Source organism: Notolepis coatsorum, assembly GCF_963971535.1.
Source record: "Notolepis coatsorum genome assembly, chromosome: 4".
Classification (NCBI taxonomy): Eukaryota; Metazoa; Chordata; class Actinopteri; order Aulopiformes; family Paralepididae; genus Notolepis; species Notolepis coatsorum.
Window position 1 is genome coordinate 175,182,626 of NC_140168.1, and position 72,089 is coordinate 175,254,714.

The 72,089-nt window shown below is 43.5% G+C and overlaps 1 protein-coding gene across 1 annotated transcript; it reads left to right on the plus strand.

The window, feature by feature from the left end:
- Positions 1–2,932: 2,932 nt before the first annotated feature.
- LOC311226752 (leukotriene B4 receptor 1-like) lies at positions 2,933–36,614 on the plus strand (the record flags this gene model as incomplete). Its single annotated transcript, XM_084312162.1, has 3 exons — positions 2,933–3,570; positions 5,567–5,843; positions 36,459–36,614. 3 exons carry the CDS (start codon positions 2,933–2,935, stop codon positions 36,612–36,614), a joined length of 1,071 nt encoding a protein of 356 aa, XP_084168288.1.
- Positions 36,615–72,089: the final 35,475 nt, after the last annotated feature.

Here is a 72,089-nt window from a genome sequence, read left to right on the forward strand (position 1 = left end):
TGGCAGCGGGAGAATAGGTGTTCCTCTTGGGAACAGGTGACGTCCAGACAGGGACGGCGGTCCTTTGGGGCACAGGAGAGAAAACGGGTTAGAGTAAGCCAATACACAGAGGGTATCTAGCAGTAGAGCTTGTGGCAGAGACGTCGTACCTGGGCAGTGGTAATTAATACCACGACAGCTTCTGGTTAGTGTCGAGGTGCAGATATAGTCCCCTCATCAGGGGAGGATAGGGTGCAGCTGGGGAGAGTGGGGTGTTTGCCTGTGTGTGAATTAGGGGGATGGACTACAGCTGGGTGAATGAGGGTGAAGGAAGGAGTGACTGAAGAAAGAGAGGATGATGAGGAGTGCACAGCGGATAGAGAGGGGGATGAAGAGGAGCGTGTGGAGGACGTGAGGGGAAAAGGAGGGGGAGTGAAGTAGGCCCGTGCTGTGATTATGACACTTGTGTATCAATCTCAATGAAACCCACAAACTGCAAGAAGGCACTTTCTTGTACATGTGATGGAGCAGTGCTTGTGTATTGAATGCACAGTGCAGAGTTGCATTTGGGTCCCAGTTTTTTATGTGATACTCTCCCACTGTCACATTAGTCCCAAAAGCAAAGTGTGGATGGGAAAAACTCACAAATTTACTATTCGATAGTCACTGGGAACTATTCGATTACTAATCAAAAAAATTGCTATTGAATCTAATATCTACTCCTACTTACTTAAACGTTCCAGGCCTTTCACCTTAGCTGAAGCTGCTGTCGGCCAGACCCTTTTACGGGGTGTTTCAATTCAGGACCCTTTACAACTGATTGATTGATTTATTGTTTGATTGATTGAAAACTTTATTAACAGATTGCAGAATGGGTACAATACAGTACGGTTCAATACAAACAACTGCTAAGAGGATGCAGACCAGAAAAAGACTTTCGTCTTGTTTACATCAGGGTCCTCCATTTTCAATTAATCAAGATCAATTCATCAAGACAACTGATTGGGTATTGCCGATAACAGGATAGCTTGCTGATTCTTGTTCTTGATGCAGCTGTCTCTATATAAAACTATGCCTATGGGTGAATGTGAGGCATGGGTTTAACCCTTTCACTGCCACACGGCAAAGGGTTAACCCTTTCACAACCACACTACAGAAGGTTAACCCTTTCACTACCACACTACAGACGATTAACCGCCTGTAGTGTGGTAGTGAAAGGGTTAACATTTTTATGTGGTAGTGAAAGGGTTAAAGCGCTATATAAATGCAGTCCATTTACAGTTGAGGCAAATTTGGCAAGAACGGAAACCATGGTTTCAACAGAAGTACTGGTAAATGAGTCCAGACCTGCTTCCTAGCTGTGATGCTACAGTCACTGAGATAATTCCCTCCCAAGCTCATGGTCTGATTAAAAACATTCTGACTAACAGACACAGAGGAACTCAGATCAAAGTTGTTGTATTACCAAATGAAGATATATATATATATAGTTTGTGTGGAATTACCAAAGAGGGGCGGCGTGGCTCAGGGGTAGAGCGGGGCGTCCAATGATCGAAGGGTTGGTGGTTCGAATCCCGCTCAAGCCCATGTCCATCCCATTGCCGTTGTGTCCTTGGGCAAGACACTTAACCTACTTGCCTCGTATGAATGTGTATGCATGTGAATGAATGTTGGTGGTGGTCGGAGGGGTCGGAGGGGCCGTAGGCGTTGATTATTCGCCACGCTTCCGTGAGTCTGCCTCAGGGCAGCTCTGGCTGCAATTGTAGCTTACCACCACCGGTATGACTGTATATGAACGAATAATGGACTCTGTGAAGCGCTCTGAGTCAGAGCAACAGTCAGTCAGAGAAGAGCGCTATATAAATCCAATCCATTATTATTATTAAAACAAACAATACATTTCTTCCAACAAACACCAAATTATGTTAAAACAAGTCACAGGGCCGCACTGTTTTCCAAAGGGTTGATATCTGCTGGGGCTGTGCTATACATAATAATAATAATAATAATAATAATAATAATAATAATAATAATAATAATAATAATAATAATAATAATAATAATAATAATAATAATAATAATAATAATAATAATAATAATAATAATAATAATAATAATAAACTTTATTTGTATAGCACCTTTCATACAAGAATTGCATCTCAAAGTGCTTCACAACAGAAAAAAGGCATAAAATGAGCACATAAAGTGCAGACATATATAAAATCACAGTTTTTCACATTAGGATAACATCCCAATAGGCCACCTTGTTTATGGTTTGATTCAGTTTTAAAATAGACAATAATACAAAGAGTAAAATAGAATAGACAGAGTAAAATGATGCAACAGTGCAGTGCAATAAAATAATAGAATAGAAAATGCTGCAACAGTGCAGTGCAATACAATAGTAGAATAGAATAGACAGTAAAATGATGCAACAGTGCAGTGCAATAAAATAGTAGAATAGAATAGACAGAGTAAAATGATGCAACAGTGCAGTGCAATACATTTACTACACATGTGCATTCATGGTACCTTCAGACCCTTTGGATTCAACTGTCCATCAAACATAGATATATATACACTATGTTGTCACAGGTTCTGTACTTTTGATTTGCAAGAAAACACAAGATGCAATTCTCTGTGGTATTCACACACACACACACACACACACACACACACACACACACACACACACACACACACACACACACACACACACACACACACACACACACACACACACACACACACACACACACACACACACACACACACACACACACACACACACACACACACACACACACACACACACACACACACACACACACAGCATACATAAGACCAACACCAGAATGCTGCACATCCTGTTATTTATTTCCTCTTTCTATCCTCTCAAAGGATTGAACTGTGCCAAAACTCGACATCCAGGCAAACTCATCAGACGTCCCCGATGGCCTCCAATCTCTCCACCACCCCCCACCAGCTCCTCTCCACCACCCCCCACCAGCTCCTCTCCACCACCCCCCACCAGCTCCTTGCCAACAACACCTCCCATCAGCTCCTTGCCAACACCTCAAACCAGCTCCTCTCCACCTCCTCAAACCAGCTCCTCGCCACCACCTCAAACCAGCTCCTCGCCACCTCCTCCCCTGGCCTCTCTGCCCAGATCGGCATCGCCATCCTGATCCTGGCGTTTGTGCTCGGTTTCCCCGGCAACCTGTTTGTGGTGTGGTCGGTGTGGTGTCGGGTGAAGAAGCGCTCCGTCACCTGTCTGTTGGTTCTCAACCTGGCCGCGGCCGACGCCTTTGTTCTCCTCGGCGCCCCGTTCTTCCTGCGCTACCTGGTGATCGCTCGCAGCCAGGGCTGGGAGTTCGGCACGCCGACCTGCAAGCTGGTGCACTACCTGTCCAGTGTGAACATGTACGTCTCCATCTACCTGATCAGTCTGATGAGCGTGGACCGTTGGCTGGCCGTCACGCAGCCGTTCCTGTCCCAGAAGATGAGGACCAAGCGCTCCCTGCTGGTTGTCCTACTGCTGGTGTGGGTGACGGCCTTCATCCTGTCGCTGCCCATGCTCTTCTACTATAGGTCAGTGTGTGTCTGTGTGTGTGTGTGTGTGTGTGTGTGTGTGTGTGTGTGTGTGTGTGTGTGTGTGTGTGTGTGTGTGTGTGTGTGTGTGTGTGTGTGTGTGTGTGTGTGTGTGTGCGTGCGTGCGTGCGTGCGTGTACTTGTATTTCTATACTACATGCTCTAACTTACCATATTTAGATAATAAAGTACTCAACCTCTGCTGTTGTTAACTATGAGTGAACACAACACTCTAACTTACCATCTTTAGATAATAAAGTACTCAACCTCTACTGTAACTATGAGTGAACACAACACTTTAACTCACCATCTTTAGATAATACAGTTTGAAAACATTGGTCCTCTTTCTCGAACGTGTTCCTAAGTACCTTTGTAAATATCTTGGTAAAAATGTCGTACTAACAGATTTACAAAAATCCTCCTCAAGATTCCTAAACGCGTGAAATGGTCTCCGTAAGTGGCCAAAATCTTTGCAGCTAGGTTCCCATGAATGAAATACGTAACTCATTCTTAAACTGCAAAGCGCGTTCTCGCAAACCTGAATTTGCATACAGACATGCCCCACCAGCTCCTTATAAGGCGAAGGAGGCGTGTGCAAAACGGCGAGGGCCGTATGCAAAAATCAAAGGGTTGGGATGCATCTGCACCATGCTGACCCATTCAACAGGTAGCGCGGAAGCAATTTGCGACTGATCTCAAAATGAGATTAGATTCAAATGTATTGTCATTATAGAGCACAAGTACAATACACCATCCAACCAGAGTGGATAAATAAATGCTCCAGAAATAAATAAATGCATGGAGAAACGGCTTAATGAGGCAGCCTCAGCGTGCGAGCACACACACACACACACGCGCGCGCGTGCGTGTATACGTGCTAAATTAATCGTTCCAGCAAAGTAGGCTTCTATTATTCTAATTACTTGTTTTATTAGGTATTATAGTAGTAAGTCCTACTGTAGAACATGACATATTAGCATGACATCTCATTTAGTAATGTCAATACTGAATGACTGCGCGATTGTATAGGAATACATCAAACCAACAATAAATAATATCACAGAGAAGAAGACAGTATATGGCATAACAGTATATATTCCACTATACAGTAGCTATATCCGCAGCGATCGGTTTAGTTCTTATTTATTTAGTTTGCAGTGTGTGTGTGTGTGTGTGTGTGTGTGTGTAATGCTCACAATGCCTCATTGAGTCAGGACTATAAATGCAAAACGTAATTGTTAATGATACAAATATTGTTGTATTTATTATCATTATAATTATTTAATTCCATGGATGTCTGTAGTATCGGCAATCCCCAATGACTTGTCCCAGAGAAAGCTGTTGAAAACACGGGCGCACACCGGTCTGTCTGACTTACGACTGCCTTTTTGAGTTCGTAAATCTTACATAAATCCTACAACGAATTTACAATACGAAGCCGTTCGAGAATGCCGAATAAGTACGTAAATCGAGTTACGAAGGGAATCCTTGGTAACTTTTACGTATGTCCGTACGAGAATGAAAACCATTGTTCCTCTCAAAGCCTAAAAGGGATTAATTTCGTTCCTCATCTCAATTTTCAGAAGATGCATAAACATTTTAGTGATTTTCATCCCCCAAAGAGATGAAGTGACTGGGAGCTCTTCTCTAAAACGTTGTAATGTTTACTGAAAGCATTACTGAAATCTCATAATCATAATCAATAAGAAATCTATTACAATCTATTTTTAATAGATTTTAATGACAAGAGAAATATCAATTCTTAAGTCAAATCTATAATTATGCCAATCTTATGCTCATTTTATGCCTATAAATGTCTATTTTGTGTCTACATCACTGCTGTGAAGCACTTTGAGCTGCAATTCTTGTATGAAGGGTGCTATACAAACAAAAGTTTATTATTATTATTATCATTATTATTAATTTGTCCATGCTCTAGATAGAACAATATTTCAACGTATCTATATGTCATTCTGACCTCTGACCTCTCCCACAGCAACCTGAAGCCCTTCCTGCACATGAACATCTCCCTGAGCTTCTGCATGGCGTACCACTGGGGCAGCGTGGGTCACGAGGTGTTCCAGTATCTGGTGGAGACCGGCATGTCCTGCATCGTGCCCTTCAGCCTCATCACCGTCTGCTACGCCTCCGTCATGTGCCGCCTGCGCAGCGCCATGTTCCAGCAGAAGGGGCGCGGCAACCGGCTCATCCTCCTCATCGTTGGCTCCTTCGCCCTCTTCTGGCTGCCCTATCACGTCGTCAACGTCATACAGGTCAGACTCAGAATCAGAAAGGTCTTTATTGGCAAGTAGTTTAACTCGTAAGCGTCGGACGGCCCGACGGTGGGCCGTCACGCACTCGCGGCACAGCTCGTCTGCCGGCTCCTGGCTGCATTTTTCGCCGATCATCCAATATAGACCGTTCAAAAGTTTCATTTGCCTTTCGATCGCCACCACACTCAACCTATTGCGTGCTTCGGGTCTCGAGTTACAAGACGATATATCCGGCGAGCGTCATTTGACAGGACTGTAAACGCTCCTGAACTGACCAATCACCACTGATGGCGAAAATGATTGACCACCGTTGTAGCCAAGGAGCGTCTGCTCCAAAAGCGATCCCAGACGGGCGGGTGAGAGTGGGGGAAGGTGGCAGGTGAGAGTGGGGGAAGGTCACGAAGAAGTCGTTTGTCCTGACTCGCACGTCTGAATAAATTGAAGTGGACAACCATTTTGGATAATCACTCTGCATTTTTACCGGTAGGCCTACACACATTACAAAAACCTTTGTCAAACACAAATTTTCCGTGGGATATTTTTTTCTTCAAATTTGGACCTGTAGACTTAAGACTTCAGGCTATGAAACCGCAGTGTTTTCCAGCTCCTACCTCTCAGCTGGAACTTAAAAACAGGCATCTGGCAACCACTAAACAGAAATGTGAGTACACACAACTTTTACTTCAGTGTGTTCAAACCTCTGTTACTCTATTTCATTAGCACTCAAAGTGATTTTTCTTTATTGTGTTAGCAACTTCAGAATGTTACCCTTCAAAAGAGAGCAGACTCATGCATTTTTTCCAAAAAAAGGTATGCAATGGTCAAAAACTAAAATGGCCCTGTTTTTGCCCGATGCTTAACACTTTCAGTGCCAGGGACGTCATTTCTCGTTTTATCAGCCCAATGCCTGAGTGCCGATGACGTGTATTAGCGCTTTATTTTTTTATTAGCGATCTGAATTCATATTTCATCAACCGAGTCTCCCGTTGGTACAGCAGCCCCTGTAGGAGCTCAGATGTGAACAAACCGCCCCCTATCGTCTCCCAGATGGTAATGCACCCTTTTTGAATGAACTCAATGAAAATGGATGAGAAAAGAAAAATCCGGAATCCACATTTTACTTCTCAGGCATGTAACCCGAACCGATCGGATTCATTGTGGACCCTCAGAACAGCGTGGAATACATATGTACAGTATGTAGCGTTGGATAACATCTGATCTCAGGTAAGGAATCTATTTTACCAGTCTTAGGATAATCAGACCTGTTTTCACGGAGATATAAGCTTTTTCCCTATGTGTGTATGTGGCTGTGTGGCTGTGCGAGCGATCATGAAATAAGAGAATCGATAGTGTGCATACGTACACATATACTATCGATAATCTAGCGTTTATTTGAAAACGATTCATAAATAGGCAGAAAAATTACAACGTTTTTGTGTATTCTAGAATATTCCAGTAAAGGGCGATTATCACGGAATCTTTGTATTTTCCTTGAAAACGAGGGCTTTTCAAAATGCTATAAAACGAAAATGAACCGATAAAAAAACAATCCGTTTCGACAATGTTGACTGCAAACAAGTCATTGATAAGCGACGGGCAGATTAGACACATTGTTATGGTTTGTAAACAACCCCAACAGCACGATACAGACAGGTAGTTCAGAGTTAGCCAAAAACTATGGGCGTATTCAGGGACGCAGGAAGGGGGGGTGCGGGGGGGGGCTGCAGCACCCCCTCTCAATTATTGCAAAAAAATATATATATATAATTTTTTTTTTTGACAGTATTTATTTGTATATACTGTAACTGTATAACTGTAACACTGTATATTATAAGTTTATCCTGCTCAAAGCACGTCACCATTTTAATATTGTGTGTATTGAGCCGTACTGTATTGTAGCCATTCTCCAATCTGTTAAATAAAGTTTTCATTCATTCATTACACTACTGTACGTACACAATCATACGTGTAAAACCGAGTAGATTTTCGAGTGATGACAGACTGTCACAGACTGATTGAATGACAGGTGAAACAACTAATTGTATTCACCTCCCGTCTCCCGCCCTTCCCACACGCCACGAACCACTGAGCTACTGTGATACAGTGCTTGCGCAGTCAGTCGATTTGAGCTAGTAGTCAGACTTTGCTAGCACAGAATGTCTCACTCGCAGAAAAGAAAAATATCAGATTTATTTTCGAAACGTCCCGCCGGTCCCAGTGACAGTCCCACTAAATCTGATAAACGTCAGAGAGAGACAGAGACGACAGGTTCAGCCTCAGCATCAGGTATTGAAGAGTTAACTGAGTCTGTTCCCCTATACCCCCCGTCGGGCGCCAGGGGCTTCCACTGAGGGGTGATGCAAATAGGGATGGGGTGTTATGGCAGCTCATGATGGAAAGAGTGCGCACCGAGTCTGATCCCGAGTTGAAGAATTGGCTCCAAAAGAGAGACAACTGGATGTCCAACAACATCCAAAACGAAATCTTACAGCTGCTTGCCCATGATATTCAGCGACAAATTAGAGGCAAAGCATCCAAAAGCCCAATCTTTGGCTTGAGCGCTGACGGAACCACTGATTTTTGTGTATAAAATACTTCTACGCCTCGACCTGCCCATGGAGAGGCTGATAGGATACTGTTTTGACGGGGCCAGCAACATGTCTGGGGGGTACAGGCTAGACCAGGGGTTCCCAAACTTTTCAGACCGCGACCCAAAAAAAACGGTGTCAGAGAGCCGCGACCCCCACTATTATAGGAGGTAAAAAAAAATATTTTAAATGGAAATGTATGGTTGAAACATGCAAACGTTCAAACGCACACACACTAATAAGCATTGGAGGCTTTTAACCAGGGCCGGACTGGGGAAATCATTCAGGCCAGGAAATATAGCCCCAGTCAGGCTACTTTTTAAGCAGGGTCCCCCACCAGGAATTTTTTTGTTACAAAGACTTAATTTCCTGCATTCTGGTGCAGGCATTTTTTTTATTTGTACCCTTTAAATGCCAGTGTTTGTGATGGCATCACAACTTATTGTTAAAAAACAGGCTAGCATATGTATGATTAGCAACAACACAGATTTTTATGGATTTTCAGTTTTTTGTAATTGATAAATACAATATTTTATTCAACTTCAGCCCTGATCATAACACCACATATTCATTTTATAATTCTAACCCTTTAAATGCCAGTGTGTGTGATGGCATATATTTGCAATATATCAAATGCAAAGTAAATTTTTCTGGGGGGGATTATTACAGGCTAGCATGTGTCAATGATTAGCAGTTTTTCGTAAGGATCCCGCCTCCACCAATCACATGCGGCTCCCTTTGTGTGTGTGTGAGAGCAAGAGAGAGAGAGAGAGAGATAGTTCTCCAACTTGTGTGAGTTGCAGTGATCTCCTGGTTGTTCCCCACCTAGGTTATCTAACTATTGCGCTGGTGCAATTAGAAACACTGGCCTGGCCTGCTTCTAAGTTCAGTGGCCTGACCGCAAATCTTTTTTTTTTTTTTTTTTTATCTGGCGACCCCCCAGCACCCCCTGCCGTTTTATAGTTCCCGCGTGCCTGGGCGTATTTATTTCACAAACAGAAATGAGCAAAAATAACGTAAATGCATTCAGGGGGAATGTCCTTTAGCAGAGTAGGGCTCTGCGGCCTGCGGCTCTGCCCAGAGCAGAGTTGGCTCTGTGGCTCTGCGGCTCTGCAGCTTATTGATAATCCACTCGTGGAGAAAAAGAAAATGGAGAATGTCATTAATAGAAACGTAGGGATTACGAGGCAGTCCAGTAACAAGGCAGAGTCCAGTACCCAAAACAAAGCGACAATTCTTCAGTGTTGATTGGAACTCCTCTCAGGTGCGTGATGGTAATTGGTACCTGGAAGCGCGCAGTACTGGGCCAGCCCTCACAGTACCCCCCCCCTCCACGGGAGCCACCCGGCGACCTGCCCGGCCTCGGCTTCTCCGAATGGGAATGATGGAAGTCGTGATCAGGGCGGGATCCATGATGAGCTGGCGGGAGACCCAGCTCCGTTCCTCAGGACCGTATCCCTCCCAGTCCACCAGATACTGGAACCCCCGTCCTCGGCGTCGGATGTCCATGAGCTGGCGGACCTTCCACTGGGGGTGTCCATCCACCATCTCGGGAGGAGGCGGATCTGGGGCAGGAGGCATCAGGGGACTGAGAGAGACAGGCTTTACTCGGGACACATGAAATACAGGATGAATGCGCATGGATGCTGGAAGCTTGAGACTCACCGCCGTGGGACTGAGCACCTTCCGGATCTCGAAAGGGCCGACGAACCGGGGGTTCAGCTTCTTGGCGGTGGATTGAAGCGGGAGATCCTTGGAGGACAACCATACCCTCTGCCCTGGTTGATAAGTCGGCGCAGGGATCCGGCGTCGGTTAGCTCCCCGACTGGCGCGCTTCGATGCCCGGAGCAGCGCAGTCCTGGTGATCTCCCAGACACAACGACACCGGTCGAGATGAACCTGCACGGAGGGAACTGCCACTTCCGACTCCTGTGCAGACAAAAGAGGGGGTTGGTAGCCCAGAGATACCTCGAACGGCGAGAGGCCGGTGGCGGAGCTGACCAGGGAGTTGATGGCGTACTCGACCCAGGGGAGGAACCGGCTCCAGGATGCAGGCCTCTTGGCGGCAAAACACCGGAGAGCAGATTCCACGCTCTGGTTCATTCTCTCAGTCTGCCCGTTAGTCTGTGGATGGTAACCAGACAAAAGACTAACAGTGGCCCCCATTCCCTTACAAAAGGCCCGCCATACCTGGGAAGTGAACTGGGGCCCCCTGTCCGAGACGACGTCCTGGGGAAAACCATGGAGGCGGAACACATGGCTCGTCAAGAGGTCCGCTGTCTCGGAAGCTGATGGAAGCTTGGGAAGGGCCACAAGGTGAACCCCCTTGCTGAAACGATCCACCACTGTCAGAAGGACTGTGTTTCCCTGGGAGGGTGGAAGGCCAGTGACAAAGTCCAACGCCACATGGGACCAAGGGCGGCTCGGAATGGGAAGTGGCTGTAGTAGACCGGAGGGTGCCTGGTGAGAGGCCTTGCTGTGGGCGCAGACCATGCAGGCCAGTACGAACTCCCTGACGTCGTTCCTCATGGTGGGCCACCAGAACCGACAAGCCAGGAAGGAGAAGGTGCGGTGGACGGCGTGGCAGGCAAACCAGCTGGTATGGCCCCATTGGATAACCCGGGACCGGACTGAGTTGGGGACGAAGAGGCGATGATAAGGTACGTTGCTTGGAGCGGGATGGAAACGTAAGGCATGCTTGACCACGGTCTCGATGCCCCAGGTGACCACTCCCACCACCCTGACCTCAGGGAGGATGGGAGTCGGATCCTCAGTGGTTGGATCCCCCTTGGAGTGTAACCGGGACAGAGAGTCGGCCTTTGTGTTGCGGGACCCAGGGCGAAAGGTCAAAGAGAAGTCGAACCGACTGAGGAAGCTGGCCCACCTTGCTTGCCGGCCATTGAGGCGCTTGGATGCGCGGATGTACGTCAAGTTCTTATGGTCTGTCCAAATGGTGAACGGTTCCTCGGCCCCCTCCAGCCAATGACGCCACTCCTCCAAGGCAGCCACCACTGCCAGCAGCTCCCGATTTCCAATGTCATAGTTCCTCTCAGCAGGAAGGAAGCGACGAGAGTAGAAGGCGCACGGATGGACCTTCTGGTCCGTCGCCGACCGCTGAGACAGGATAGCCCCTAGTCCAGTATCCGAGGCGTCCACCTCCACAATGAACTGCTTCTTGGGGTCTGGGTGGAGCAAGACCGGGGCGGTGGTGAATCTGTTCTTGAGGGAACGGAACGCAGCGCAGGCCGCTGGAGACCAGTCAAACGGCAGGGAGGGAGAGGTCAGCTTGGTAAGTGGTTCTGCCACTTGGCTGTAGTTCCGGATGAACCTCCGGTAAAAGTTTGCAAAACCGAGGAAGCTTTGTAGCTCCTTCCGAGAAGAGGGCTCCGGCCACTCTACCACAGCCTGGATCTTGCGGGGGTCGGCTCGGGTCTGGCCACTCTCCACGATGAAGCCAAGGTAATCCACGGAATTGGAGTGGAAACGGCACTTCTCTGCCTTAACGAAGAGCCGGTTGTGGAGAAGGCGCTCAAGTACTCGGCGGACATGATGGACATGTTCCTCGAGAGTCTTGGAGAAGATGAGGATGTCGTCAAGGTAGACCACCACAAACTCCTCGAGCATGTCACGGAGGACGTCGTTCATGAGCGCCTGGAATACCGCCGGAGCGTTGGTGAGGCCGAATGGCATTACCAGATACTCATAATGACCCCTGGGAGTCTTGAAGGCGGTCTTCCACTCGTCGCCCTCTCGGATACGGACCAGATGGTAGGCACTCCGGAGGTCCAGTTTAGTGAAGACGGTAGCCTGGGTGAGGGGCTCGAAGGTGGAGTTCATGAGAGGAAGAGGATACTTGTTCTTGATGGTGATCTTGTTGAGTTGGCGATAGTCAATGCAGGGCCGGAGATCTCCGTCCTTCTTCTTAACAAAAAAGAAGCCGGCCGCCACCGGGGAGGACGAGGGCCGAATGAGGCCTGCTGTCAAGGACTCAGAGATGTACTCCTCCATCGCTGCCTTCTCAGGGACGGTCAGACTGTAAAGGTGGCTGCCGGGAAGGGGAGCCCCAGAGCGGAGGTCGATTGCACAGTCGTAAGGCCGATGAGGAGGAAGGGCCTGAGCCCGGGACTTGCTGAAAACCTCCCCCAGGTCGTGGTACTCAGAGGGGATAGTTGAGAGGTCTGGGGGCGGCACACTAGGGGAACTCCGGGGCGACGGACTGGACGCAGCCTGAAGACACTGGGCATGACAGGAGGAGCTCCACCCCATGATGGTGCCGGAGGACCAGGCGATGTGGGGCTCATGCAGCGCGAGCCAGGGACGACCCAGAACTACTGGGACTGAAGGGGACCTGGTAATAAAGAACTGGAGTCTCTCAACGTTATTACCAGCAATGGTGAGGAGGACAGGACAAGTGCGTTGAGTGATGTCGGCCAGGCGGTGCTGATCCAACGCAAAGACCTCCAAGGGCCTCTCGAGGTTCTCAAGTGGAATGTTGGCCTGGGTGGCAAACTCAAAATCCAGGAAGCTCTCATCAGCCCCCGAGTCAACGAGTGCACCCACCATCGCCCGCTGGTCCGCCCAGGCCAGGGTGACGCTCGTCAGATGGTTAGGTGGTGCATGGGTGTGGGAACAGGAAAAAACAGCTCACTAGGATGTCCCGGGGTCCCAGCAAGCCTAGTCTTTTGGCCGGGTAGGACAATTGTAGATAAGGTGTCGATCAAGGCCGCAGTAGAGGCAAAGACTGGACCTGAGCCGGGACTCCCGTTCGGCCGGGCTAAGCTGTGTGCGTCCCAGCTGCATGGGTTCCTCCCTGGTCACAGGCCGGGAGGTGAAGCGACCACCAGTCGCGGAGGAGGCAGGACGAGCAGCAGTCCAGTCACGAGTGCGGGAGGTCTGGGGAATGGCTGGGGGTCCCAGTCTGGCTCGCTTGCGCCTTCTCTCCCGGAGGCGTCCGTCGATGCGGATGGCGAGGCTGATTAGGGCCTCGAGCTAATCGGGCTCCTCCCGGGTGGCGAGCTGGTCTCTCACAGCGTCGTTGAGCCCCTTCAGAAAAGTGAGATGAAGCGCCCGGTCATTCCAACCACTCTCGGTTGCGGCCAGTCTGAACTCCAGCGTGTAGTCTGTGACACTGCCACTGCCCTACTGGAAGGTGCCCAACCGGGCTACAGGATCCTGGCCACGAGCTGGGTGGTGGAAAACCCTTCGGAGCTCTGCCACAAAATCTGTGTATGAAAAACAGAAGTCAGCCCTCATGGACCAGGAAGGAGTAACCCACTGTGCTGCTCGGCCTGTGAGCAGGTTAGTCATGTAAGCCACCTGGGCTCCCTCTGTCGTAAATCTGCTGGGTTGATGAATGAAAACTAACTCACATTGCATGATGAACGTGGCACAGTCCTCGAAGTTACCGTCAAACAGTCATGGGCTGGAGAGATGGGGCTCCCGAGGAGCGGGGTCGGGAGGTGCAGGGTTAGTCGCGGCGGCGGGTGGTGGTCCGGCTGGGACTCCTGCTACTGGTGGGGTTAAAAGCAGGGTGTTAAATGCTGCACAGAGAGTCTGCAGCTGGTGTAGAACCTCCGCCTGCTGATTACCCTGCGCAGTCTGCTGGGTGGTTAGAGTGTCTAGAGAAATCTGGATAGGCTGGACCTGGGCCCGGAGGTCCTGCACAGCAGCCGCAGCCGCCTCTAGCTGTTGGGTGTGGTCGTTGGTCAGCTGGATCTGACCTGCCAAGGCTGCTCTAACACCGTCTGTGTCGGCTGGGGTCGACATGGTCGGGTCGTAATGTTATGGTTTGTAAACAACCCCAACAGCACGACACAGACAGGTAGTTCAGAGTTAGCCAAAAACGATGGCCGTATTTATTTCACAAACAGAAATGAGCAAAAATAACGTAAATGCATTCAGGGGGAATGTCCTTTAACAGATACACTACACGACCAAGGTACCCATGTACATGTCAAAATACTTCCCAAAGGTCAGTGAATATCACAATCACAACACCAGAGGGAGCTCCACAAATCATGTTAAACCCAGATTCAGCTCAAACAAGGGACTAAACACGTTTCGCAATTATGCCACATCAATGTGGAACGCCCTACCCAAAGCTGTAAAGGAATGTGAATCACTACCCACTTTCAAAAACACTCTAAAAAAACACCTACGGGAGACTGCAATTCGAAACTGGCCCCTACAAATGTCCTAACCTAGTTGTACAGTAAATGACCAAGTATGGCTTTGTCAATATTCCAATGTACAGTGTACAATGTGTGTGTCCCCCCTACCCAACCCCCCCCACCTCCAATATACAGCCCCCACCCACCCACCCAACCCCACCCCACCCACCCCACCTCCTCCAATGTACAGTTTCTACGTCAAATGTATATACACTCTTTTTCTGGACACTTTTGTATCACAAACAGTACTGTATTTGCAAATCTGATATGTCATAAATGTATAGATGTAGCAGTACTGTCTATCTGTATGTCATATATGTTATGATGAATTGAAAATGGGGGACCCTGATGTAAACAACACGAAAGTCTTTCTCTGGTCGGCATCATTGTAACCATTGTATGTATTGAGCTGTACTGTACTGTACCCATTCTGCAATCTGTTAATAAACTTTTCAATCAATCAATCAATCAATCAATCAGAGTAGGGCTCTGCAGCTCTGCAGCTCTGCCCAGAGCAGAGTTGGCTCTGTGGCTCTGCGGCTCTGCAGTTTATTGATAATCCACTCGTGGAGAAAAAGAAAACGGAGAATGTCATTAATAGAAACGTAGGGATTACGAGGCAGTCCAGTAACAAGGCAGAGTCCAGTACCCAAAACAAAGCGACAATTCTTCAGTGTTAAGGAACACACAAAAAACAGATGAAGGTATTGAGTCCAGGAATAAAAATGAGGATATCAGAGCATCAAAAAATAGACTTCCAAAAACTCACCAAGGGCAAAGTGTAAATACGAGGCACGGGTCCACGGAGGCAGAGAGAGGTAACAGCAGCAACTTCCAAGGGCGTACTGGAGAAACACACAAGAGGAACAAGCAGTAGCTGGTGGTGACCAAAACGACCCGACACAGAATGTTCAGCAAACCGTGTATAAGAATGAATGAATGAATGAAAAACTTTATTTAACAGATTGCAGAATGGGTACAATACAGTACGGCTCAATACATACAATTGTTAAGGGGATGCAGACCTGAGAAAGACGCTTGTCTTGTTTCCATCAGGGTCCCCCCAGAGGGCTCCCGTCGAGCTGATTGGAACTCCTCTCAGGTGCATGATGGTAATTGGCACCTGGAAGCGCGCAGTACTGGGCCAGCCCTCACACACATAATTTAAAACATAGATTAGGCGTTCTAACGCTATCATTGAAGTGGGTGGTGGCACTCAAGCACTAAATCGTGCGCCCCCTGCTGGCACTGAAAGTGTTAAGAGGTTAAACACCTACAAGGAATTTTATTTGGTCGTTTTTAGTGCAACATTAACGGACAGACAATTACCGTAGAATAAAATGGTAGAATAAAATAAAATGGAATATAAACTAAATATAATATAATCATATAATTATAAAATAAAATAGGCCAGGGCTGTGCAATTGTGCACGATGTGATTACGCTGTAGGTTTTCTTGTTGATGCGGTGGCGGTTTGTTATTTCTTAATTGTGTAATATCTGTGTGTCTGTTTCTGTCTATCGAGCTGAGCGCATGTGTCAGACACGCTCAGACACCTGGTACTGTAGTTCCCCCCGTTGACCACAATCGAGTCAATTAAACCGGGTTCCCAAGCATCTACTGGTCTAACGTTAGCTGTTTTATTTGTTCTTCCTCCTTCATCAATATTCCCACCCCTTTGTATTGTATTTGCCGTCCCTAACTTTAAACAAACACTCACATTACCACTCACTTTACTCACTTTAGACACTTTAACACACTTTATATTTATCTATAATTAAAGAGATTTGCACTACATTCATACCTCATTTGCACCCTACCCTAAGTTTTGTACCTCTGCATTGTACCTCACTGTTACTCATTTTACTCTGTATTGTATATTGTATATATGTATTGACTGTACTTACTTTTTACTTACTTTCTTTTTACTGTATGTAGCACACTCTCAGGGGCTCTTACAGAAACAAGCATTTCATCATAAAGTATTCTGTATTTTGTTGTGACAAATAATAAACAAACTTAAACTTAACTTAACTTAGGTATGTAAGAGATTATTCGCAAAAAATATTTAAGCATTACATCACGCGCAGGAGTGGTTTGTGAACAATAAACCATGCCTAGGGGTGGTCGTTAGACCCCCCTAGGCATGGTGTATTGTTCACAAATTACGACTGCAAGTGGTGTAAAGCTTTTATACAACTGCCACATTCATCCAACCTTATTTCTATACAATAAACACACATTAATCGAAGATTTATTGAAAAAACCATCCGCCAGAAAAAGTAGTTCCCACAACTACAAAAAAGACAATTTGCCTCCATGTGGAAGCAGATCGGAAGTGCATCCAACCAACTAACACATCCAACTGTGTATTATTGGAATGATTGAGAGAAGTTGCCTCATGTGGAAGCAGCTTGAAGTGCATCCAACCAACTAACACATCCAACTGTGTATTATTGGAATGATTGATTGAAAATTGTATTACCAGATGCAGAATGGGTACAATACAGCAGTGATGGGCAGTAGCTTGCTACAAGTAGCGAAGCTACATAGCTTAACTACAATTCTCAGTAGCGTGCTGGTAGCTCGCTACTTTTTAACCAGGGTAGCGGTCTCTGTAGCGGAGCTATTTATAGAACGAAGTAGTAACGTAGCGACGAGAAACGTTACACGCTACTTTCGAGAGAAACAGTCTAGACTAGAATATCTGCGAGGAGAAAAAAAACTCCCCGTAAAAAACCCACTATGATTGGTTGGTTTGTTTAGATATGAGTGACGACTCACGATTGGGTATGGTAGGCCAAAACGTTATGGGTAGGCCAATCAGAGGCAGGATAGGGCGGGACTCCAGCCGCAAAGCAGGAAGTGAAAATCAAAACACAGACGTATTGAATGAATGCAATTTAACGGATTACATGAACAAGAACCAGTCTTTGCGCGAAATGGCAGAGGGGTTCGATGGCATTGATGAAGATGATGATGTCAATAACAACAATGACTCTCCATGGCCCTATCTGGGACACATTTATGAGTTTGACTGAAAAAACGGCTAAAACATATGCTGCTCTCTCAACACGTCCGGACCAGCACTAACTTGAAGACACGTCATTCAGGTGAGCTGATGAAAATCAATTGTTCCCAAACAGCACACAAGTCAGTACACTTTGTCAACAGCTTTAACTAAGATAGCTGCTATCATGATGTTTCACTGTAGGCAGAAAATGAACAATATTATTGGGGTGGAGAAAAGAAAAAAAGAGGGAAAAGCAGTGGTTCTCAACCTGTGGGACAGGACCCCCAGGGGCGGTCCCCACATGATTTTGGGGCCATGGAATGTTTTGTGAGTTACATATTTAAATACATTTGGTCATTTAGCTGACACTTTCATTCAAAGCAACTTACAAATTGTGTACAACAAGTCAGTAGTGGTACATATCTAGCGGCCAAGGATAAGTAGTATTGTTTGTCAGTGTCAAGCTTAAGTGTTATACTCTGAGTACATACTGTAGTAGTATAGACATATTAGCATAGTTGGTAGTAGTATATACATGGTAGCATAATACTAGTAAAATGAAGTAAAACAATTCAGATATTGAAGAAGTGTGTAATACAAGTTCATGTTAAAAGGATGACACAAAAAGCCAGACCGAGGGCTTGTTTCAGTTTTATAATAAATAATCAAACTGAGAATTTTTTTTCCTGCCTGTTTGTTTGGTGGAAACTTGGTCACGAAGTAAAAAAAAAAAAAAAAAAAGTAGTGCCGATGTAGCTAGCTATTTTTGACATGTTCTTGTAGTGTAGCTTGCTACATTTCTCTGGGGATAGCTTCCATTGTAGTTGAGCTATATTTAATCGAGAGTAACTTGTAGTGTAGCTTGCTACATTTTCCAAGTAGCTTGCCCATCACTGCAATACAGTACGGCTCAATACACACAATTGTTAAGGGAATGCAGACCTACTTTCCATAGAACTTCATTCTTAGATGCTTCTATAGAAAGTAGGTAAAACAAATTAAAAAGTTTTCTTTGCCCTATAGGAAAAAAACGTTTTCTTCGCCCTATTTTTTTATTTATTTTTTTAAACCTACTGTAGAGGGCCTAAACTTAACCAGTTGGAAACCAAGCGTACAGTAATAAAATTAGCAATCAATCAATCAATCAACTCAATAGGCCATGCTCACTTAGAACAGCGCAGCACCCAGCTCTCTCTCAGTCTGACCCGCGTTGCAGACAGGAGTGTGTGTGTGTGTGTGTGTGTGTGTTTGTGTGTGTGTGGGGGGGGGGGTGTGTGTGGCGGTGGGTGGAGACTAGAGCTAGCGCTGACAGTCAGAGAGAAGGAAAAAGAAATAGAAAAAAAAAATGCAAATTAATCAATCAATCAAATCGCGATTTTTCTTTTGTTCTAGAATGACTCAAGACCCATCAGTTACATATCCCAGGTGGCCAGCATACTCGGCCCAATTCCGGCTACCGGTCGGCACACTCGGCATATGTCCGGCACGGCACGCCAACGATGAGCCGGATCTGGCGCGGTAATGGTTGCCGGGGCAGAGCCGACTCGCGCTCACCAAAGATAAACCGGCTCTGGCCCGGCAATGGTTGCCGGGGCGGAGCCGACTCGCGCTCGCCAAAGATAAACCGGCTCTGGCCCGGCAATGGTTGCCGGGGCGGAGCCGACTCGGGCTCGCCAAAGATAAACCGGCTCTGGCCCGGCAATGGTTGCCGGGGCGGAGCCGACTCGGGCTCGCCAAAGATAAACTGGCTCTGGCCCGGCTCGGCTTGCCGTGCCAGAGCCGACTCGGGCTCGCCAAAGATAAACCGGCTCTGGCACGGCAATGGTTGCCGGGGCAGAGCCGACTCGGGCTCGCCAAAGATAAACCGGCTCTGGCTCGGCAATGGTTTGCGGCGTCGTTTCTTGCGCTAGCCTCTTGTTAGCCAGCATTGCCTTAATAGCTTTGAGCTAAGGATCTTTGCCGATGCATAAAGTATTGTTTATAGTGCATTTCTTGCCACCTTATAGCATTTGTACATTTCTATGACCGTCTATAATGCTCCCGTTAGGTTTTTCCGGACGTTTTGGTAATGATTTTCACTATAAAATCATATTTCTAAATGACAGGAAGTTGATAAACTGGCCGGAATAGCTTTGAGCTAACGGATCTTTGCCGATGCATTCCATTCTAAACGTAACGTTAGTTGTTCAAAACATTACCCGTCTATATAATTTGTTCCTCAACGTTATATAGACGGGTCATGTTTTGTAAACTAACGTTATGTTTAGAATGGAATGAATACGGGTCGGGAAAGATAGTTAGCTCAAAGCTAATCCGGAAGGACAGCTAACAGTAGCTACTGTCTAACTGTGATGCATTTTCTGTTTGCAGTCCAATGTTCACCAAAACACACACCCACACACTTATAATTTGTTCCTCAACGTTATATAGACAGGTCATGTTTTGTAAACTAACGTTATGTTTAGAATGGAATGAATACATGGGTCGGGAAAGATAGTTAGCTCAAAGCTAATCCGGAAGGACAGCTAACAGTAGCTACTGTCTAACTGTGATGCATTTTCTGTTTGCAGTACAATGTTCACCAAAACACACACCCACACACTTATAATTTGTTCCTCAACGTTATATAGACAGGTCATGTTTTGTAAACTAACGTTATGTTTAGAATGGAATGAATACATGGGTCGGGAAAGATAGTTAGCTCAAAGCTAATCCGGCCTGTTTAACCACTAGCTTCTGTTAGCTAATGCTGGCTGAGCAAGGAAACTAACAGTAAATGTTTTTACATGAAATACAGCCCAAAAACCCTGCTGACAAACGTTTGCTTATTAAATACATTCTATACTATAATAATACAAATGTTTCATTGCCTCTCTGTGACGACAAAGTTGTTTAAATAAGGGGAGAAAAGTAGCTAAAACCAATGTATTTGGATGGGACAGGAAGTGCTATTGGCAACCGGAAGTCAGCCGGAAGTCCCTATATTCAGGTTGTGCAAGTGGAGAATTATTTTAATGGCAACAAATAAATAATAATAATAAAATTAATAAATAAAATGTTAGAGGAGTGGAGGGGGGGGGCAGAGTGAGGTGGGTGTTAGAGGAGTGGAGGGGGGGCAGAGCCTCATAACATTAGCTGCACTCATAGGAGCCTGCATGTTGATGTAGCCTCATAAAGCTAACATTATAGCTGCACTCATAGGATGTTGATGTAGCCTCATAAAGCTAACATGCTGCACTCATAGGAGCGTGTTGATGTAGCCTCATAAAGCTAACAAGAGTATATGTAATACTGTGGTTATGGCCTCTATAGTTAGCAGCTCCCCAAGCTAACACAACATGGACCGCAGCTCCCCAAGCTAACACAACACAGACTGCAGCTCCCCAATCTAACACAACACAGACTGCAGCTCCCCAAGCTAACACAAGCTAACACAACACAGACTGCAGCTCCCCAAGCTAACACAAAATGGACTGCAGCTCCCCAAGCTAACACAACACAGACTGCAGCTCCCCAAGCTAACACAAGCTAACACAACACAGACTGCAGCTCCCCAAGCTAACACAAGCTAACACAACACAGACTGCAGCTCCCCAAGCTAACACAAGCTAACACAACACAGACTGCAGCTCCCCAAGCTAACACAAGCTAACACAACATGGACTGCAGCTCCCCAAGCTAACACAAGCTAACACAACACAGACTGCAGCTCCCGAAGCTAACACAAGCTAACACAACATGGACTGCATCTCCCCAAGCTAACACAAGCTAACACAACACAGACTGCAGCTCCCCAAGCTAACACAAGCTAACACAACACAGACTGCAGCTCCCCAAGCTAACACAAGCTAACACAACACAGACTGCAGCTCCCCAAGCTAACACAAGCTAACACAACACAGACTGCAGCTCCCCAAGCTAACACAAGCTAACACAACACAGACTGCAGCTCCCCAAGCTAAGACAAGCTAACACAACACAGACTGCAGCTCCCCAAGCTAACACAAGCTAACACAACACAGACTGCAGCTCCCCAAGCTAACACAAGCTAACACAACATGGACCGCAGCTCCCCAAGCTAACAGAAGCTAACACAACACAGACTGCAGCTCCCCAAGCTAACACAAGCTAACACAACACAGACTGCAGCTCCCCAAGCTAACACAAGCTAACACAACACAGACTGCAGCTCCCCAAGCTAACACAAGCTAACACAACACAGGTCATTTGGACATTCTTTCGATGCCATTATGAATGACTAGCAATCTGTCGGAGTCGATGAGAGCTTTCATTTATGTCATTTAGTCATTTATTCAAAATGCCATTCCAGAATCCGTTCCTATGAGACAGTTTTAGTTCAATTCTGCACTAATGCCAACTGTTTAACATGAGTATGCAACAAGCTCATACTGGCTGCATATCTGTTCTACTGTCTATCTAGAAGCTCATACTGGCTGCATATCTGTTCTACTGTATCTAGAAGCTCATACTGGCTGCGTATACTGTCTCTAGAAGATCATACTGGCTGCATATCTGTTCTACTGTCTCTATATAGAAGATCATACTGGCTGCATATCTGTTCTACTGTATCTAGAAGCTCATACTGGCTGCATATCTCTTCTACTGTCTTATCTAGAAGCTCATACTGGCTGCATATCTCTTCTACTGTCTGTCTAGAAGCTCATACTGGCTGCATATCCTTTCTACTGTATAGAAGCTCATTGGTTTGTAAATTGACTAGATTTTCTAGAGATTTTTAGTTTTTAATTGTATGTTTTGTAATCTGTATCTGTCGTTACCAGTTAGTCGTGTTACTTTGCTCGTATTCACTGTTCTGGTGGTTCTAGTTGTACGCCTGGATCTGGTGTTCTTTGACCGTGTCCTATATGCCCTGTAAATAATATGTACAGATACCGAGATGTCACAAATATGTTACCTGTTACCTGTTTATTGCACAATGTTGTTTTTTTATTGGATTCTATTATATGTTGTACCACGTATTGCACATCGTTGCGGGCAAGACCACCCGCATTTCATTGTATACTTGTATGCCGTGACAATTAAAACTCTTGACTTGACTTGACTTGACTTGACCCTGCTACACTTCATCTCAAAACAAACTGGTCAGACTACATGCTTGACCTTACTCCTAGAACCCACCTCGCCCCTGCCCACGTGACAACGGCTTAGAGTAGACGACAGAGTGCAGCAACTTGCAATGGGCCTGTCTACAAGATACACTATACACGATCAAGGTACCCATATATGTGTACATATCAAAATACTTCCCAAAGGTCAGTGAATACCACGACCACAACACCATAGAGGGAGCTCCACAAATCATGTTAAACCCAGATTCGGCTCAAACAGGAACACGTTTCGCAATTATGCCACATCAATGTGGAACGCCCTACCCAAAGCTGTAAAGGAATGTGAATCACTACCCACTTTCAAAACCACTCTCAAAGAACACCTACGGGAGACTGCAATTAGTCCAACCGGGAGGTGATAAATGAGTGGATCAGGGTCTCAGCCACAGAATCTGAGAGTGAGGGTCGGAGACGGGAGATGTTTTTGAGGTGGTACACTGTAAAAAATAAATGTTTTTTCACAGGAAATTCACTGTATTATTTTACAGATTACTTTTGTTTTTCTACTTTAAGAGTAAAAGCCATACAAATTATTTAAGGGGACCGCAAGGATGTTCTGGTGGTGTCCGACCGATTATGGTGGGCCGGTCTGGGCCAAAAATGCCAGGGCCGATTTTTGGTCCCAGTCCAGCCCTGGTTGGAGCGTGCGGCTGTGTGATGTCCTGCACTCAGCTGACTTATCACTGGGGGCAAATGGTGTGTTACAGAAATATAGCCTATAATGTAATGTCATTCTAAACAATAATAATAAACAATTTAACATAAATATCTATTAGGCTATTCTAGACCAGATTTATGCCAATTCATGTATACACTTTATGCTACAATAAAGATTATATTTTAGGCTATTCAAATAATGTAATTATCAAAAAGTCACCCTATAATTCAGTGTGGCAGCTCACCCTCTGGAACTCCCTCCTCGCTGAACTCCGCAACGCCCCAACTCTGGACTCATTCAAAAAACTGCTCAAAACCCACCGAAATGTCATGTTCATATGCAAATGTACAAATCCAAAACTGCATAGTGCACTTTAAAGATAATTAGATTAGTATCTTTGTGAGGTTACTGATTTATTATTTACATTGAAAAGATACAGAGATAATTTGTTAAAGATGTATTAATTCGAACATTATTTCATATTATTTTACTTGAAAAGAGAGCTATTATTATTATTATTATTATTATTATTATTATTATTATTATTATTATTATTATTATTATTATTATTATTATTATTATTATTATTATTATTATTATTATTATTATTATTATTATTATTATTATTATTATTATTATTATTATTATTATTATTATTATTATTATTATTATTATTATTATTTTAAGTTATTCTTGTGCCATTGAGATTTGTCAGAGAGATTGTAGGCATAAAGCAAGTTGATTGAGTAACTGTTATATAAAATAATATAAATAATAATTGTCATTTGGCAACACTGACTAACAGCTGCGTTGCATTGTGGGGGGGGGGATCCCCACAATGCATTGTGGTTTTTGAAATTTTGAATTGACGCGTGTCGCGCGCGGCACAGTCAGACCAGACCAGTATGACACGGTTGCATTTCTTCTCATCTCAGGTAATTTATGCAGATATTTTTGATTATTTATAAGTAATACCGCTAATATAAATGAGTGCTGTTTAGTCTGTGTTTCAGTGAGTGTAGCGCGAGCTCACGTTAGCTACTAGCTCTACATACACTGAGTGTAGCGCGAGGCCGCGAGCTCACGTTAGCTATATAGGCTACATACACTGAGTGTAGCGCGAGCTCACGTTAGCTACTAGCTCTACATACACTGAGTGTAGCGCGAGGCCGCGAACTCACGTTAGCTATATAGGCTACATACACTGCTACAGGCAGAGCCTCACGTTGTCACCAACTGTTCTCATCTCAGGTAATTGTGCAACACATATATAGGCTACATACACTGCTACAGGCAGAGCCTCACGTTGTCACCAACTGTTCTCATCTCAGGTAATTGTGCAACACATATAGGCTACATACACTGCTACAGGCAGAGCCTCACGTTGTCACCAACTGTTCTCATCTCAGGTAATTGTGCAACACATATAGGCTACATACACTGCTACAGGCAGAGCCTCACGTTGTCACCAACTGTTCTCATCTCAGGTAATTGTGCAACACATATATAGGCTACATACACTGCTACAGGCAGAGCCTCACGTTGTCACCAACTGTTCTCATCTCGGGTAATTGTGCAACACATATATTTTATTATTTATAAGTAATGCGTGCTGCTGATATAAATGCTGTTTAGTCTGTGTTTCAGTGACTAGTCTACTGTAACGTTATTTGCTCGATATTATGAAACTGGCGGGATCTGTAAACTACAAGCACTACTGCTAGCAGGCCTAGACTGTAGAATACTGATGTTAGCTAACCAATGCATATCACGCAGATCTTTCATGGTTTAATTTAATTATAAAATATATAATTTCATTGTTAATGTAGCAAATACTGTTACAGTGCTGTCTCTCAACAACGACATGAAAGCAGAAGACAGCTCAATAACAACTACCCGTATACTTCAAGTGGTTGTGGTTTTTATTGTGTGTGTGACTGTGTATATATAATATATACTTTTTAATCTGGGACATCATTTTCAAAGAGTCATCCTGTAATGCCTTCTCTCTCTCTCTCCCAAGACGGTCAAGATCTACCAAGTCTTCAAGATCTTCAAGTGGTCATGCTTGTAAGTGATGTATACAATGTTTTATTGTGTGTGTGACTGTGTATATATATATACTTTTCAATCTGGGACTTTCATTTCAACAGCTGGAAAGGGTCATCCTGTGTTGATGGATGCTACAGTATGTAGATGTGCATGACATGGACTAAATTAGAGGTCCTAGATATGCAAAATAATATTGAGAATCAATGGCCTTAGACTATCTACTAACGTATTCTCGCTCTCTCTAGGTTCATGGCCACTAATGACTTCAGACCTTCAGAAGGACAGTATGCTGGATGAGGAAGGTCTTGGCCATGCTGCGATGGCTCCTAGAAGACAAGAACAGAGAGGTGCTGGACCTGGCTGTCAAATGGTTTGTAATGCTACAGTATTATTGTATGTAGATGTGCATGACATGGACTAAATTAGAGGTCCTAGATATGCAAAATAATATTGAGAATCACTGGCCTTAGACTATCTACTAACGTATTCTCGCTCTCTCTAGGTTCATGGCCACTAATGACTTCAGACCTTCAGAAGGATAGTATGCTGGATGAGGAAGGTCTTGGCCATGCTGCGATGGCTCCTAGAAGACAAGAACGGAGAGGTGCTGGACCTGGCTGTCAAATGGTTTGTAATGCTACAGTATTATTGTATGTAGATGTGCATGACATGGACTAAATTAGAGGTCCTAGATATGCAAAATAATATTGAGAATCACTGGCCTTAGACTATCTACTAACGTATTCTCGCTCTCTCTAGGTTCATGGCCACTAATGACTTCAGACCTTCAGAAGGACAGTATGCTGGATGAGGAAGGTCTTGGCCATGCTGCGATGGCTCCTAGAAGACAAGAACGGAGAGGTGCTGGACCTGGCTGTCAAATGGTTTGTAATGCTACAGTATTATTGTATGTAGATGTGCATGACATGGACTAAATTAGAGGTCCTAGATATGCAAAATAATATTGAGAATCACTGGCCTTAGACTATCTACTAACGTATTCTCGCTCTCTCTAGGTTCATGGCCACTAATGACTTCAGACCTTCAGAAGGACAGTATGCTGGATGAGGAAGGTCTTGGCCATGCTGCGATGGCTCCTAGAAGACAAGAACGGAGAGGTGCTGGACCTGGCTGTCAAATGGTTTGTAATGCTACAGTATTATTGTATGTAGATGTGCATGACATGGACTAAATTAGAGGTCCTAGATATGCAAAATAATATTGAGAATCACTGGCCTTAGACTATCTACTAACGTATTCTCGCTCTCTCTAGGTTCATGGCCACTAATGACTTCAGACCTTCAGAAGGACAGTATGCTGGATGAGGAAGGTCTTGGCCATGCTGCGATGGCTCCTAGAAGACAAGAACGGAGAGGTGCTGGACCTGGCTGTCAAATGGTTTGTAATGCTACAGTATTATTGTATGTAGATGTGCATGACATGGACTAAATTAGAGGTCCTAGATATGCAAAATAATATTGAGAATCACTGGCCTTAGACTATCTACTAACGTATTCTCGCTCTCTCTAGGTTCATGGCCACTAATGACTTCAGACCTTCAGAAGGACAGTATGCTGGATGAGGAAGGTCTTGGCCATGCTGCGATGGCTCCTAGAAGACAAGAACGGAGAGGTGCTGGACCTGGCTGTCAAATGGTTTGTAATGCTACAGTATTATTGTATGTAGATGTGCATGACATGGACTAAATTAGAGGTCCTAGATATGCAAAATAATATTGAGAATCACTGGCCTTAGACTATCTACTAACGTATTCTCGCTCTCTCTAGGTTCATGGCCACTAATGACTTCAGACCTTCAGAAGGACAGTATGCTGGATGAGGAAGGTCTTGGCCATGCTGCGATGGCTCCTAGAAGACAAGAACGGAGAGGTGCTGGACCTGGCTGTCAAATGGTTTGTAATGCTACAGTATTATTGTATGTAGATGTGCATGACATGGACTAAATTAGAGGTCCTAGATATGCAAAATAATATTGAGAATCACTGGCCTTAGACTATCTACTAACGTATTCTCGCTCTCTCTAGGTTCATGGCCACTAATGACTTCAGACCTTCAGAAGGACAGTATGCTGGATGAGGAAGGTCTTGGCCATGCTGCGATGGCTCCTAGAGGACAAGAACGGAGGTGCAGGACCTGGCTGTCAAATGGTTTGTAATGCTACAGTATAAATTATTGTATTACATCACACTCACCATCAATGACTCCACCATCACCCCCTCCCCCCTAGTCCGCAACCTCTGTGTCATCTTCGACCCCACCCTCTCATTTGACCCCATGTCCGCTCCATTGTCAAAACTTCATATTTTCACCTCCGCAACATTGCCAAAATCCGTCACTGCCTCTACCCCCTGCTGCTGAATCCCTCATACACGCCTTCATCTTTTCCCTCCTGGACTACTGTAACTCCCTCCTCACTGGCATCACCTCCCGCTCCCTCCATAAACTGCAGATGGTCCAAAACTCAGTTGCCCGCCTCCTCACTAACACCCGGTCCCGCGAACACATCACTCCTGTCCTCCACTGGCTCCCGATCAAGGAACGCATTAACTTCAAAACATTACTCCTCACCTTCAAAGCCATCCATAGCCTGGCCTCACCCTGGTCTTAAACTTTTTACACCAAGAGAACGGTGGGGAGAGAATATATACATATGATGGGGAGAGAATATATACATACAGTGGGGAGGAGACTGTACATTAGGAGGGGGTGGTTGGGAGAGAAATATACATATAATAGACAGTCTCCTCCCCACCGTATGTATATATTCTCTCCCCACCATATGTATATTTCTCTCCCACCCACCCACCCCCTCCTAATGTACAGTCTCCTCCCCACCGTATGTATATATTCTCTCCCCACCATATGTATATATTCTCTCCCCACCATATGTATATTTCTCTCCCACCCCCTCCTAATGTACAGTCTTCTCCCCACCGTATGTATATATTCTCTCCCCACCATATGTATTTTCTCACCCACCCACCCCCTCCTAATGTACAGTCTCCTCCCCACCGTATGTATATATTCTCTCCCCACCATATGTATATATTCTCTCCCCACCATATGTATATTTCTCTCCCACCCCCTCGTAATGTACAGTCTCCTCCCTACCGTATGTATATATTCTCTCCCACCCCCTCCTAATGTACAGTCTCCTCCCCACCGTATGTATATATTCTCTCCCCACCATATGTATATTTCTCTCCCACCCCCTCCTAATATACAGTCTCCTCCCCACCGTATGTATATATTCTCTCCCCACCGTATGTATATTTCTCCTCCACCCACCCCCTCCTAATGTACAGTCTCCTCCCCACCGTATGTATATTCTCTCCCCAACGTATGTATATATACCGCCATCTTTCTCCCGGGTTGGTGTGATCACATGACTGACAAAGCCATGCAGTGATAGGCCAGAAGTCAATTCGATTGCATCCAGGCTCGATTGCTTATCCTGTCTGGGTAGCCCGGATGATGGTTTTTTACATCGAATTTTATACACCGCAATTATGCATCGAATTTTTTTACATTGTGAATTTTATTATACATTCGAATTTTTTACATTGAATTTTTATTTCACATAGGTAAATTCGGAGCAAAGAAATTCAGATACATGATTTTCAAAGTAATTATTATCAATGCTATAAATTCGGTGTCTGAAAAAATTCAGATACATTTTTCAAAGTAATTATTTTCAATGCTATAAATTCGGTGTCTGAAAAAATTCAGATACATGTTTTCAAAGTAATTATTTTCAATGCTATAAATTCGGTGTCTGAAAAAATTCAGATACATGTTTTCAAAGTAATTATTTTCAATGCTATAAATTCGGTGTCTGATAAAATTCAAAAATCAGATACATGTTTTCAAAGTAATTATTTTCAATGCTTTAAATTTGGTGTCTGAAAAAATTCAGATACATGTTTTCAAAGTAATTATTTTCAATGCTATAAATTCAATTCAGATACATGTTTTCAAAGTAATTATTTTCAATGCTATAAATTCGGTGTCTGATCAAATTCAAATACTTCTGTCACTCATTTGCTTCCATACTGGCTCTTGTTGTATTTTGTTATCTTGCTTTCCTTCTCTCTCTTCTCTCTCTCTTCTCTCTCTCTTCTCTCTCTCTCTTCTCTCTCTCTATCTCATCCTCTTCTCTTCTGTCGTTGAATTTGTGGTTCGTTCTTTTTATTTGCCTTTTTCACTTTTCGTGTAGGGCAGTGAGTGGAAGTCCTGTCCCCTCCACGTCGGGGACCAGCACGCCTCGCCGGGGCCGGCGACAGCTCCCCCAGACCCCCGCCACGCTACGCCCCCACGTCACCTATTCCCCCGTTGTCCGTAAGGCTATGCCCACGCCTCCCGGGGTCCCCCAGGGGCGCCTCCCGGCCCGGCCCCCTGGCGCTTTTCTCCGGAGCCGGCCCCCCGCCACCCCACCATGGCTCACCTCGTCAGGGTCGCCACCCGCCACCTCGCTGGGGTGACGCGGGAGGAGGGGGGTCTCCATGGAGGGCGACGGTTGCTTCTACAACCAGGACTACGAGCCACGCCACGAGCCGCCCGCCTATGAGCAGAGCCCCGCATAACATTGGGGTCTTGTGCTTGGCACTCCGAGCATGGCACTAACACTGTCACGGTTAGGAGTTTGATTCCTGCTGGGGCCACCCGTTGTGAATGATGTATACAGTCATTCCAAAGCACTTTATGTCCTAGTAATAGAGCTGTGCTATAGAGATGCTGTCATTCATTCATAACTAAACCAAAAGACATTTATAAACAACGTCTTACTAAATGCAGGCTTTCATTTACAACTGAACGGCCATATCACTCGTTTTTGTATTAATTCTCCTAAAAAATTTTGCTAAGCTAGACTAACATGAAAGTTTAAGTGAAAGTACACACTTGAGTAAAAGTCAAAGTTTCTACTTTTAAATGTACTTAAGTAGTAAACAGTGAACTTTTTTTCTGACGGTCTATATTCTTCTGATAGCAGGTGTTTAATCAAAGATCCCCTGTGGGAGAAGCTGTTGCAGGGGAACAATGGGTTAATTTCATTGGAGGCTTTGTCGTTGGGTTCAGAGAGGAGGATGTGATATTTTTTTGTTAATAAATGTTTAAATATCTATTCAAGTTGTCATTTTTAACTGGAAAAAGTAGCATGTATGGGGGTAATTGTTACTTTACTTGATATTTGAGCTTCACTGCAGAATGGTGTATATTGTGTACAATGTGCACATACACTGAGAATATATTTCAGTGAGGTAGGAGACAGCATGTAAACTTCTGAATTGTTCAATGCGGGACATGCCAATACTCCATTGGTAAAGGGAAGGGTCCTTAAATATGTGGCATTGTATTACTAATCAACCATTTCCTACTGTATTTCCGGTAATGTATGGTCATAGGCAGATAGTGGAGTAGCTCTGGCAGAATACTGGGTACACAGTAAATTCCGCAAAGTAAATTTGACTCAAACTGAGTACATTTCACTCAAACTGAGTAAAATTTCTTTACTCAGTTTGAATCAAATGTACTCAGTTTGAGTCAAATGTACTCTGCGGAATTTACTGTGTAGTACCATTGCATTGGCAGTGTCGGCTAGGCTTCGGGCAACCAAACCTGGCCCAGTGTGTGTGGGTCGCATCTGGGCTGCTTTAGGCAACCGGACGTTCACCGCTTCCGGCAACCCCGGACATGGCCCAGTGTACTCGGGCCGGAATCGGCCAGTCAGTCATTGCCGCCTACTCGGCCGATCCGGACGTTCACCGCTTCCGGCAACCCCGGACCTGGCCCAGTGTACTCGGGCCGGAATCGGCCAGTCAGTCATTGCCGCCTACTTGGCCGACTCTGGCAGCCGGACTTGGGCCGACTAATTTCTTCCGGCCTGCCGGATACAGGCCATTAATGGGCCGGAACTTTTTGGCCACCTGGGATATCATCCAACATTGTTTAAAGGACTAACACATTCGCAGTGACAGAATCGCTTCATATTTGAGTCAATTTTTTTATAGGGTGCCATTTGGACTTCATAACTTGGGATAAAAAAAAGTTGATTTACCTATATTTTAATGTTCTATTATATAAAGCACATATCTAATTAGCTGAAAAACACATTGGTCGAGCTCAGGCACCTAAATTATATTATATTTAGATATATTAACAACATGTGTCACAAGGGATATGTCCACCCTGTTAAGGACATAGACATAACTGTTTAATTGTGATTTCAGTGCATGATTGCTATTGAAATTATTAGTGTATAGGAATTGTATGTCCCTCAATTTAGTCAGATATTTATTTTACAATACAATTATTTTAAACAGCATATATTGAGAAAAACAACTGCACATTATGAGAACGGGACATATTCTTCCACTTTATTTCTTAAGAAAAGTGAATTATGATAATAATTACTCAAAGTTTCTAGCATGTATAATCAATCCCTTCCATATCTTTATGTAACTACAAATATCCACTTGATATTTGGTAATCTCATTAAACTATGATAGAAAAATACCAACATAACAGGGTGGACAGAGGTCTAACAAATGACAAAACCTTAATGTTATTTAATGAATTTTATTAATTATAACGTGAATTAACTTGGTTTATGATGGACTAAGGAAGAACTGGAACACAAAAAGGCGTTATGGCGCTATCAACATATCCATTTGTTGTCCGCGATCTTGTTTTCTCCCGGAGTGAGCCGGCGGAGTGATATGTGATTCGGTTGTGGGCGGGTCCTGAGCCCAGGACCGTGGATTGTTGCCAATAAAGACGTGTAAATGGACTGTTTCAGCCAATCAGAATCGAGAAATTTGCATGCCGTTGTATAAATATAAATAAATGTCATCAGAAAAACCACCCTGGCAATGTGGTTCTAAACTACCATTGTAAAATAAAAAAAAGGGCAATTCTTCTTTATTATACAGGACAGTGAGTGACAAGAAAGCAGGGGTAGAGGGAATGTGGTTAACACGCGACAGAGGTCTTAGGCCGGATTCAAACCCATGGCGCTGTGTTTACATGAAACGCCCTTAGCGTGATGAGCCACCAGGATACGTCCTAAACTACCGTACAACAGAGTGAGTCTGAGCCAGACGCAGGTCCCAGTGAGAGAGATGGCAACAACAGTAGGCTATTGCTTACGGTTTTGTATTAGTAAGGAAGACCAGATGGAGACAGACTTGAGGAAAACACTTCTTTACTACCTGCCAATAGGCTACCTGTCTATTACTGCCACCTACTGGACAAGCAGTCATATAGCAATATACCACACTTACTATCGTAACGACTCGGTAAGCGTGTCTCTTTTGGTCTGCAATAGACCTATACACTTCCCTGTACTGAAGCAGTACTACTACTAGTGGGGGGGTGGGTGTTGGTGTGTGTGTGTGTGTGTGTGGGGGGGGGGGGGGGGAATTCCCGCTCCTCCTGGGCAGCGTGTCGAAGTGTCCTTGAGAAAGACACTTAACCCTTAATTGCTCCCGATCTGCAGGTCGGCACCAGTGGCGGCCCGTGGATGCTTCGCCACTAGGGGCGCTATACCAAACATTTTGCAAACATGTACAGTACCACGCAACCGACTCATGGCAAGACGTGAGCGATTCGACTCACGCTCACGGCAATGAATCGGCTCTTATGAACGAGTCGCTCAGCTGTTACTACAACAACACACAACCAGTCAAATAAAGTATAGTCTAATTCACAACTTGAAACACAATATATAAATAGAAAAGTTAGAAACAAAACTCGCTCCGTCTCCAAACACAGGCAGATCTCTCCCTCTCTCCTTCTCTCTCTCACACACAGCGCGACGTGGAATCGATTCGTTACACAATCAGACCTATTATATACCAAGAATAACTTCAGTATGAGTACAGGGCTGTACACATATTTTGCATATTGTTAAACGAGCCAAGGCTAGCTATTAAACTATCGATATGAATCGAAAATCTGGGACCCTGATGTAAACAAGACAAACGTCTTTCTCTGGTCTGCATCCCCTTAACAATTGTGTGTATTGAGCCGTACTGTATTGTACCTATTCTGCAATCTGTTAATAAAGTTCTCATTCATTCATTCATTCAAACATAGACGATATTGAACAAGCCATAATCCACGTATTTTCAATCCAAACGCGAGAGAGAGAGAGAGAGAGAGAGAGAGAGAGAGAGAGAGAGAGAGAGAGAGAGAGAGAGAGAGAGAGAGAGAGAGAGAGAGAGAGAGAGACTCACTGTTTAGTTGACACGTCCAGGGCAGGAGGGCTTGCCTTGATAAAGTAGTGTATATAATCCACTGTTGATGTATTCCAGACCACTGTCCACTGTGTCCAGACTGCATCCGCCATATAGCTTGTTAGCCAAGTGTTAGCTTGTTAGCAGCACCACACAACAGTCACAAGTACTTCATTCCTTTGTCCATTTCCGCTCGAACAGACTGCAAACTACCTGGCGTTCTATCGCCATGCTCTAAGACAAACTCTAACCTTAACCAACTTTGAAAGAGTGCCTAAGCTTAACAGTCTAAAGAACTTGCAGTCACGGCACGCTCTAAGACAAACAGCTGCCTGCATCAACAACAACACAACTATCTATACCACCAACGGACCAACCTAGGAATAAGCTAGAATTGGAACATTAGAAATTGGATTCGGCCAATCAGAGATCGTCTCTGTGAAATTCTGCTACGGAAAAAAATACTGGCGTCGGCCAATCAGAGAGCGTCTCCGCGAAATGCGGCTACAGAAATTCTTGACGCTACTGGCTAGACCGCTTCAAATCGCGCCCGGATTCCAACATAATAGTCATATTTCAACGCACAACGCGTTATGCACTGATTGGCTGTGACGGATACAGCGATCAAACTGTGACGCGCACTCAGAGCGATATCGCGTCTAGCCCGGGCCGAGAAATACGAAAAAATTAAAAAATTAAAAAAACGTGATGTCACTTCCTGCTCAGGAAAACGAGTGTTTTTTATTTGAGATAATAACGTTATATTGTGCATTGGAAATACAAACATACTTAACACTTTGGTTGCTGTAACTGAGGGGTACAATTCCCTGACTGTATTAATCAAGTATTGGTATCATTAAACCACTACCGTATTATGTACATTACTGGCCAATACCGTACACAGGTATATGATGAGAACTTCTCCACAATGAAACGGTTTCCACACAAATACTCGTTTAGAATATTTATTACAGCAAGAATATGATATTACATTACTTTGGTCACTTTAGATGCGCTTATAAGGCAAAGAATGTGCAGGCAAATCAATAATGAATGTTAGGAATTAGATCTAGGGATATTCTGGGAAGGGGGGTGTACTACCGGTTGTAAGCCAGCAGGGGGGGGCAATGCTCTATGCAAGTCAATGGTTCCAAAGGGAGCTTCAATAGGCACCTGGAGATGGTATATTGCTCCCTGAGTCAGCGGGGAAAGGCAGTGGTAATCCCAGGGTGCGCGCCGCGCAGATGAAGCCGTGGAGTCTCTGCTCCGACAGAGACGGGCTCGAGTGATGTCCTCACGGGCAGGTGTAGATCCCACAGCAGTGGGTGTAGACGGTTCTCTGCTCCAGCAGCTTGGTGAAGAATGAAGAATAATAATAGTAATCCTGCCGGAAAGTGGCTCTGCAATCACCGGTGTACCGGATCTCCTCACTGGTAAACAAGAATACCCTGAAGACTCTGACAGGAGCACTCATTCAAGGGTACTACGACTATGCTTGCACCTCATGGTACCAAACAGTGGTGCAGTGGCAAATTGACAGTAGGTCAAACGCTCCACGCGCGTGCGCGCACATGCACAGTTTTTTTTGGCTGCTCTCGTCCTGCAGCTGGATACTATTGCCTCACAGCGCGGCCGTCAGCGCGCGGCCCAGAGAGCGCCACTGGCTCTGCGGCTCTGCAGCTGCATGCTTCTCCGGGAGTCCGGTTGGATAATGCCATGTAAAAAGCGATTGCGCGTACTTCAGCCTCAGTGACCGAGGTATAACGCCGTTATACCGAGTTATACCAGCACTGCACCACTGGTACCAAAGCACCTCAAAGGCACTAAAAACTAAATTACAAACATCTCAAAACAAACTGGTCAGACTACTGCTTGACCTTACTCCTAGAACCCACCTCACCCCTGCCCACTTTGACAACCTAGGATGGCTTAGAGTAGACGACAGAGTACAGCAACTTGCAATGGGCCTGGTCTACAAGATACACTACACGACCAAGGTACCCATGTACATGTCAAAATACTTCCCAAAGGTCAGTGAATACCACGATCACAACACCAGAGGGAGCTCCACAAATCATGTTAAACCCAGATTCGGCTCAAACAAGGGACTAAACACGTTTCGCAATTATGCCACATCAATGTGGAACGCCCTACCCAAAGCTGTAAAGGAATGTGAATCACTACCCACTTTCAAAAACACTCTAAAAAAACACCTACGGGAGACTGCAATTCGAAACTGGCCCCTGTAAATGTCCTAACACAACCCCCTCCAATGTACAGTAAAAATGACCATGTATGGTCTTGTCAATATTCCAATGTACAGTGTTGCTTGTACAGTTGTACAGTGTCCCCCACCCACCCCTCCTACCCAACCTCCCCCCACTCCTACCCAACATACAGATAATACAGTACTGTTACATCCAGAGTTTCTAAAAGAATATACATTTGAGGGGGAAGAAACTGTACACTGTCCCTGGACTCTCCTAGAGAAAGACAGCAGAGTGCAATAGTTTATCCAGGAATGCAAGGAATGCAAGCTCTTATGCTCACCGCAGGAGAGAATGACAACCATGGAGATGCCACTAAATTATGTGCCTATTTCACGTTTTGTGATAATCTGTCCTCTCTCTCTGTGGCTCCTCCTTTTCACCTCCTCCTTCCCTACACTACCTTCTCTACTGTCCACTTCGTCTTTCATTCTCCTTTCATTCCTTGAATCCTCTCCACAGGCTTGCGAGCTCCATGTGGCAGGGTACAAGTTCTCAGTGCTGAGCTCGGCCTTCGTGGTGCACAGAGGCTTCAAGGTCCAGGGCGAGTTCCACTCCAAGAAAGATGAGGAGAACAAGCGTAACCGGTTCTCTTCCGTAGCTTCAAGGAGGGCCTGAAGGCCAAGTACCCGGCCTCCACCAGGCGCTGCTGAGAAGAGAGGACACCGTTCTCCGGCGAAGGCGTTAGTCACACTTCAGTTATGTAGGTGGATGTGCAACAGATTTTCATCAGATTTAGCCACGCCCCAAATGTGGCTTTGGAGGCAGTGTTTTGACAACATTTAGTCATTTAGCTGAACACTTTTATCCAAAGCGACTTACAAGTTCTGTACAACAAGTCAGCAGGAAGGGTACAACTCTGGCAGCTAAGGGTAAGTAACGTTGTTCGTCAAACGGTGTCGATTCCACTATTCCAGAGCCACAGTGTTGAATCTGGCTATGGTTCTTTTCGGCTTGTTGGTTGTGGCTCCAACTTGCTGTTGGAGTCCTACTACTTTTGTGTACTATTACAGTTTAGTTGTAGTTTGATGATTTAATGGTCTAGTTTTCCACAATATGAACTTTAGTGGCACAGTGGCTGATACCGTACAGGCACGCACGGAGGTCAGGACATTTCAAAGTAAAAGCTCTACTCGGATGAGAAAATAGATGGTAAGGTGTATATCAGATTTTTATACTTTCTCCGTGCATTTGTTTAACCAGGGGAGTCCCGCTCTTTTCCATGGGAGCCCTGGGCCCTGTTCCCCGTACCTGGTTCAACTAAGTCGATCAAGATGTCATTATCCAAATTCAGTTAACCTGATGTTTGAAGCCGGGATTTTCCTGTTCCTCGAAGGTGGATTCAGTCTCGTTAACTCAAGCCAGACTTGAGACCCAGGATAAGTGCGCGCGGCCGCTCCAGTTGAAAAGCCAGCACGTATCGATAGCAGAGATCCTGATTCTCTAGCGGCATTGATTGATTAATTGATTTAAAACTTTATTAACATATTGCAGTACGGCTCAATCGCCTCGCCGACAAGTTAAATGCGTTATCTATAGGCTAATTTTAAGTCCCTCATTACCTCAATCAATCAGATTATATTTCTTTAAACTTGCCTGCTGGATTGAATAATCAAATGAGATCTTGCTAGCGAAAATAATTAGTTAAACTGTTATACAGAATAACGATACGGCTCTCTTCCCATTGATTGATGTATGGTCGATCTTTTACTTATCTCCACTGTGGTGTAACGGGTTCTTCTTTTGACTTTCACGCAGACGACCGGGGTTCGAAACCTAGTCTTTCCCTTCTTTTTGCGATGTAGGAATAATTCAATTTGGTGCACGTTGAGAGCTATATAAAGAATGACATCCTCAATGCATGTAGATTTATAATATTTTAACTTAAAACTAGGCTACTTTGGCGTATAATCATTAATATTATATTCCAAAAGATTATATTGGAAACACAGGGTTTTGAACACCGGTCGCTGGGTTGCCAGGATTGAGCACTACCGCTGCGCCACTGTGCCAGATGGGATAAATTCATTGTTTATACATTAATGAACGAGAGACCCGTGTTTAGAATATTCTTTATTTTGAATGAAGTTTTATCTCTTTATCCTCATTCATTAATGTGACGTCAACGGCTCATTCAATTTCTCAAATCCGTCAAACAGCGCATCTCATCAGACATCTTAATCCCAGTTACAATTAAAATAACCACATAATGTGTACATCGCACCGAGCGAGCGCCACGGTATATATAACGTGCATTATTTAGGACAAAGTGAATTTAGTATCAGCATTTTGGGTCTATTTTACATTTCAAAAGCCCCCTCTGGAAGAATGGAGCACAAAAACGTAATTCAGAATGGTATAATGCAGATCGTAGACTGTGGGAATAATTTCAGGAAACGGGCTGTCACTTCTTTGCGGGGGCGTGGCGATGGTTCATCCGGCTAACTTGAACTTAAACCCTGCTTTCGACCAGGCTCAAACTTTTGGATCTGTTGTCATGGTGATTTGGACAATCCAGATTCGGGGAACCGGAAAGTCCGGCTTAAGTCAGACTTCACCGAAAGTTATCCGGCTAACTCAGTTATCCAGGTACAGGGAACGGGGCCCTGGCCAAGACGGGCAGCAGTATAAATGAAAACAAAAATAAATAAAACTCTAAAGTAAAGCCTAATCAGCCTAGCATTGTGCCACAAAGGTTCATATTGTGTGGAAGACCATTAATCATCAAATTACAACTAATCCATACAAATCCCCCCAAAACATAAAATAGTAGGATTCCTACAGCAAGTCAGAGTGACCACGGAGCAGGCGATACAGATGCCTGATGTAAACAAGACGAAAGTCTTTTTCTGGTCTGTATCCTCTTAGCAGTTTTGTATTGTTTTGTATTGTACCCATTCTGCTATCTCTTAATAAAGTTTTCAATCAATCAATTCAATCAATCAAACGACCAACCAGCAGAAGAACACTGTAGGTGATCCAGATCCATTGCTGTGGCTTTGGAATATCAAACACTACCTCCAAAGCTTCATTTGGGACTAGATTAATCTCTTACTAAGGCTCTCCCGACCAAATTAAAAGGCCGGCATGAAAATCCCATCATGTAAGAGTTGTTTCTCTGAAGCTCATTAAGAGTTGTTTCTCTGAAGCTCATTAAGAGTTGTTTCTCTAAAGCTCATTAAGAGCACACGGTTTGTTATTTTTTTTTTAAAGCTGGGATGGCAATTCTGTTGCATATTCTGAGGAATACTTTTTCTGTGTGCCTGCTCGAACTGGAAATTGAGAAATTACTTTTGACCTCTGAGGAGTCGGCCCTTGCCCTTTTCTTCTCATTACCGCATGGGTGTTTGATCCAAATGGAGATAATGAAACAACTGGGAACATTTTGCTCTTATTACCCGACTGCTTCCACATCAACATGGATCTGTAGCCATGTGTCAAAGGCAGTGGAAGCCGTTACTTCACCACGACAGACGAGGCTGATGCCATCTCTTTCAGTTCACCAGTCTTTCCTATCCGACTGAAAACCAAGAAATGGTTCAGTAAAACAGTATCCAGTAGCGAGTATCGGCGCGATACCGGGCTGAAACACCTGCGCGCCATAGCGATTTAATGTTACATAAACCAGGAAGTGGGTACGAGCACGGTGCTATTTAATGATGATGAGAGTATTATCTTTCAGATATTTCAGTTAAATTAGACAATTAAAAGGGGAGGATGGTGCTTTGTTAAAATGTAATGTACAAATGTAACCGTATTCTCCCGTAATTTTCTACACAACAAAGTAGCTGTCAAAACTTGAATATCAAGTACTTGTATCGCTAATTGGGTGTGTACTCAAAATTAAGTAGCATCCAGTACATTTTTGCTTGGTCAGTAAAAAGTGGTATTCGCTCACCTAATGCAACAGATTTGACTGACAGGTGAAAGGCAGCCCCTCCTCATTCCTTGGGAGAGGGACCACGAAAGATACATTATTCCCCCCCCCCACAAATGTATCCTTCCTCTACCCAGTGGTGAATAATTTCTAATCCGCAAACCGCAGTTTGTCACACAGTAGTCTCCAGCATACATGTGCCCTTTCGAATGTCGTGCCAATCTGTGTACATCACTTAACCACTAGATGGCAGTAGTCACTCGATGGCAGAGTGTAGATTTGGATCACACATACTCCTACCTCTCTGCAGGCACACTACACTACACTATAGCCAACAGGGAACATTGCGCCAGTGTGGTTGGGTGTTTTTATGTGTGGTGTGAATTACATTACAAATATAATTCCCCACTATATTCCATAGGTCTTAATTACACTGCTTATTCGTATCGCAATGGAAACATGGGTTTGAAGAGATTTTATTTAATGTTTTATTTATTTATTCTTTTGCCACATGAGAACAAATGAGCACTAAAGAACTGTCCTGGAGAGACTTTGTGTCACAAAACATTTTGCCAATACAAGCAGGCTTTGACCTATTGGGAGAACTACTGTATTGTTGAGGATCCGATATTGGGTCATCAGTTGAGATTGGGAGAGCCCCGACGTTTTGAAAGGACCAAACTGTGTTGGGACTAGTGAGACAGAGTATGGGGGGTGGGCTGAGAACAAACACTACTGAGGGTGGCCGGGTAGCACAGCGGACTAAGCGGCTGTCTACCACTGCAGATACACTGGTATAGAATCCGGCTGTCAGCGGTACCTCCGTCTAGGCCGGCCGTCATACTGACACAATTGGTGGTGTCAGCGGGAGGGTAGCCAATGGGTGGTAATCTGGTCGTTGTAAACAGTGACTTCTACAGGTCGGTCAGGGCGCCTGCACAGCGAGGGAGGGAAATGGTGAAGGTAGTGTGATCCTCCCACGCGTTACACTTACTTGAGAGTCCTCGCTGTCAGGTGAAAAGAGGCTGCTGGCTGTCTCCTATGTATCGGAGGAAGCATGTGATAGACTTCAGGGCTCCCTAGACCGACCAGTGGGGGGCACACGCGTGCAACGACCAGGAAGAGGAGGGGGGAATTGGCATAACGACTAAATTGGGATGGGAGGAAAATACAGAAAAACAGGAGGAGGAAAAAGTAAAAAAAAAAAAAAAACACTACTGCATTTTATAAATGGGATTAGTAAATAGTAAACCTCTTGAATCCTATGTCATCAAGATGACTGGTGATGGATAGTAATCAAGTTATTTCACAATTAGGGATGTGCACAACTCCAACTTCTTGTATTCAATTATTCTGTATAGTTGCTACGACCACATAATTGACTATTTGGTATTTGTCAACTTCTGTTTGCTATTACAGGTACTATTAGGCATGAACATAATATTGATGGTGGTATACAATGCACTTAGTTTGGTTTATGATAATGAAACAAGGACATGGCTTTTGTTTACAGTCTTAGTAGTTCAGAAGTCTTTAAAGCCTGGAAAAAGCCTGATTAACTTCAAAGTAAATATATATATATATATATATATATGAAGCACTCAATCAAATAATCCAATAATTGATTTATTCGAGCACACCCCTACTTCAAATCACTGAATCGCATAACGGTAGACCAAATACACCATATCTCTCTGGAACGGGTCCAAAAAGAGTTCTGTGGAGTCAGATGTTTGTACACTAAATCGCAAAGCAGTGTTTATTGGGTACTTCCCTGATGTCTTCTGTACTGAAATGTTTCAGCAGAAATGCACATAATAGTATATTTATACAAGATGTTGATTGCTTTCAAGTGTCAAATATGACAACTATATACGTGTTGTTTTATTTTGAGAGTGAGTTTAAATAACAATTGGTTTACTTCTTTGGTTATTAATAGTGTTTGTATTTATATAGTGGAGGGAAATAATAATTTTTCTTGGACTGCAAATGACTGAATCTTAAAAATGACCCCTACCAGAGAAACTGTAGCAGAGAATTATATTTGGTATGGAACCACTATGACAGAATATGGTATTTTGAAGATTGATTTCAAGAATCTATATAGGCCTCCTGAGTTGGTGTGTTGCCAGTATTTTGGTGGTGCTTTATTTAAAATGTGTTGTTTGCTGACTTTATAATGCCGGTTTTATTTATTATTTCTGTTGATTTGTATTGTGTGAATTTCTATTAAACTACAGTATTTTATTTGACTTGGAATTAATTTGTATCCGTTACTCATAATAAAAAGTATTAATTTCATAATTCTCAATTGAAAAGGTATTGAGAAGTCTTGCATTACATTTCCACAGGGAAACCATTATTTTGGGGGCAACCCGGCTGTTGGGAGATGATATAATATTAAACACATGAAATGTTTTTGTATTCTAGTTGTTTTTGGAGCAGCTACCAGTGCAGCCGCCAGTTCAATGTCGCTATGTGTTGAAATTGGTATTAAATTCAAGTGCTATTAAAAAGGTCTTAAAACCTGCAGATTATACTGTTGTGCTATTATACTGAATATCAGCACGACCTCGAGTGTGATATCGCTTTTTATACATCCCCATTTATTAGTTTAACAGTAATAAGTGACAACACATGATTTGTTTGTTTATTTAATCATTTATTTAGCAAATAGTTCCACAACCTGAACACAAACATTTTCCTGCACAACTCGCTACTTTGTATATAGGTCTACATGTTAACTAGCACAGTTAGTTAGTACAACTAGCTACTTTGTATCATACACTTGTAAGGTAATTTAACTCAAATGTTACTTCTGGAAATATATCCATGTTTGCAGTGCACGTTTGTTACAATCTGATATCGATAACGACCGTTAAAGTAGCCTAATTAATGGTTAATTAATAGAATACCTGTGTTAATGAAGCCTAATTAACGGTTATTAATACAACACCTCTGCAGCAGAGTGATGCATATAGTTAAAAGTCCCAGTGTTGTTATACTGAATATCAGCACTCATGGAATGCCTCTTGTCCAATCAAATTACTTGGTTGGAACTAACTGTTAATTCAATAAACAGTTAATAAAACGTTAATTAAACATACCAGTATGGCCCTCAAGTTGGCATAATTGACCTGTGTCATATGAGACGAAAGGGCAGGCCGAGGAGAGCACATGACACAGTTGACATTCCCCCTTGGTGTTATGTCGTTACGAGCTCACACACCGCTATGGAGCTTTTAAAGACATCCCTAAACCAATAGCATGCAAAGGTGATTAAAGGGTCAGGCCAACATCCACTTAAAAGCTCCTATTTAGTAATTAAGATCTGTATTAAAGTGGATCCTGGAGAGCCTGGGGATCTCCGCTAGGCTTCTATATGATAGGGGCATAGATTGAATTAGATCTGTAATGGTAACTAACCAAGCATCTACTTGGGAGTACGAGGCTACAGCAGCTGAGCACAACCTGTGATATCAACGATTACTGAACTACTACTCAATTGTACTTTATTTAGCCTAAATCTCAGCAAAAAATTAAAATAAAAAAACACTTTCAATTTGAACGGATCAATGAAGAGAAATTTAATATAAATTAAGACACCACATTAGGTGTTTGCAAAGCTTTCACAAATACCAAATGTTGAGCTACTGACCATCCGTGTGTAGACTAGCAGCACGTGAGGTTTGCCACCTGATGACTATCTGTGGCTTAAGCCTGCATTACTGCACCTAATGATGAGGCACGCAGCATGGAGCAGCACGCAACACTTCGGATTGGTCACTGTGCCTTTTGACCTCAACTGCTGCAGGGTTTTCCTTATAGACCACCGCAACACTTCTGGTATTCTGATATCATGTGAGAGAGCGGGGGGAGGCAATGAATGAGCTCAATGTAACGCGGAAGTGCAGTGGTCTATTAGGGACGTAGAGAGCTCTGAATTGAGCTCTTTATTTGCGACATGTTTTGTGGGTCATCTCATATTTACAATGACCCATCTCCCCCCCCCCCTTTTTTATCCACTTTTTCTCCTCTTTTTCAATTCCACTGTGCCAATTCTTCCCTCCCCTGTCTTGAACGTTGAAATGGGTTCAAACGGGTTCAAATAAGAACCCGTCCGCCTCTATCATGTAGTCCTCTGTCTCCATCGGGCATGTAGAGACCGACGCATCCTCACCTGGCTCCAGCAACTCCCATTTTCTATTTTTCTCCCATCCCAATTTCGTATTGTCCAATTCTACCCTCTCCTGTCTCGAACGTTGTTAGGCCATGCCTCCCACAAGCCGGCTGCAATGTGGACTAAGCCTTACATCACGTGTCCCCTCCGGTACTCGAGGAAGCAGCAGTCGCATCTTTTCACCTGCACAGCGCGATCTCTCAGCGTCGGGGGTCTGCGTTTGGAGGGCACGCCGCCCCCGTCGCTTCCTGATTCTGCTGTGCAGGCGCACCAACCGACCTGTAGGAGTCGCTGTCCACAACGTCCGATCCCCACCCATCAGCTTCCCACCCCCTAATACTGCCAATTGTATTAGTATGAACGACCAGCCAAGCTGATAGCAATGCGGAGCGCTGGGCTCGAACCCAGCGTCTCCTGCATTGGTGGTGAGCGCCTTGCCCACTGCACCACCTAGCCAGGTTGTTACATCGTTGAATTGATTGAGTGAGCTTTTGATACAAGGACAGGTGGTATTATGTGTTTTGATGCAAAAAAAAGTTTTGAAAAGGCTTAACTTTTCCATCTATAAGTCAAACTCAAAGAATCTATTTACATACTACAGACTTTACATAATTTACATGGGCCTCATCAGAACAGTCTTTTGTTCTGGTACAATGATGTCTATCGACCATATTCACATGCCAGCCATTTTGCTCTTATGTACGCTACCGCAGCCTCCCAGGCAGAACCAACAGGACCACAAATAGTTTCTTCCCCTCAGCTGTCAGACTTCTGAATCAAAACTCTACTTAGCCCACTACACCTCACTGTATGCCTGTGTATATAGCCCATAGCTTATGTAGATTTTATTTTAATTATTATTTTAATTATTAGAATTCTTCTCTCACCATTGCACATTGTGCTAACCATTGCACTTTACTGTACAGTTTTATTTATATGTGTCGTATTGCAACTGACTGTTGATTGTCACATCCTGGTTGGATGTACACAATCACGTTGCACTGTCTTGTACTGACTGTGTAATGACAATAAAGTGAATCCAATCCATTGTCATGCTCATGTTGAGATTCCTTGCCATCCTGTTTGACAGAGCAAAATGGCCGCCGTGTGAATATAGTCAATATAGTCTGCTCCCATGTCTATGCCCTGCCAGCTCCTCCCATAAGCTAGTTGCTGAGAGAGATCTAAAGGTGTCACCGGCTTTAATAATGATACCCTATTTATGGATTCTTAGTCAGACAGTAAGTGTTAAACTTGTACATGTAATAAATCATTAATCTCCAATAAACCTTTCTTTTCTACCTCCCTCTAAATTGCCCTCCTCTCAAGTTGTACCACGAAGGCCTCCTAGAGTGATGCTATGAGCAGGGTAGGAACATTTTCTGTTGATCCCCAGAACACGCCAACATTTGGGGAAATTAGCTTATCGTCTTCTCCAGAGAGAGACAATAAGATAGATACCAGTTTCCTCTATGCGCGTTCAGTAGAAAGCTACCTGGCTGCATGTTAGCCTAGCTTAGCACAATCATGTCTGCTTCCATTCATTGTGCTAAGCTAGGCTAACGTGCAGCCAGATAGCTTTCTACTGAACGCACAGAGAGGAAATTGGTACCTATCTTCTTGTCTCTCTCTGGAGAAGACGGTAAGCTAATTTCCCAAAATGTTGGCTTGCTCCTTTAACATCAGTGTGATGATTGTGACACTCTCTACGACTAGCTGTATACAACTAATTTGACTTCTATTACATTTTCGATACCTTTCCCACCCCTGGGTCATTTTAGGAACTCCAAACCTATTGATTCCCTAACCTTGCGGGCACTGGTCACTGCTGGCCCACTTGACTGTAAAATACTAGAAACTATCTTTCATTCTTCTCTGCGTACGTCTCGTCCCCGGTGCTATTAATGTTCTTAACCCCCCCCCCCCCCCTTCCAGGATGTAACTGTAGCAGGTGGAGTAGGAGTGGGAGGTGGGTGGGCTATATGGATCAAGAGAAGTATTAGGCAGGTTTGGTGAGGTAAAGTGCGGTTTATCTCGACAGCTTTGGGGAGCAACGGCTTATTTGGGTCAGGGAGCTTTACGACATAAGCAATTAGGGCTGCCCTCTCTTGTGTATGCTAGCAGGAGGCTTCCCGCCATCAAGATTAGCTGCCCTGCTCAGGCACAGAGAGCTGCACGGCTTCTGGTCAGCAGGGGAAGCCAGCTGGGCTATGAGATGAGGAGGTGATGTCTGGGTGGGCGGGGGGGGGGGGTCCTTTGAGAGACGAGGGCAAAGGGTGAGGATGTCAGGGACAAAAGGGCAACTTGTACATATAGAGGTTAGGGATGCACGGGTCAGTAAGTTGGCAAGAACTAAATGAGTCCACGACCCATACAGACGGAATGCATTCAAGGCATGAAATGCAAACAGACTGAAGTGTCCATCCGCTGTAGCACGTTTAGAGGCTTTTCTTTTGTTTAGCAGCAATTAAGAAGTTCTTGAGTATTGAAGACTTTTACAAGTCGTTTGACAGGAAGGCTTTACAGGTGATTACGTGGAATGGTTCAGAAACAACAGTAAAGAGCTCTATGTGTGTTAATTGGACGACTATCTGCCTTACGGGGGAAATTAAATTGTAAAAATTATTAGTTGTATTCCTAAAAAAAATATGAGTGAGTGAGTTTTAGCTTTTTGTATTTTTGTTATTAAACACCCTCCATCTGCCTCGTTTGTCTGCACCACTTAAGTCAAAGTAGAGAAGTATTTGCTATTGAATATACTTGAGTATCTAAAGTAAAAGTATGTATTCTACATGATGTTTGTGTATTCCAGTGCTTGGGAGCGTTCAATCCTCGATCAATTGACCTCTGAGGGTTATGTTAAAGTGGTATGTAAGTTATGCTGCTCTGATTAAAGGTTATGTTAAAGTGGTATGTGGTCCAGTTATGCTGCTCTGATTAAAGGTGTTAAAGTGGTATGTGGTCCAGTTATGCTGCTCTGATTAAATGTCATGTTAAAGTGGTATGCGGTCCAGTTATGCTGCTCTTATTAACGGTTGTGTTAAAGTGGTATGTGGTCCAGTTATGCTGCTCTGATTAAAGGTTGTGTTAAAGTGGTATGTGGTCCAGTTATGCTGCTCTTATTAACGGTTAGTGTTAAAGTGGTATGTGGTCCAGTTATGCTGCTCTGATTAAAGGTTGTGTTAAAGTGGTATGTGGTCCAGTTAGGGCTTGTGTCCATAGCCGACGTTTTATGAGTTGTCAGCTCCTTTCTGTCATTCATTTCTATGCTGGAGAAGCGACAGGCACGCTCCTCTTCCCAGCGACGCGCCTCGCGTTTTATGAGCTCTGGGCGGCAGCGTTTTTGGCGGAGCGCTCCCAGCTCATAAAGTTGAAACTAGTTCAACTTTTGGAAAAGGAGCGCGCTCATCAATGTAACTCATCGAGGAAGGGGCGGAGCCGCGGCTGGTGCGAGCCTCAGAAAAAACGCTCTGAGCTTTTTTTTTTTCTTTTTCAAAGCGGTCCGCCTTGAAAAAAAGGCTTTGAGTGGACACATGCTCAAGCCTTATGCTGCTCTGATTAAAGGTTATGTTAAAGTGGTATGTGGTCCAGTTATGCTGCTCTGATTAACTCACTGGGCGTCAATAACGAGTATACTCGTGTTTCGCCCCCAAGCGCTGAGTGCCAATAACTTGGCTGGTTCTCCTCCTACCTCACAGACAGACACCAATTCATCTCCCTCTCCGGCCACACCTCCTCCCCCTCCCCAGTCACACAGGGGGTCCCCCAAGGCTCAGTCCTTGGCCCCCTGCTCTTCATCTGCTACATTCTCCCCCTTGGTCACATCATCCGTAAATACCACCTCAACTTCCACTGTTACGCTGATGACACCCAAATCTACATCAGTACACAATCCCCCCACAGCCCACCCCTCAGTCACATTGAATCCTGCATCACATAACTCCAAACTTGGATGACTCACAACTTCCTCAAACTGAACAGTGACAAGACTGAACTTCTCATCATTGGCACCAAAACCACCCTCACCAGATCCGGACCCATCACACTCACCATCAACGACTCCACCATCACCCCCTCCCCCCTAGTCCGAAACCTTGGTGTCCTCCTTGACCCCACCCTCTCATTTGACCCCCACGTCCGCTCCATCGTAAAAATATCCTACTTTCACCTCCGCAACATTGCAAAAATCCGTCACTGCCTCTCCCCCCCTGCTGCTGAATCCCTCATTCACGCCTTCATCTCCTCCCGCCTGGACTACTGCAACTCCCTCCTCACTGGTATCACCTCCCGCTCCCTCCATAAACTGCAAATGGTCCAAAATTCAGCCGCCCGCCTCCTCACTAACACCCGGTCCCGCGAACACATCACTCCTGTCCTCCACTCCCTCCACTGGCTCCCGATCAAACACAGCATAAACTTTAAAACACTACTCCTCACCTTCAAAGCCCTCCACAGCCTGGCCCCCCCCTACCTGACTGATCTCCTTCTTCCCTACCGCCCCACCCGTTCCCTCCGGTCCTCCTCCACTGCCTCCCTCACTGTCCCGACATCCAAGCTTAAAAACTTTGGAGATCGGGCCTTCTCTCGTACTGCACCCCGACTCTGGAACTCCCTCCCCCAGTCCATCAGAGACTCCCCTACACTCTCCACCTTCAAAGCTCACCTCAAAACCCACCTGTTCTCCCTTGCCTTCAACCCCCCCCACCCATAAACCCCCCCCCCCCCCCCTCCAACCTGATTGATGTCTGTCTCCAGTCTTTTTTGTGCTATCATGCTGTCTTCCCTGTTCCCCCTATGGTCTCATGTTCCTTTTGTTTTTGTTTCTTTGTTGTTTCTTTGTTTTTGTTTCTTTGCTTTTGTTTCTTTGTTTGTACTCTTGCTCAGCGACTTCGGGTTATTGAGAAGCGCTATATAAATTAAATGAATTATTATTATTATTATTATAACGAGTATACATGATCTCAAGAAGGTATTGAACGAGATCAGTGGCAGTTCTTCATGTCTGGTCATTATTAGCATGGTGTTATTCACTGTCAAAGATGCAAAGAAAAATCATAATTCATATTCTCCTTTGTTTCATCGCAAAGGATACATTCACTGAAGTCCATGGATGTCCCTAGATACCAAGAATATGCAAATGTCCCTTGTAGAAGTGGAGCAATATTCCATTTACTTAGGTATGTATTTTAGGCGGATTTTCAGAAAATAGGCTCCGGGCTTAACGTTGATTAATGTCCTTGAGTGCCATCATCCACTTCAATGATAGCGTTAAAAACGCATAATCTATGTTTTAAATTATGGCTATGTGTCTAATCTGCCCGTCGCTTATCAATGACTTGTTTGCAGTCAACATTGTCGAAACGGATTGTTTTTTAATTGGTTCATATCCTTTTTATAGCATTTCGAAAAGCTATCGTTTTCTCGAAAATTTCCGGAAAATAGAAAGATTCCCTCATAAACGGCATTTATTGGAATATTCTCGAATACACTAGACACGTTGTCATTTATCGGCCTATTTATGAATCGTTTTCAAATAAACGCTAGATTATTGATAGTATATGTGTACTTATGCACGCTATAGAAGCGAGCTGAGAAATCGATTACCTCATTTCCTCAACATCACACACACACACACACACACACATACACATACGGGACACGCTGTTATCTCAGTGAATACAGCTCTGATTATCCTAAAACTGGTAACATAGACTCCTTACCTTAGATCAGATGTTCTCCAAAAAGATTATTCCAATTCCTGATCGCCATTCCAAATATCGATCGCGTTTATTGATTGATTGGCTGCTGTAAATATATATTCCAGGCTGCTTTCCAACTCGCAATCACTTCCATGTTCATCAGATCCCTCGCCAGCATAATGGAGCCAGTTGGCTCCCCCCACACAGATCCACCAGTCTAATCGAATGGCCTGCAGTTACACAGGGATAGACGATAGGGGGTGGTATTTTCCCATCTGAGCTCCTAGAGGGGCTGCTGTACCAACGGGAGACTCGGTTGATGAAATATGAATTCAGATCGCTAATAAAAAAATCAAACGACAATTCGCGTCGTCGGCACTCAGCGGGGGGCATGAAAAGACGACATAACACGTCGCTGGCACTCAAAGTGTTAAGAGGTTATGTCGTTTTTGGCACTGAACGACTTAGGCCCAGAAACGACTTAACTCGTTTTTGGCACCCAAAGTGTTAAAGTGGTATGTGGTTCAGTTATGCTGCTCTGATTACATCCTCTTGAAATTGACAGGCATCAATTGTGAAACTATATAATCTTCATACATTTTTGCCCTGTTGTCTGTGCAAAATCTTTTTCTTCAAAGTAACTAGTAACTGTTGGGTTCAGATGAATGTAGTGGAGTAAAAAGTACAATATTTCCTTTGGAATGTAGTGGAGTAAAAGTATAAAGTTCCCTAAAATGAAAATACTCACATAAAGTAAAAGTAGCTCGAAATTGTACTGAAGTACATTACTTGAGTAAAACTACTTAAGTAAATATGTTACTTTCCACCACTACCAAATTTTGTAACGGGAGTGAGAGGTAGGCAACCAAGTGGGAGGAGATTCCGTGGGAAGAGTGGTGTAGGGAGGGGGGGAGACGCGTTACGCTCCTAGCCGCAGGCTCTGAAGCGGGGGTTGGGAAGAGGGAATGAATGAATGAATGAATGAATGAATGAATGAATGAATGAATGAATGAATGAAAACTTTATTTAACAGATTGCAGAATGGGTACAATACAGTACGGCTCAATACATACAATTGTTAAGGGGATGCAGACCTGAGAAAGACGTTTGTCTTGTTTCCATCAGGGTCCCCCATTTTCAATTCATATAGACATATATGACATACATGACATACAGATAGTCAGTACTGCTACATCTATACATTTATGACATACCAGATTTGCAAATACAGTACTTTTTGTGATACAGAAGGAGTCAAGAAAAGGGAGTATATACATTTGACGTAGAAACTGTACATTGGAGGTTGGGTGGGGGGGGTTGGGTACATTGGGATATTGACAACCATACTGGGTAATTTACATTGGAGGTGGTTGGGGGGGGGGGGGGGGGGGCGGGGGGCACACTGTATAAACAAGTAACACTGTACATTGAGGGGGGGGGGGAGGAGACACTGTACAAACAAACACAATTGTACATTGAACTATTGACAAGGGAGAATCTTTGAGCGGGGAGGAAGGCACTGGGGGCTGTAGACCAGGGGTCTCAAACTCAATTTACCTGGGGGCCGCTGGAGGTAGAGTCTGGGTGAGGCTGGGCCGCATCAAATATTCCACAAAAAAGGGGTTTCAAGTATTCCAAAAAAAAGTACAACTGATCCAATCGTCTCAATCTTTAGCAATAACAATTCAGAACATGAACAGTTCTTCAGAACATGAACGGTTCTTCAGAACATAGGCTTCTCAGTGGTGTCAGTGGACTCATCCACAGCTATGGAAATGCACTGTGCATTTTTTTTATTCTATCACAAAGCTGTTTATTCTGGTTGCTGTGCGATTTGAGGGGGATTTGCTTTTGTTTGCCTTCAAACATGGCCTCCATCACTTCAGTCATACATTATTTTATTATGTATGCATCAGAGAGAGAGAATGGCTTCTTGCCACTGAGTGAGGACTTGGTATCTGTATGTCATATATGTCCTGATGAATTGAAAATGGGGGACCCTGATGTAAACAAGACGAAAGTCTTTCTCTGGTCTGCATCCCCTTAACAATTGTGTGTATTGAGCTGTACTGTATTGTACCCATTCTGCAATCTGTTAATACAGTTTTCAATCAATCAATCAATACACATCAATTCTAGCCTCCGATCCCATGACGTAATTTATCTCCTGCGGAGTGAGGATTATAAAATGAACGTGTTTTAAAGTGTGATGCTGTTTGTCATTTTAACAGCAGATACACTTTCTTAAATTCCATTGTCCCCGACAGAGCGTGTGACGGGGAGCTCGGACGGGATGTGTTTTGCTTGGTGTTATTATAGCATTAGCTGAAAAGCTAGCGTTAGCTACGTTACATCAAATCAGATGATGGCCTGTCCTTTCTCCAGGACCTGACACTCTGTCCGTCTATCAACAATAATGCACCCACGGTGAATCGTATTTAAGTCAAGTAGCTACTGACTAGCGTTAGCTCAGCTGACTAACGTTATCAAATGTCAATGTGAAAACCTTGCGGGGAAGACAAGCTAGGTCAGCTAGCTTAGCTTGACAACGGTCCCGTGGCTAAAGTTGGTGCTATTCATAACCCAGCAATAATGGCTGCAGACCTGCAAGCAAAGTACAGCAAGTTCCAAGTGCCAAAGGATAAGAGTCTCTGAGGCGGAGTCTCAAAAGAGAATGTTGAATATTTATTTTGCATCGAAAATCACAACATTCGAACGTCACTACTAGCCAGAGTCTCTGCGACTGCTACAGACTGGGTAGCGAGTGCAACACCGTCTAATGTCCGTGCGGATCATTGGAGTAGGGTATATCTGCAGTGCCGCAGCCCCATAAAACGTCCAACTCTCGCGCAACGACTCAGCAAACAGTTGCGTGCGGGCCGCATTAACACTACACTTTGACGTCAAGTAGGGGCCGCAAAATATCATCCCGCGGGCCGCAAATGGCCCGCGGGCCGTGAGTTTGAGACCCCTGCTGTAGACGGAATTTTCACTTGGAATTCAGTTGCTAGGGAACAGTTTGAACCCAAATGTATTTCTAGTCAGCGACGTCTTCATCAGGACATTTATGACATACAAGACATACAGACATACAGAACTGTACGTAGTAAAAAGAGATCATGAAAAATATATACTGTATATCCGAAGGGGAAGAAACTGTACATTTTCAAAAGACAGCTTTGCTCAGGCATTTCAATTAAACATCAGGGATATCCTGATTTTTTTTTTAGCCTATTTTAAACTGAATCAAACCTCACTTTTTTGACTCTATCTAATCTATTCTATTTTATTATTTGTATTACTGAAAAACTGTGATTTACCTTACCTTGCTACCTCTCTATCTTTTTGTATAAAATTTTTTATGCTCGCTTATGCCTGTATTTTTTACTGTTGTGAAGCACTTTGAACTGCAACTTCTGTATGAAAAGTGCTATACAAATAAAGTTATTATTATTAAAGTTATTATATTGGTGGGGGGGGGGGGATTTGGACATTTACAGGGGCCAGTTTCTAATTGCAGCCACCCGTGAGAGCGGTTTTGAAGGAGGGTAGGGATTCACATTCCTTCACGTTGTGGGTAGGGCATTCCACATTATTGTGGCATAATTGCAAAACGTGTTTAGTCCCTTTTTTTTGCCGAATCTGGGTTGACCATGATTTGTGGAACTCCCTCTGGTGTTGTGGTCATGGAATTCACTGTCCAATACAATCCATATGGATTATAGCAGCTGGAGCAAACATTTACCATATTCTGTTCATGAGAATTGAGATCAAACTGTCCAGTTTGATAGATCAATGCATGCGTAAAAAGATGCACATACAGTATGTTTGCCTTTCATAATTAGGCCCATTTGAAAGAATTCATCTTAAAGTTAGAACCTGTAATGCCATCAAACTGTGACCTCTAGGTAAAATATCTCTGCTTGATACTGCACTTTGTTTCCTTTTTTTGTTTTGATCTGATGGTAAATGGTGCATTTATATAGTGCTTTTTATCAAAAGCGTTTTACAGTTTTGTTCTTCACATTTTACCCGTTCACTCACTGATGGCGGAGGCGACCATGCAAGGTGCCAACCTGCTCATCGAGAGGGAAGGAGGGAAACCAGCAACCTAATCAGCCGGTGTGTGTTGATCTTAGTTGTTAGCGTAAGGTCTCAATGGTCGTCATCAGTATAAGTATAAGTAGTCTTTATTTGTCATCAGATTAACACACACACGATGAGCGACCCACAGGAACACACACATGCACTGAGTCGCTGACGAAATGTTCTCTGCACCTCCCATCCCATGATCCTTCCCCCCAACGGCAGCCAGGAGCAGACAAGGGCTGCAGCGAGCGCCGCGCCCGGGGACCAATCCAAGTGCTCCTGTCCGTCTTCGTCAGGGACCAGACAGCGTTAGCGATCTGTTGTGCATGTTTTTCCATTGGGTTTATCTTATCGGGAGGGGAAACCCTTGCGAGCGCGTCTCGCTCTGCCATATTGAGATATCATCTCCATGCATATATTGTGCATGTGAAAAAGTTGACACATGCACGTCACTTGCATGTGACCACGCCTACTCCAGTGTGTTCCTACAAAACACAGGAAGTGGTCACGCTTACACCCTTCCAAGTCTGAATTCCATGCGTGAAAAACATCCAAGGGTCCTCAGGGCGCTGAAGAGCGAGACGCTCTGTCAGTATTCATATAACTAGGGTTATAGGATAACCTTCGTTATATTACATCTGACATCGCGTCTTGCTCTGCCATATTGAGATCAAAAGGGGCAGAGCGGACGCGTGGCCATGTCAAATGCACCCCCTGAGGGCCCATAAGCCCCTGACCAGGGGGGGAGGGGAGTCCCGTCCACCCGCCCATCCTAACGAGGGGGGGGAGGCAGTCAACTACAACCAACGTACGAAAAAGGGACTAGTCACCCTAGAACGCACAGTGCAAGCGGGACCGCGTGTGACAGAGCACTCCGCGGTCCACACCCACACACACCTGCTAGCCCACCTGATGGCGGGGTGCAGGAGAGGTCCTTGCCCTCAGGACTGCCTGGGAGACAGAGCCCCCAGTCATGTCCATGAGGTAAAACCTAACAAAAGGACCCGGGGAGGACCAGGAGGCCACAGCACAGATGTCCTCCACCGAGGCCCCCCCAAACAGGGCAGCGGAGGCCGCCACTCCACGAGTGGAGTGTGCCCTGACGCCTGCGGGGGGAACCTGTCCAGCCAAAGTGTAGCAGAGGGCAATGCCCTCGCACAACCAATGTGACAGGCGTTGCTTGGACAGCGCCTTACCCGCGTGAGAGCCACCGTAACAAACAAACAGTTGATCGGTAGCCCTGAGATCCTGCGTGTGACTAAGGTAAACCATCAGTGCACGGACAGGACACAACAGGTGAAGGCTCGCCTCCAACTCACTAGCGTGAGGAGGAGGGTGAAACGCCTGGAGCATAATATCCCTGGAGCGATAAGAACTCCGGATATTCTTTGGCACAAAAGCCGGATTAGGCCTCAGAGTCGCACTGCTATCGGCCTGAATAGACAGGCACTCGGACTGCACCGAGAGAGCACACAGCTCACCCACGCGTTTAGCGGAGGTGATGGCCAGAAGGAACGCGGTCTTGAAAGACAGTCGATCCAATGGCGCCTGCTCAAGCGGCTCAAACGGGGCCCCCAACAGCCTTTCCAGGACCAGTTGGAGGTCCCAGCTCGGAGACAGAGCACGTTCCACAGGCTTGAGACGCCGTGCACCAAGCAGGAAATGTCTCACGAGAGGGTGGCTGAACAGCGTTCTGCCCTCAAAGCCCACATGACAAGACGATATAGCTGCAGCGTATACCTTCACTGTCGAGGCCGACAGCCTATCCAGGATAGACTGGAGGAAGGACAGAACCAAGTTCAGGGGGCATGACACCGGGTCCAGGCCCCCAACCTCACACCACTCTTGAAACATACGCCACTTCCCTGCGTAAACCGCGGTAGTGGATGGAGCGCACGCGTTCTGGATGGTGTTAACCACAGTAGAGTTAAGATGCATCCCCTCCAGATTCACCCTTTCAGCAGCCAAGCCATTAGAGCAGGGCTGTACGCTAAGCTTTTTCACTAGGGGCACACTTGCCCCTAAATGAGAAATTTAGGGACAAAAAATATTTTTTAGGGGCACATTTTTAATAACAATTTTACCATTATTTATATCGATTGTTTTTGATTTAAAAAAAAAGAAAAAAATTTATTTTATATAATTTTTTTTTAATAAAATATATATATTATATAATCATACTTGTAGTTGTATTATCTGCGAGACACCACGCAACAAGTCTAAATGCTTGCTATATGCAACCAGCTCCACTGTCTGTACTGAGTAGCCTCCAGCTACGGCCAGGATTCTCTGGAGCTGCAGCTGGGCCCTATACTGTAGCCTCCAGCTACGGCCAGGATTCTCCGGCGCTGCAGCTGGTCCCTATTGACTATTCAGCGTGCCCTCAGCTCGAATACGCATCGACTCAGTGTTATAAGACATTGATATCAGGACGGAGCTATCTGAACTATTTAGTTTAATGGGACGTTTCGTTTTTGAACAGTAAGCTAACGCAAGCTATCATGCACTACTAGACTTACTGGAGCATTTGTTGATAGCTATCAGTAGCTAGCCGGCTGGCAGGCTCACCGAGGTCCCAGTGTCCCACTAGAGACTAGTGTTTACAACAGCCACACGGAGACGCCGCAGCTCTCTCCGTGTGTCTGAGTTCAGTTCAGTTCGGCTCACTATAGGAGGTCGCGCGTCGAAAATATGAAGCAATACTAACGTTACTTTTCTTCATAGCTAAATCAGCCAGTCTATCAGAGTGAGTGCTCAGTCCATTGTTCCCGCTGATCATACCTGCTGAGTGCTCACTGCTCAGCTCGCGTGAGTGACGGCATCGCGTCATCACACGCCTTGGATAATTTAGGAGTGAAATGCGAATCCAAGGCTTGAAAGCACTACTCGCAAGCCCGCCCCCAGATAATATTTACCAATCGCAACGGCCAATTAAAGGGGCAATTCGCGACGATATCATCGCACTGTACAGCCCTGCATTAGAGGCTGCCCCAGAACAGGAGGCAGAAACAGTGTTCCGCGTGCCTGAGAGAGGGCCTGCGGTGACCACGGAACAGGCCACGGCGGGGCCACCAAGATCTGAATCAGGGCCGGGAACCACACAGCTGTGCCCCGGTCCGGCGCGACCAGGATCAAAGTCCTGCGCTCCTGATGTACCCGCTCCAACAGCTGAGCTATCAGGTGTATGGGGGGGAACGCGTACAGAATCCCGGGCGGCCACGGATACATCGAGAAGGCATCCACTCCCAGAGAGGGGTTGTCCTTCCGACTGACCGAGAACCACAGAGGGCACTGGTAGGACTGACTGCTTGCAAACAGGTCCACAGCGGCCTCCCCGAATTGGTCCCAGACCTGTCTGACTATGTCTGGACGTAGTCCCCACTCGTCTGGGTGGGGACCGCCCCGCGACATCACGTCTGCACCCACATTCTCCCTGCCAGGGATGTGGAGAGCCCTCAGGCAGGAGTTCGACCGCCGCCCGGTGGAGACGGGGGGAGCGTACTCCTCCCTGTCTGTTGATATACGACGCTGACGTCGTGCTGTCCGTCCTGATCAGAACATGCTCGCCCACCACACGATGGCCGAGCTGTTTGAGGACTAGAAGCACTGCCTTCAATTCCAACACATTGATATGTAGTGCAGACCGGGCAGCATGGTCTTGCCAGCTGCCCCCTACTGTGTCGGTCTGACACGTCCCCCCCATCCCGTGAGGGAGGCGTCGGTGAAGACCGTGACGTGTGATAGCCTGCTGCCCATGGGGACCCCGCTGGTGAGGGCCCGAGGCCCCCCCCAGTGGGCGAGGTCCCCCAGTACTGACATGGGAACCTTCAGCTGCTTCCACTTGCCTCTCACAGGGTCTATTTTCATACTGAAAAACCACCTCTGTATCCTCCTCATGAAGAGGAGGCCAAGAGGGACAGATGCCATCATACCGAGCAGGCGCATCACGGACAGCGCCGTAACCGTCCTGCCAGGACGGAACCTCCCGAGCGCGCCGAGAATATCCTCTCGCCGCCACTCTGAGAGGGTTGCCCTCATAGACCTTGCGCTTAGAATTAAGCCCAAGTACTCCACCTGTTGACTGGGAAGAGGGGTACTCTTCTTCCAGTTCACAGCAAAACCCAGGCTGGTGAGGAATTCCACCAACTGCCTGGTATGAGACCTGGCGATCTCCTCTGACCGGCTGAGGACCAGAATGTCATCTAGGTATAATAAAATTCATATCCCCTGACGACGCAGAGGTCCCAGCGCGGTCTCCATGCACTTAGTGAAGGTGCGAGGAGCCAGAGAGTAGCCGAACGGCAGCCTCTGGTATTCGTACGCTATGCCCTGAAACAGGAAGCGTAGGTATTTCCTGTGAGGAGGGAAGATCGGGATGTGAAAATACGCATCCTTCAGGTCTATGGAGGTGAACCAGTCTCCCACTCTGACAGCACATAACAGGTGTTTGACGGTCAACATTCTGAACCTTCTCGCCACCGATTGAACGCGGACAGGTCCAGTATGGGTCTGACACCCCCCGATTTCTTGGGCACCAGAAAATATCAGGAGTAAACGCCACTCATCGCGTCCTCCCATGGGACCACGACGATGGCCTGCTTCGCCAACAGAGAACGGATCTCGTCGGCCAGAGCTGTCACTGCCGCGGACTCTGACAATAGAGTCTGTATCAAACCCCAAAACGGAGGGTGGGGGTATGCAAACTGTAACACAAGCCCCGCCCTCAGCATTCTCTCCATCCACACCGACATATGGCACTTCTGTAGCCATACGTGGTGAAAATCCCAAAGCGCCCCCGCTGCCAACTGGCGCTGGTCTGCTAAGAAGTTTCAAGTTTCTTTATTAGTTGTCATACAGAAGTACAGAATACTTTTATACAAAATGCTTCTTTCTGTTATGCTCCAGAGACTGTGCTAGACAAAAATAGATAAGTATAAAAGAGAGAGATTACATTTGGAGCCCTCTGATTGGTCGATAGGTTTAAGGGGGCGGGACTTAGGGGTATGTCATACCTTATAAGGGCATATAGCAAAGTTTGATGGATCGTAACCACGCCCCCTTTTTTAGATTATTTATGACCCCTAGGGCTTCTCTGATTGGTCGAGAGGTTCAAGGAGGCGGGACATCCGGTTTAGGAGGCGGGACATCCGGTTTCGGAAGGGGAGGGGTTGTAAGGGCGGGGACTTCCGTTTTTAGAAAAAATTATTCAAAATAAATGTTTTTTTAATTTAAATTTTTTCAAAATAAAAGTTTTTCAAAATAAAAGATTCAAACGTTTTTTTTTATTTTACAGATTGTATTTGTGTATTCCAAGGTTTTCAGAATAAACATTTCACAATATGTATTCCAAAAGTCTTAAGAATATAGTTTTACAATAAGTATTCCAAGGTTTACAGATTAAACATTTAAACTGTGTGTGAGAATTAAGTTACAGAATTAAGAATAAAATACATTTTGTGTATTCCAAATGCCAAATGTAAAATACAATGTATTATTCTTCAGAAATGTTCAATGTATCTGTGTTCAGAATAAGTGTATCTTAAGAATAAGTGTATCTTCTGTTTGCTGTTGGTGTGTAGAAAGAATTCTCCCCTGCTGTGTGTTCTCTCAAGTGTCTCTCAGCAGATTGAAATGAAGCGCTGCAGCTTCTCTGAAGTGACAGCCCCCTGCGTTGTCGTGAAGGCGGGAGAATGACGATGGCCAATAGGGAAGCCTAAAACTGCCATATGCAGCTTCTGTCAAAGCAGATTTATGACCCTCAGACTTCCCCCTTTCTGCAGAAAAAACGGCCCCCAAGGTGTGGTTGTGCGTGTATGTCTATTCATGGAGAATGCCTAATGCATGTTTGTGTGATTTTTTTTAAAGAAAATTACAAAATGTAGGGTGCCTATATTTTAGTTTCTTGGAGAATGCCTATATTTTTCTGGTTTCATATGGAAGAGTGTGTTTAAGCAAAAGTCTAAATAAAAGAAAATACAAATGCAAGTGAATAATAGGTTGATGTTGTTTGAAAAAAAATAGTGATAACTTGTAACCATAATAAGTATGTATGTATGTATGTATGTATGTATGTATGTATGTATGTATGTATGTATGTATGTATGTATGTATGTATGTATGTATGTATGTATGTATGTATGTATGTATGTATGTATGTATGTATGTATGTATGTATGTATGTATGTATGTATGTATGTATGTATGTATGTATGTATGTATGTATGTATGTATGTATGTATGCATGCATGCATGCATGCATGCATGCATGCATGTATGTATGCATGTATGTATGTATGTATGTATGTATGTATGTATGTATGTATGTATGTATGTATGTATGTATGTATGTATGTATGTATGTATGTATGTATGTATGTATGTATGTATGTATGTATGTATGTATTTTAGTTTCTTGGATAAAGACATAATCTTTAGACATGTGTGTTTAAGCAAAAGAAAATTACAAATGTATCCCCTTAATGCTCTTTGGGTGCCAAAGTGCACAATTTCAGTAGCCTGCAAGGGTCTAGGGTTTGAATATATCGTTAATACGGTCCTGTGAAGTGTTTTTATTTAAAATAGATTCTTTAAAAAGGTTGCATTACAGTGTTTTGTATTATACACATTAATTATTACACTTAAAAGATATGATTAAGTATAAAAAATGTGTTATCTTAAAGAACTGTGCTGAAATGTCTGTGTGGATGTGTGTGTGTGTGAGGTGTGAACAGGGGGCCTGTTATAGGTGTCAAAACACTGCATGGGGGTGTGAAAGTTTAGGGAAAGATCAACCTCTGTATATTTGCTGGTAATACTCTGCATTTTACTCTAAACAAAACTAATAAAGTCTGTATTTCAGCTAACTCTTTAAGTTTCAATAGTCTGGATTTAATAAATAATTCGTTGGTATGTTCTCTTGAATCTACATTGTGAACAGGGGAGGAAACTAACTTTTTGGCTTACCAGCCAACTGGCGAGTATCTGAATTTTTTTACCAGCCAAACAGATTTTTTACCAGACAAAAAAAATCACTAATTGTGATAATTACTTCTTTGTATGTCAAGCCGCGTCAATGTTGTGTATGCATCTGGGTAGGCACACTGTGCCTTTAAGACAGCACGGTGGTCTTACGACAGTGCTGTGAAGTACCGTCAAGTGTTGTGGTAACGTCAGTTGGGTTGGTGTGCTGTTGTGCACTGGTTGAGCTAGCCCCTTTCGTGACTGCGATGTGCAAGCCAGGGGCTTTTGAGCATGAAATAAAATGTCTAACCTTACGTCGTAGTCCGGTGCTTTTTTGGAAACATTATAGTCATAACAGATACACCTAGCTGGCTGCTTTGAGCACACGGGGCTAACGTTAGCTAGCAAGCAGCTATAGCTAAAACGCTAACTAGAAGCTAACCACTGTATACAGTTCCAGTAGACTAACATTACACCTCTGTGATTTAAATGTGTCCTTAGTAACTTATACTCGAGGGTTGTACTAGGGTTGGATGCAGTTCCCCGTTGGTCAGTCTGTCTGTTTTCCATCTTCTGCTGTGTTTAACGTTATCTGTTTGCGAGTGCTCCTGATGGCTAGCCTAGTACCGCGGGACTTTTATTATTATATGTCCACGGGTTGGCCAGTACTGCGCAAACGTTTATTAAACATTATATGTCCGCGGGTGGTCTTGTGCAGTGCTCTCGTGGCACTGTCAACTAAAGCGAACACTCAGAAGACGCGCACCGTTTGCCAGTGCAGTGATTGCAGAATGTTTTATTTTTTTGTATACTCGCCAGCAGGGGAGGAAACTAACTTTTTGGCTTACCAGCCAACTGGCGAGTATCTGATTTTTTTTACCAGCCAAACGTAAAAAATACCCGCATTTGGCGGGTAAAGTGGCCTAATTTCCTCCCCTGATTGTGAACTATTCTTACTGCTCTCTTCTGTAATATAAATAAGGGGTTTATGTTGCTTTCATACATGTTAACCCACACAGTAACTCAAATATGGTAGGATGAGTGAACAATATAATATTCGCATAGAATTATAATCAAGCACATTCTTTGCCTTGTTCAAAACAAAAACACTCTTGGTTACCTTTTTTTATGTACATTATATGAGGCTTCCATGTCAATTTCTCATCCAACATAACACCCAACATTTTTTTACTCAGATACTCTTTCAATATTAGCTCCGTCAATACATAATGCCACATTGTCCTTCTTTCGATTAGTAAATATCATAAATTTCGTTTTTCCAAATTTAAGGATAGCTTATTGTTATTAAACCATATCTTAAGTTTACACATTTCATTTACAATGTCATCTGCTAATTTTTTAAGGTATTTTCCTGAACTGAAGAAATTTGTATCGTCAGCAAATAAAACAAATTGCAATATGTTTGACACTTCACATATATCATTAATATATAAAATAAAAAGTTTGGGCCCCAGGACCGAACCTCGAGGGTCACCACATTCAATATTCATACATTCAGATGTGTAACCAGAGAGTTGTACATATTGTTGTCTATTTTCAAGATAGCTACTTAACCAGTTCATAGCCACCCCGCTCACACCGTATGTTTGTAATTTAGAAATTAAAATGTGATGATCTATCGTATCAAATGTTTTTTTTTAAGTCAATAAACACCCCTATTGTGTAATTCCTCTCATCTACGGCTGTGGTTATTTCTTCATATATACTCATTAAGGCTAAAGCTGTTGATCGATTTGCCCTGAATCCATACTGACTCTCACTCAGTAGGTTATTCTTTTCAATAAAACTATCTAATTTATGAGCAAACACTTTTTTCAAGAATCTTGGAAAATTGTGAAAGCAAAGACACTGGTCTGTAGTTGGTAAAGCTGTGTTTGTTCTCAGATTTAAATAGAGAAATAATGTAGTGAATTAATAGAATTTTCCAACAGGGATGAGGTTTATCTTATCTAAGTATGCTAGTGTTTAATAGTGTATAGGGACATAGTGTGTAATAGTGTAATCATTTTGTAATAGTGTGCAATAGTGTAATGATGTAATGGTATAATAGTGTAACAGTGTGTAATACTGTGCGATAGTGTTATAGTGTGTAATAGTGTCATAGTGTGTAATAGTGTGTAATAGTGTAATAATGCAATAATGTAATCATGTAATAGCTTGTATTAGTGTCATAGTTTAAGAGTGTGTAATAGTGTAATCATGTAATAGCTTGTATTAGTGTCATATTTTAAGAGTGTGTAATAGTGTAATCATGTAATAGTGTGTAATATTGTCATAGTGTAGTCATATAATAGTATGTAATAGGGTTATAGTGTAATATTGTGCAAATGTGTAATCAGGCAATAGTGTAATAGTACACTACACACCGGAGACCTTCAGCGATGCAGAGGATGGAGATTGGCGACCACCCTCACCCGTATCTGGTTTCCCTCAAGACATGGCTGTCAGAGAGAGGAGACAGCTTACAGTACTGCCCGTTGTGCTTGACGAGCGCGCTGGATTCATGGACGATTTAATGCTTGCATGCATTAAATTAGTTATGACCGAAATACTGAGGTCTTGTATTGCTAGACAGCTCATCTTGAACTGTTACGGTTGTAGCGTCAGACACCCTTGTCATAGACATCATGCATGTTTCTGCGAGGATGCCATGTATTACAGGGACAACGAAGCTGAATTGTTATCAATGCTTTGGAGCCCTCCGCTAATACCGGTAATAGCCAACCTATTGGGCCGTATGGGTGTACCCATCCCCACATCAACACGTCTGCAAGGAATCTGTGAGGGGCTCCTCTATGAATTTCAGTCAGTTAAGAATAGTAATTGTCTGATAGCTATGAATATGGACATACATTCAGATTTCCCCGTGATCGAGGATGCACAAGTCTTCATAGCTATAGTAGAGTTCATGTCTGCTTTCCCAAGACTCCCTCAATCGTATTACGGACCCCTTCTAGAATAATATCTAGATCCTCTATCTGAATGTAGGGGGATTCATGTCGTATATAACATACTACTAATTCATACTACTAATAATGTTTCCCCACGGAGAGATGATTGTTTTGATTTCTGGAATGCAATGTTTTTTTATGTCAACATGATCTATAATAAATTTTTTATAATATACACAACTGCGTTTCTTCCTACCTCAAGATGAACTAATGGTGGTGATTGATTCGAAGTTCATCCTAGTAATAACACACATATTATCCAGTGCAAGTATCTTCAGATCTGAGCAAACACTCAAACCTCCTGAGCAGACATCAGCAAGTATTGAGCAGCATACTTACCTGCCGATTAACCGGTTAGTTGATAAGAGGCGTTTTGTAAAAAATCTGAGAATCTTAATTTCCCTCATTGGCTAACATATAAATATATACATTTTGTTGATACACAGAGAAATAATACAAAAAAGGCATATTATATTCCTTAATCAAATATTTATTTGACCATTGATTGACGAAACAGAGCAAAATCCTTACTTTGGCGGCTTCGATGTGTGTAGCGTCACTAACTTTTGTCTTTTTAGGAGGCTGACTCATCATTATTTTATTAAGTGTATTATAATACGACTTCAAGGGGGTCCATATTGTGATTTTTTAAAAGAGGACACTGCCTTCAGCCTAATTTAAAAGTGCACTATATGCAGTTTCAGATTTGTTGCAATTAGTGTACTAAACTAATTTATTACACACATTATCCTTAGAATGATTGTATCATTCAAACCAAAACATCATTTTGAGGCATCAAAATAGTTTTCAATTAATGTCTTTCTCAATGCTGAAAATCAATATAAAGCTTACAAAAATTTATTAACTACTATAATTAGAAATGCAAAGAAAGAACACTATAATAATGTCTTAAAGGAAAATATAAATAATATCAAAGAAACTTGGAAGATTTTACTAAATGTCATTGGAAACATAGCTGTATCTGCAGCTCTGTGAACGGAATCCCTTTAAAACTTCAAAATGTCAGCACTGCTAGGTAAACATTAACACTAGACCCTAGCAGCCAGAGGTGTAACCCCCTGCTGACTTTGTTGTTCCCCTTTTTGTAAGTCTCTTCAGGATAAAAATGTCAGTTAAATGTAAATGCATGAAAACATTATAGCTTTGTTAGGACCATAATCAAATCAGATACAATACATTAATGACCCCTCGGGACAAACACATCTTCTTTAAGCAATTCAAGAAGAAACATCACAATAAATCATGAACAAGACAAAAACACCATAAAGTCCAAACAATTTAAAATAAATGAATGCAGCACACTCATACATATCCATGCGAAGGTATGGAAAATCTCACTAAAACCTATAGGAAAAAAGTGCACCTCAGATATTGTTGAGGAGATAACCCCTAGAAGACCCGTTCAAAGGGATCTCCTTCTTATTGATTGATTGATTGATTGAAAACTTTATTAACAGATTGCAGAATGGGTACAATACAGTACAGCTCAATACACACAATTGTTAAGGGGATGCAGACCAGAGAAAGACTTTCGTCTTGTTTACATCAGGGTCCCCCATTTTCAATTCATCAGGACATATATGACATACATGACATACAGATAGTCAGTACTGCTACATCTATACATTTATGACATACCAGATTTGCAAATACAGTACTGTTTGTGATACAGAAGGAGTCAAGAAAAGGGAGTATATACATTTGACATAGAAACTGTACATTGGAGGAGGTTGGGTGGGGGGGGTTGGGTACATTGGGATATTGACAACCATACTGGGTAATTTACATTGGAGGTGGTTGGGGGGGGGGGCACACTGTATAAACAAGCAAAACTGTACATTGAGGGGGGGGGGGGAGACACTGTACAAACAAACAACATTGTACATTGGACTATTGACAAAACCATACTAGGTAAATGACTGTACATTGGAGGGGGTTGGGTTAGGATATTTACATGTTACATATTTACATTTAGATGTCGGTGATAGCCGTGTTGCAATAAAACACGCTATCAGTTGGTATGTATAGAAAAGATGTAATTCCCATACCAGTAGTCAAACCCGGGCCGCCCGGTTGAAACCCAGGAATCCTAACCGCTAAACCATATGGGAGATCTTGTATCAGTTGGTATACTGTACACCACCTGTTTACACACAGATGGGGCTCCGGGGTCGATTCCTGCGGGTATAGGGGTATATGTGTTTATTTTTTTTAGAATTTCTTTATTAAAATGTTTGTATTAGGCCTACATATATATATATATTTTTTTTAATTTGTTTTTATAGTTATTTTGTTGTCTAGGTTATGCTGTATATTGACTTTCCTTCTATCATCTGGACAAGGATAAAACAACCTCTATATATTTGCTGGTAATACTCTGCATTTTGCTCTAAAACAAAACCAATAAAAGTCTGTATTACAGCTAACTATTTAAGTTTCAGTAGTCTAGATTTAATAAATATTTTGTTGGTATGTTTTCTTGCATGTGAACTAATGTTACACAACAACAACTCTAATAAATAATGGCTTTATGTTACTTTCATACGTGTTACCCATACTATACACTAACTCAGATATGGTATGGTTGAGTGAGTTACATTTTAATTTGCCCTAGAACTGTAGAACACTTTTGAGCTGTTTCAATATTTCCTGTCGTGTGTAACTGAACGATGTAGGGCAACTCATTGTGCTAAACTTCTAAAACAGTGTTGTGTTGAAGCACTTTTTATAAAAAAAATTATTTTACCCTTTTATTATCACCCCGTATTGTGAAAACAGCTAAAAACTAGGTTGATATGTCTATTTTACGTGTATCTGCCAGTTTCATGATTTGATATGCTTATATTTTATGTGTATCATTGAGACTCAACCAATAAACACCAAATTCAGAATTCAATATGATTATGTGATATCATGTTATCTGTATAGACTACATATGGAAATTAGCTTCTGCTAAATATCCTGCATTACGTTTTACATTTAGCAAAAAATATAAATACACACTGTCTATAGTAAATACAAAAATAATATATTTGAATGTTCTAGACCTTATCTTGACTATTTAATGCTGATTTTATTTGTGCACTTACTGTCTTACTCTTTTGTGCAAATTATCTTTGCATACGTTATGGCTAAGTCTGTTTTACTGCTGTGAAACCTTTTTGAGTTCCAATTCTTGCATGACCTTCGGTATACAAATACAACTTATTATTATTATTATTATTATTATTATTATTATTATTATTATTATTATTATTATTATTATTATTATTATTATTATTATTATTATTATTATTATTATTATTATTATTATTATTATTATTATTATTATTATTATTATTATTATTATTATTATTATTATTATTATTATTATTATTATTATTATTATTATTATTATTATTATTATTATTATTATTATTATTATTATTATTATTATATAGATTATAGATTTGTATTCACCTACATCCATGGAAACACTAAAACGACTCTAATCTTTGTGTAATTGCAACACCAAAACTGTTTGTCTTACAACGGACTGAGGTGTGATGGGGGGTGAGGGTGTTACATGTCAGCCCTCTGACAAATTAGCATTATCCTCTCACACGTAGAGATCAGTCTGACCCTTGTAAGGAATTACTTTTTATTTACCCTAGAACTGTCATTTTTGTCTTGATTGAATATTTCATGCTGTGTGTATATTATAGTTTATAATACAGGTCTAAATATTGAGAGCATAAAACTCAGGGGGGCTAAAAAACTATACACTGCAAAGTAATTCAGAAATGAGTTGTATAATGTATCTTAGAACAGGAGAGATATCTTTAGGGGTTGACAGTACTACCCTTCTAAAAATACATTATGTTTAAGCACTTTTTATCAAACCGCATTGTGTAAAACGTCTATTTTATGTGTATCACCCAGTTTCATGTTTATATTTCTAGGTGCATCACTGACCTTCAAAGAAAAAAAGCACGATTTGTTTCTGAAAAAGAAACCCAACCTCACTTTTAGCCTCTCGACCAGGCTTTCAATGTGTTTTATTCACATTCAGCCTGCTACAGATTATCTGGTAGGTAAAAAAACAACTCAGTACCAAGCTAATAAATAAAAGCAAAAGAATAACCTACTGAGTGAGAGTCAGTATGGATTCAGGGCAAATCGATCAACAGCCTTAGCCTTAATGAGTATATATGAAGAAATAACCACAGCCGTAGATGAGAGGAATTACACAATAGTGTTACGATTAGTACGCTTCTTTGGCATGATGGACCCAGATGGCAGAGTATTGATGAGACCGGAGACAGAGCGTGACGATGAACAGTTTACTACACAACAAGGTACATACACGACTAACACACACAGGTAACATTTAACAATGATCGCGCCCAGCAGGGCAGGACAGACAGGACTATATACACAGACTAATTGACAAGACACTGATAGACACAGAGGGTAATTTACAAACAAGACACAGGTGTGGTAGACAGAAACAATAGAACACAGAGTACACTGGGAAACAATAACAAATAACCAACCAGACTAAAACATAATTACAAACCACAGACAGGGGAACACAAGACTAACAAAGTGGAGACAACAGACAATAAACACAACAAACACAACTGACAATAAATAACAATGAGTTGGTGTGTGAGCTGATGCCAGATCGGCATCAGCCCACCGGGTGGCAATGTTGATTGAGTGTTATTGTTAATGGGAGGTACTTGTGAATATGAATGTCTGAGTCCTGGTCCCACAGGACCAGGACCGGAGGAAGTGTTACAGTACCCCGCCCTCGAAGGTCGACTCCCAGGCGACCCAACAGGCCCCCCGGGAACGGGGAGGGTGGGGGGGACGGAAGCCGCATCGGCGAAAAGAGGAGGGGGGAGGATGGGTGTTCGAGGGACGGGGCCTGCGGGAACAGGAACGGGGGGAGGGGGCTGACGAGGAGGGCTGGAGCAGGGAAGGATGGGGGGAAGAGGCGACGGCTCCGGAGTGCGACCTGGGGCTGGGGTCTCCACGGTGGCGAGACCCCCCGCCGAACCCCGAACCGGAGGCTCCCTGGCGACAGGACGCGGTGCAGGACCCCCAACCGGGGTCCCTCCGGCAGCGGAATCCGACGTCGTCCTCCAGGTCTGCCATGGTGGTGGCTCGTCTTCTGGAACCTCCCAGGGCGGAGGAGACCTCGACCAGGCCGGCGAGGAAGACCTGCGGTCCTGGGAACCCCTTCCCCTGGGGCTGTGGCGTCGGGATCCGCGCCCCGTCCCCGACGCTCCCCTGCGGACCAGGCGACTCCCCACCCAGGGATCCAGCACCGGGGTGGCCGCGGCGCAAGCACCCGATGTCATCGGCGCCGCTGGCCCAGCCACTGCGTCCCATGGTGCCAGACCCAGAGCGGTCGCCTGGTCGGCACGCAGGACGGAAGCGCCCAGGATCCCGAGCGCGAAGCTGGCTCCGTCTCTCCTCTCTGCCGGGTCCAAGTTCGGCGCGATCATTCTGTTACGATTAGTACGCTTCTTTGGCATGATGGACCCAGATGGCAGAGTATTGATGAGACCGGAGACTGAGCGTGACGATGAACAGTTTACTACACAACAAGGTACATACACGACTAACACACACAGGTAACATTTAACAATGATCGCGCCCAGCAGGGCAGGACAGACAGGACTATATACACAGACTAATTGACAAGACACTGATAGACACAGAGGGTAATTTACAAACAAGACACAGGTGTGGTAGACAGAAACAATAGAACACAGAGTACACTGGGAAACAATAACAAATAACCAACCAGACTAAAACATAATTACAAACCACAGACAGGGGAACACAAGACTAACAAAGTGGAGACAACAGACAATAAACACAACAAACACAACTGACAATAAATAACAATGAGTTGGTGTGTGAGCTGATGCCAGATCGGCATCAGCCCACCGGGTGGCAATGTTGATTGAGTGTTATTGTTAATGGGAGGTACTTGTGAATATGAATGTCTGAGTCCTGGTCCCACAGGACCAGGACCGGAGGAAGTGTTACACAATAGGGCTGTTTATTGACTTAAAAAAAAACATTTGATACGATAGATCATCACATTTTAATTTCTAAATTACAAACATACGGTGTGAGCGGGGTGGCTATGAACTGGTTAAGTAGCTATCTTGAAAATAGACAACAATATGTACAACTCTCTGGTTACACATCTGAATGTATGAATATTGAATGTGGTGACCCTCGAGGTTCGGTCCTGGGGCCCAAACTTTTTATTTTATATATTAATGATATATGTGAAGTGTCAAACATATTGCAATTTGTTTTATTTGCTGACGATACAAATTTCTTCAGTTCAGGAAAATACCTTAAAAAATTAGCAGATGACATTGTAAATGAAATGTGTAAACTTAAGATATGGTTTAATAACAATAAGCTATCCCTAAATTTGGAAAAACGAAATTTATGATATTTACTAATCGAAAGAAGGACAATGTGGCATTATGTATTGACGGAGCTAATATTGAAAGAGTATCTGAGTAAAAAAATGTTGGGTGTTATGTTGGATGAGAAATTGACATGACATATAATGTACATAAAAAAAAAGGTAACCAAGAGTGTTTTTGTTTTGAACAAGGCAAAGAATGTGCTTGATTATAATTCTATGCGAATATTATATTGTTCACTCATCCTACCATATTTGAGTTACTGTGTGGGTTAACATGTATGAAAGCAACATAAATGCCTTATTTATATTACAGAAGAGAGCAGTAAGAATGTAGATTCAAGAGAACATACCAACGAATTATTTATTAAATCCAGACTATTGAAACTTAAAGAGTTAGCTGAAATACAGACTTTATTAGTTTTGTTTAGAGTAAAATGCAGAGTATTACCAGCAAATATACAGAGGTTGATCTTTCCCTAAACTTTCACACCCCCATGCAGTGTTTTGACACCTATAACAGGTTCACACCTCACACACACACACATCCACACAGACATTTCAGCACAGCTCTTTAAGCTAACACATTTTTTATACTTAATCATATCTTTTAAGTGTAATAATTAATGTGTATAATACAAAACACTGTAATGCAACCTTTTTAAAGAATCTATTTTAAATAAAAACACTTCACAGGACCGTATTAACGATATATTCAAACCCTAGACCCTTGCAGGCTACTGAAATGGTGCACTTTGGCACCCAAAGAGCATTAAGGGGATACATTTGTAATTTTCTTTTGCTTAAACACACATGTCTAAAGATTATGTCTTTATCCAAGAAACTAAAATACATACATACATACATACATACATACATACATACATACATACATACATACATACATACATACATACATACATACATACATACATACATACATACATACATACATACATACATACATACATACATACATACATACATACATACATACATACATACATACATACATACATACATACATACATACATACATACATACATACATACATACTTATTATGGTTACAAGTTATCACTATTTTTTTTCAAACAACATCAACCTATTATTCACTTGCATTTGTATTTTCTTTTATTTTTGCTTAAACACACTCTTCCATATGAAACCAGAAAAATATAGGCATTCTCCAAGAAACTAAAATATAGGCACCCTACATTTTGTAATTTTCTTTAAAAAAAATCACACAAACATGCATTAGGCATTCTCCATGAATAGACACATACACGCACAACCACACCTTGGGGGCTGTTTTTTCTGCAGAAAGGGGGAAGTCTGAGGGTCATAAATCTGCTTTGACAGAAGCTGCATACGGCAGTTTTAGGCTTCCCTATTGGCCATCGTCATTCTCCCACCTTCACGACAACGCAGGGGGCTGTCACTTCAGAGAAGCTGCAGCGCTTCATTTCAATCTGCTGAGAGACACTTGAGAGAACACACAGCAGGGGAGAATTCTTTCTACACACCAACAGCAAACAGACAGAAGATACACGTATTCTTAAGATACACTTATTCTGAACACAGATACATTGAACATTTCTGAAGAATAATACATTGTATTTTACATTTGGCATTTGGAATACACAAAATGTATTTTATTCTTAATTCTGTAACTTAATTCTCACACACAGTTTAAATGTTTAATCTGTAAACCTTGGAATACTTATTGTAAAACTATATTCTTAAGACTTTTGGAATACATATTGTGAAATGTTTATTCTGAAAACCTTGGAATACACAAATACAATCTGTAAAATAAAAGAAAACGTTTGAATCTTTTATTTCTGACAATAA